Genomic DNA, 71,800 nt, shown 5'->3' with positions numbered 1-71,800 from the left:
TGGGACAGCATCACACCAATCAAAAGGTGTCGTTGTTATTCAAACAGGCCAGTCACGGAGAACAGCACGTCCCAGTACACTGGATATACATTGTGTCAATTACACAGACAGACGGAAAGAAACCCAAATGGCAGAGAGAGAGAGGGAATATTAAAAACATATTTTTCCCCTTTTTGCTGGTGGGGTTACGTGTAGCGTGACATGACCCCAAGATCCCGGCTGAGGCCGTCCTCATGGGTGCTGAACTTGGCTAACAACTTCTGCTCGACGATTTGGCGTTGTCGTGTGTCTCGAAGGCCGCCTTGGAGAACGCTTACCCGAAGATCGGTGGCTGAATGTCCTTGACTGCGAAAGTGTTCCTCGACTGGGAGTGAACCCTCCTGTCTGGCGATTGTTGCGCGGTGTCCGTTCATCCGTTGTCGCAGTGTCTGCATGGTCTCGCCAATGTACCATGCTCCGGGGCATCCTTTCCTGCAACGTATGAGGTAGACAATGTTGGCCGAGTCACAGGAGTATGAACCATGTACCTGGTGGGTGGTGTCCTCTCGTGTGATGGTGGTATCCGTGTCGATGATCTGGCATATCTTGCAAATGTCCATTTCGACCTGTTCACAGAAAACCCGATTGCAGTGCGATGGAGCAGAGGATGTGAAAGAAGCTGAAAGTGAAAGTGCAGATTTTAGTTTCATCACGGGGACAGGACACGTTTCCACAGATAAGGACATCTCACCTTAAGATTGTTTCCAGCAGAGTGGGACAGGTGATCAGAGTGACCGGGCTCTAGCGGCGCAATCGACCCTTATATGAGTTACAGGCTCGGGAAATGCCGGGGTTTTTAATTCGAGTCTCACCGAGATCAAACAATCCTTTTGTTTGTGAACATTTCGACCGGAGTTGAAGGTAGAATTGATGTTTTCCAAAATGCATCTACTTATCTGAATTGCCATGTGATTCCTCCGGTCTACGCTGTTGCAATAACAGATGAGATGTTTAGTATTACTTGTTTACAGGAGGGAGGCTGCAGTTTTGTAGACACAAAGTATGATTTTGATCAATCTTCAAATCGTGGGATTTAACTGGAGCTTCAAACCAGCGCCTTCGACCGATCAGCCAGGATACTTTCCATCCTACACTTCAGGAGCTAGTTTTACAGGAATAGAATTACTGCAAACAATAATTCGACCCCTGAAGCACCAATGGTCGCACGGCAGCAGGATGCATGTGTCCAGTTAGAAACCTGTCTGAAGGAACATGCAGTCTGAGAGAGCCGGAAGTCCAGCAGATTGACTTTCGGTCTGAGCAGGTGTTGAGTCTCCTTCTTGAGAGAGTTTCGCCAATCCAGCTCAGAATGGTTTAAGAATCATGAATTCGGGTGGGACTGGAGCCGTTTGTGTAAGATGAAGTGTCGGGGGCAGTTTCACATCCTTGACGGACATTAATGATCCTGCTGCGGTTTTGCTGCAAAATTTCACTTCCCAGCTCCCGAACTAAAATCCAATGCCGTTGCAACTCGAATCCACAACCTTTGAATGGCTTATCAAACAAAACAAGTAGAAGTCCAACACACTAGCCATTGCACCACAGGGTCAGTTGTCAAAAAAACCGAATAAAAAAGAAAGACGTGTTTCTCCGGACCAGGGGCAAAGTGAGAATGGATGTTATTCAAAAAACTGTCCCCTCGAATCTGTCTTCATTTATTTTTTTGTAAAGCTTCAATTTTAAAAGTTATAAAAAGCCTAAATAAATAAAGTAAATTATAAGAATCGAATCCGTGATTAAGACTTTACAACACACTGTAAGCAACCGAGTTAACCGGCCGTGCTGACGGTCCATTAGACATTTTAATTAATTTCTGTACCTGTACGCTAGTTGGTCGCGCTTTCTGTACTTAAGCACATAAGAACATAAGAAATAGTAGCAGGAGCAGGCCAATCGGCCCCTCGAGCCTGCTCCGCCATTCAATAAGATCATGGCTGATCTGATCCTAACCTCAAATCTAAATTCATGTCCAATTTCCTGCCCGCTCCCCGTAACCCCTAATTCCCTTTACTTCTAGGAAACTGTCTATTTCTGTTTTAAATTTATTTAATGATGTAGCTTCCACAGCTTCCTGAGGCAGCAAATTCCACAGACCTACTACCCTCTGAGTGGACCCCTAAATCTCTCTGCTCCTCCACAATTCCCAGTTTCTCACCTTTTAGAAAACATTCTGATTTATCTTTGGTAGATTTAAAGTGGATGACCTCGCTCTCCCCCACATTGAACTATATTTGCCGCAGTTTTGCCCACTCACTGAATCTATCAATTCCCACTTTTCAACTTCCTGCTTCTATCTTCATGACATTTTGCGTCACCAGAAGGCTGCGTGTTCAAATCACGGGGTAACCGTTACTTTTCGAGCTGATCAGATTCTGTATCGTTCCGGGATGAATATTTTATCTGCTTTTTCTCAAAAAACAGAACCTTGCTGTAAAGTCTGCTTCCCTGGCTCTCAAATTTCAGGAAGGCGTCTCATTCCGCCCTCGACTTTTGATTTTGACCTGCGGTTGAAACGTTTGCAAAGAGGGAAAGGAAGTCCCCAAATCGCTCCACGTGAATCTCAAACGGTTTGGGAAGAAGTTCAGTTCAAACAATCAGGAATTTAAAGGCACCTCAATGACCTGCACTTTCTTGGAATGAGTTTTGTTCGCCATTGCATTCGACCGTGAAATCGCTCCCGGCTTTCATCTCACTGAAGTGAAGAGTGTGACCGCGTTCCACCTGTCAGAGTGGAAGTGACGAGTTTGGGGTCGGTGTGGGTCGTTTACAACTTTTGATATCTCACCAAGCAGCAGGTAAAAAGAAACTTGGAATCAAATTGTCCCTGTCAGTGATGAATTGAAGTGAATATCGCTCCAAGCAGATCTGAACAACTCGCAGTGCAGCCGCACAGGAGTTCCAAATCCACCTTCTCGCCACTCGGCAATCGCATGAACTGAACTTTACTCTGACCCAGTGTCACAGCGCTGAAATCGAGTATCTCTCGACCTCACGTTTTCTTAACATCATAGTTACTTGTTTAAGATTGAAAACTGCCGTCCGCTTCACTGTAAGTGCAAGAGACAACTTTGTCGACAACGAGTCGTGTCACGGACCTGCTCGTTTGTCCTGCTCATTTCATCTCATCTCATTTTCAGTAAACCTGAACATTACTGGAATAGAGAATGGCGAATCACAGCTCGAGAAATCAATCCTCTGGACCACGAGGGGACTGAGTCTTCCAACATACAGGTGTTTAATGGCAAGGTGAGTTTAATGTTCAGGAATAATAGAGCACAGATTTTCACTCGTGCAAACTTCACACACTTTATTTTGGAAAAGTAAACTGACAGTCGAGAGAGGTTATATTAATCGCTGCAACCTGAATTTTTAGCTCGTTCAATCAGTGGTTCAAGAACAAACGTGTGCTGTCTCTGTGGCGCAATCGGTTAGCGCGTTCGGCCGAACGGTTGGTGGTTTGAGCCCACCCAGAGACGGTAGGGTATCTTTTATCTTCATGGTCTCGCATTTCCTGGTTTCTGATATTTGTTTTGGCTGCAAAACAAATGCCCGCTTTCGATGGCCAGCTGAGCACGGCCGATCTTCCACCATTTCACCTGTGATTGGCTTCGCCGAAATCTGAATTCTTCTTGACAGACAAGGTCCGAAGGTTGCAGGAGAGCCGCTTCACTCTGACATGGATATTTCTGCAATGAGCGACACCAGACTGTTTCCACAATGAATGTCACTCCCTTTTATTTTGGAAACGCAAAATTGTATTCACATTCCGATGGATTTCAATTGATTTGTGAGAGATCATGAAAGGATCCTGCAGCGCTGCCTCGGATAATAACAACAGTTCTAAGCCGCATTTCAGTCGCGGCAACAAATCCTTACATCCGAGTATCTGCACCCTTAAATCCGAGTATCTGCACCCTTAAATCCAAGTATTTGCACCCTTGCACCGGAGTATCTGCACCCTCACACCGGAGTATCTGCACCCTTGCACCGGAGTATCTGCACCCTCACACCGGAGTAGCTGCGCCTTTACAACCATTAACTCATCAACTGTCCCCAATCATCTTTATCAGCGTCAGGAGCCCTAAACAAAACCCAATAGAGAAGAAATTGGCTTTATAATTCTTCACTAATGTACGGACACATTTTTATTTACGGTGCTTCAAGGGATATGTGGGGAAAGTGGCCGCTGATACTCAGAAACTACTGCTTGTTGCTTCATTTTTTCCAGCGGGCTCGTTGGTCGAGGGGAATGATTCTCGCTTTGGGTTTGTTGTTTGAAATATGCGAGAGATCCCGGGTTCAAATCCCGGACGAGCCCTCATTTCCCCCGACCTGTGATCTTGAGCTGCTGTTCAAACTGGCAGGGTGTTTGGAGGTATCTCAATGATCTCACGTCTTCTGAATGCATTCTGCTCGCAATTGCAATTGACCTTGCAACCGCTCTCGGATTTCCTCTCACTGAAGCAGAATGTGGCCGCTTTTGATCTGTCAGCGTGGAAGTGACGTGGTTGTGGTTGATAACCGCGGGCACACCTGTCCGGATATTGGTATTCAGAATGTACAAAATGTTGTCGCAAATGCTCTGTTGTCATCCAGGGAGCTCTAGTTTTGCGTGCCCAACCTTTCCCCGAGTAAGAATGTGTCCAGTCTGTACCCGGACTATCTCCCCACTCAAAGCCTCCCATTGCTCATTTACTGTTTTACCTGCCAATCTTTGATTCCAATCCACCTGGACCCGATCCCTTTTCAACTCGCTGAAATTCGCTCTTCCCAGTTGAGTATTTTCATACTTGATTTTTCCTTGCATTGTCCATAACTACACTAAACCCGCTGCAAATGCTCCCCCACTGAATCATGCTCCATTTGCCCCACTTCTTTCCCCTAAATAAATCCAACACTGCTTCCTTCCTCGTTGGACTGAAAACATACGGATTAAGAACGTTCTCTTGTACACATTTCAGGAATTGCTCGCCCTCTTTGACTTTTACACTGCTATATCCCAGTCTATATTCGGATAAATGAAGTTCCCTTTCATCACTACTCTAAAATTATTGCATCTTTCTGCAATTTACCTGCCAATTTGCTCCTCTATCTCCTTCCCACTATTTGGTCGCCTGTAGAATGCACCCAGCACCGTAATAGCTCCTCAATTGTTCCTTAATTCTAACCAAAAAGCATGGCCACCCTTTCGACCGCTGTAACAGTATTTTTGATCAATAGTGCCTGCTCCCCTCTACCCCCTCCCCCCACTTTTTCTCCCTGCCTTTCCTGAATACGTTGTAGCCAGGAATATTTAAGTGGCCATTCCTCCGCTTGTTTGAGCCAGTTCTCCATTACTGACACTATAACATAATCGGGTGTTACCACTTGTGTCTGCAGCTCACCAACATTATTTACCAAGTGTGTTGAACACAACATCAGGGCATAAGGGTATTACAAGTTCTATTGCCCAATTAAATGTTCTAGGCATTAATGTACGTAGCATAAGAAATAAAACAAGTGAATTAGAAGCGTAAATTCAGCTTATAGTGCATGACGTAGTGCTCATCACTGAGACCTGACTACAAACTTGGCATGACTGGCAGATAAATATTTCAAGTTATATGCCATTTAGAAAGGATAGGGACATTGGAAATGGCGGTGGAGTAGCGATATTGAGGAGGGGTACTATTACTGCATTAGAAAGAAGACATATCAGTAAAGGTGAGCACGCAGTAGAAAGGCTTTGCGTAGAAATTAGCAACAGAATAGAATGCAAGACGTTGGTGGGAGTTGTTCATAGACTTCCGGACAGCAGTGAAAAATTAACAGGATACACAGAAGCGGAAAGGGTGTTAGGGGTCTGGAACTCACTGTCTGAAAGGGTGGCCGAGGCAGAAAACCTCAACTCATTTAAAAAGTACTTGGATGTGCATCTGAAGTGCCGTAACCTACAGGGCTATGGACCAAGTGTTAGAAAGTGTGATTAATTTGGATAGCTCTTTTTCGGTCGGTACAGATACGATGGGCTGAATGGCTTCCTTCTGTTCTGTAACTTTCTATCATTCTGTGATCCGTGTGTGGAGGGATTCGCTCAATCATCACACGTGCTGAGACACCAGCGAGTTCACATCTGATTGCAGGGCTTGGATTCTGCTGTTTATCGCATCCAGGACTGCTGATATTAATAACCCCTATAACTTAGCTGGAGTTTAATATTCTGGATATATGTTAAATAAATCAGCTTTGTTTTAAACACCTTGTTGTAGATTTTGGTTTTTCCCACCTGAGTGTTTAGCATCACCTGGCGAGAGCTCAGAAAGGACAATCTGGGAGGAGGATCGGCCTTTGGGAACAGAACTTCTGCCTGAACACAGTCCTTCAGGGCCACACTGAGAGTGGCAAACGGCACTTTGGTCTTTCCCGTCTCTCTTCACTGACAGCAAAGTCGCCGTGCGGCGTCCAGTCTAAAAATGACTGTGGTAATTATTCTCTGAAGATTTAACCTGTTTGCGTGACAGTCTTGAGTCTACTATTTAAGGCAGGCGTTAACTGATTTAAAATAAACCCGCTTAAAACAAATGGGTTCTGAATTGTGATTTCCGTGAAGCCAATGTTCCATTCCTTTACATGATTCATGTGCCCGCTCTCCGACCACTGGGTAAATGGTGGAATATCAGCTGGCTATGACAACGTTACATTTTCTTGCAGACCAAACACACATTGAAACCCTGGAACTTTGAGGCGATGAATCCTTCGGGGAAATGAAATAAGGGTTCGAACCATCAAACTTTCTCGCTAAGTGATAGCACCACCGCAACAGACGAAGAGATCACCTGCTAAACCAATAATTCACTGAGCTAAACTTTAAGATTGCAGCCACCAATATAACAGCTATCTACTGTCAGTTTACTTCTCCAAAATGATTGGTTGAAGCTTGCAGGAGTGAAAATCCAACGAGCCGGTCTTCACTCTTAAACCAGCAACTGTGAAGTTAAGAGAAACGTGCCGGAGAAATACTCGATTTCAGCGCGGTGACACAAGGCCAGTGTAAAGGTCAGTTCATATGATCGCTGAGTGGAGAGAGGGTGGATTTGAAATTCCTGAGCGCCTGCACTGCGCACTTTTCAAATCTGCTTGGAGCACCAATCCCTTCAATTCTTCACTTGCAGGGACAGTTCGATTCTCTTTCTTTTCCTGGAGGCTTGGTGAAATTTTAAAAATTAAAAGAGACTAATATTAAAGCGAACCTCGTCAGTGACATGCTCACAGATACAAAGCGGCCAGACTCTGCTTCAGTGAGATGAAAGCCCAGAGCGGTTTCAAGGTCGAATGCAATTGCAAACAAAGCTCGTTCAATGAAAGTGGAAGTCATTGAGGTGCCTTTAAGGTCCTGATTGTTTGAACTGAACTTCTTTTGAAAGCGTTTGAGATTGAGGTGGAGTGATTTGGGGATTTCTTTTCCCTCTTTGCAAAAGTCTGAACCGCAACTAAAGATAAAAAGTCAACGGCGAAATTGGGGATTCTCCGGGATATGGACCTCGAATGGAGAATTATACCCCGACCTCAACGAGCCCAGAAACAAGAACGTGTCCTTACATTAACGTGTTACGCTCACATTCTATGAGAGGTCTGTCCGCAAAATAAAAGGGCATTTTGAAGAGATATTCTGAGCAGTTCCGTATTGGACCCTGAACAAAGTACAAACCCCGCACGATGCTTTTGCTGGTCAAATTCACTAAACATCATAAATTCCACAAAAGCACCACGGGGAGTTGAATCTGTGACCGGAGTTCTTTAAGCAACTAAGCCACGGAGCCAATTCACGAGCACGCTTCTCACTTCCTCATTAATATCTGTGCTACACATTCTGTTGAGGGTTCAGACTGTTTTATCTTTGTCAATTTGATAGAAAATAAAAGCAAGAGTCGATCATTCTGCTCTGCCATTCAAAATGATCATGGCTGATCGTCTAATTCAGTACCCTGTTCCCGCTTTTACCCATATCCCTTGAGCATTAAGAAATATATCTATCTGCTTATTGAATAAGTCTAATGACTTGGCCTCCACTGCCTTCTGTGGTAGTGAATTCCACAGGTTCACCACCCACCGAGTGAATAAATTTCTCCTCATCTCGGTTCTAAATGACATACCCCGTATCCTGAGACTGTGACCCCTGGTTCTGGACTCCCCAGCCACCGGGAACATCCTCCCTGCATCTAGTCTGTCTCGTCCTGTTAGAATTTTATATGTTTCGATGAGATCACCCCTCATTCTTCTAAACTCGAGCGAATATAGGCCTGGTCGACCCAATCTCTCCTCATACGTCAGTCCTGCCATCCTCGGAACAAGTCTGCAAAACCTTCGTTGCACTCCCTCCATGGCAATGACATCTTTCCTCAGATAAGGAGACCAAAACTGCACACAATACTCCAGATGGCGTCTCACCAAGGCCCCGTACAACTGCAGTAAGACATTCCCTGTTCCTGTACTCAAATCCTCTTGCATTGAACGCCAACATACCATTCGCCTTCCTAACTGCTTGCTGCATCTGAATGCTCGCTTTCAGCGACTGGTGTACAAGGACACCCAGGTCTCGTTGCACCTCCCCATTTTCCCAATCTATCACCATTCAGATAATAAACTGCCTTTCTGTTTTGACAAAAAAAGTAGATAACCTCACATTTATCCACGTTATACTGCATCTGCCATGTTCTTGCCCACTCACCCAACTTGTCGAAATCACATTGGACGCTCTTTGCATCCTCCTCACAGCTCGCATTCCACCCCAGCTTTGCGTCGTCTGCAAACTTGGAAATGTTACATTCCGTTCCGTTCCCTCATCCAAATCATTGACATATATTGTGAATAGCTGGGGTCCCAAGCACTGATCCCTGCCGTGCCCCACTAGTCACTGCCTGCCACCCGGGAAAAGACCAGTTTATTCCCACTCTTTCCAGTCTGTCAACCAATTCTCAATCCAGGCCAGTCTATTCCCCGAATCCCATGTGCTTTAATTTTGCACACGGTCCTCTTCTGTGGGACCATATCAAAGGCCTTCTGAAAATCCATGTTTCCCACATCCACTGGTTCTCACCTATCTAATCTACTAGTTACATCCTCAAAAAACTCCAGTAGATTTGTTAAGCATGATTTCCCTTTCATAAACCTATGCTGACTTTATCAAATCCCATTAATGCCTTCTAATTGTTCTGTTATCACATCTTTTAAAATAGACTCGAGCATTTTCCCCACTACTGATGTGAGGCTAACTGGTCTTTAATTCCCTGTTTTTTCTACCCCTCCTTTTTTTTTAAAAAAAGTGCGGTTACATTTGCAACCCTCCAATCTGTAGGAATTGTGCCAGAGTATAGAATTTTGGAAGATGATCACCAATGCATGCACTCTTTCCAGGGCCACTTCGTTTGGTACTCTGGGATGTAGATTATCAGGCCCTGGGGATGTGTCAGCCTTTAACTCCATTAATTTCCCAAGCATTTTTTCTTTTAAAAGTAATACTGGTTTCCTTCAGTAGAAACTTGGTTCCTCACATTTCTGGAAGGTTGTCTGTGTCCTACTTTGAGAACAGAACCAAAGTATGTTTTTAATTGTCTTCACTAAATCTTTTTCTCTTGACATTTAGAGAAACTTTTACAGTCAGTTTTTTATGTTCCTGCTAGTTTACTCTCATACTCTAATTTTTCCCTCTTAGTCAATCTCTGTCCTCCTTTGCTGAATTTTAAACTGCTTCCAATCCTCAGGCTTGTTGCTTTTTCTAGCAATTTTATATGTCTCCTCTTTGGATAAATACTATCCCTAATTTCTTTTGTAAGCCACCATTCCTGTTTTATTTTTGTGCCAGACAGGAATCAATAATTGTTGTAATTCCTGCATATGTTCTTTAAATATTAGCCATTGCCTATCCAACGTCATCCCTTTGTGAAGTTCCCCAATCCATCCTAGCCAACTCACACTTTCATAATTTCCTTCATTTAGATTCAAGACCCCAGTTTCGGATTCAACTACTTCACTCTCCATCTGAAATAAGGAATTCTATCATGTTATGGTCGCTCTTCTCTAAGGGAGCCCGCAAAAGATTGTTAATCAATCCATTCTCATCGCACAATACCCAATCTAGGATCGCCTGTTCTCTAGTTGGTTCCTCAATGTATTGGTCTAGAAATCAATCATGTGCACGCCAGGAATTCCTTCCCCAGAGTATTATTGCTAATTTGGTTTGACCAAACTACATGTTAAATTAAGTCAGCGTGATTACAGTTGTACCCTTCTTGCATGCGTCTCCTATTTCCTGTTTAATGCCCTCTCCTACATCACTACTCTTTGGGGGGCAATAGACAACCCCCACCATTTTCTGCCCCTTGGTATTTTAGCTCCACCCATACAGATTCCATATCGTGATTTTCTGAACCAATATCCTTCCTCACTATTGCGTTGATTTCCTCCTTTACTAACAACGCTACCTCACATCATTTCACTTTTTGCCTGTCCTTCCTAAATATTGACTACCCCTGGGTGTTCAGTTCCTATCCTTGGTCACCCTGCAGCCATGTCTCCCTAATCGTAACTTTTTCATACCCATTAATCTCTGTGCTGTTAATGCATCGACCTTATTGCAAATGCTCCACACATTAAGACAATGCCTTCAGACTGGTCTTGAAGATTGCTAGTTAACTGGTATTTTTTTTGCACTATGGCCCTATTTGTTTTTTTGCTCTTGTTGTCTCTGCCTGCCACTATTGCTTCCTCCCTTTGTCTTGTTTCTATCCTTGTTTTCCCCTCCTGTCTCCCTGCTCAGGTTCCCATCCCCCTGCCATTCCAGTTTAAACCTTCCCCAACAGCACGAGCAAAATCCCCTGCAAGGACATCAGTCCTGTTGCGGCTCCGGTGTAACCCATCCCACTTGTACAGGTCCCACCTTCTGCAGAACGGTCCCATTGTCCCATGAATTTAAATCCCTCCCTCCGACACCATCACTGCAGCCACACATTCATCTGGTCTATTCTCCTGTTCCGATAGCCGGAGAGACCAGCAGCCAGTGCTCATGCGAGGAGAGCCCAACACTCGCCAGGCTTGGCAAATTGGTCAATCGATGCCGTCAGGGAAGAGCCAATTCCGGCGACATGTGCCCAGGACCAGTGTTAGAGGCAAGTGAACCAGTCATTCCTGACCGACACCATTTTGCTACAAACCCACCACAGCTTTGCCCTGGATCTCAATGCGAATCGTTGGGGGGGGGGGGGGGGATTGTTTGCTGCAGCCGTGGGATTCTGCAAAAACAATTCTCAAACCAGATACCAAATTATCTCACTGCAAACAGTACAATCCAGCGAGCATTTGAAAGATAACGAGACCAGCAATCGTCTATAACAGGAGTTTATTATCCAACAGACACATCTACAGTTCCATGGAGCTGCACTCGGAGCCCACCCTGCGGCCCTGCTCCATTTTCCACAAAGCAACAGTCCCGACCAACAGGGCCACGGAGAGCAGCGCTACCCCAACCGCTAATCCAGGAACACGGGAGGGGGAATCAACAGCAGTATCTGTGGGGAGAAGCCAGGGTTAGATGGGCACCAGTTACTCCATCACGAGACACAGGTGGAAGCTCCCTATTTACCTTTCTCATCCTGGTGGATCCGAGCAGCCAATCTCGCCTCACCTTCCAGGAAAAGGATGGGTCCATCAGCGGTCACCAAGGCCCCAGACCGGTTATCGGCGCTTCTTCGCCTCTCTGGGGGCGAAGGAGAACAAGAGACAAGAGTTGATGGTGAATAATTAAATCTTCAGTTGTCTGCAAATCCTGAATCAGATGGCCTCATGCAAAAAACCATCAGGGCCCTGGGTACCGGACAGAGTTTAGAATTCCGGCTATAATTGCATCTGGTTCTCACCAAACCGAATCTCAGAAGGACGCACCAACTGAGCAGAGTTTGCAATTGCTGCCACTACAATGTCCAGTCTGGTCTCCTGGTGAAGGAGACACTGTTTGATGCATTACTTTGACCCACAATTGGCCAGGTGTCCGGCCCCGGGACATCCTTTCAGTTGCACCCTGAATTCCCAGTGTCAGAAAGAGGACAATTAGATGCTCGTTAAACGTTCTCCAATGCCAAGGGTGGACTGTTCCGAACCGGATGCGGAACACACCCGTGCCAACAATGGGAGGATTCTGCTCTTCAGCGGTCGGCAAGTCGGGCAGCTCAGCATCCGGGCAAGTAGCAAGAGCCAAAAATACTTCATTCACCCCAGCTCAAGGATCAGAGCATCCTTCACAATTACTGACCTGGTGCAAGATGCGCTCAGACCCGCTGCCCTATATTGACATTCTAAATGGAAACCTGCACCGAATGCAACTGGGCAAGTTCCCAGAACCGCCAGATTCAGGACACTCCTCCTGTTCCCAGTGTTCGGCCTCTTGCTGAGGGAGCTCCGTGTCCAGATGTCCCACACCCACCCCTCCCCATCAGGAATTAATTTCTGGTCAGATCACAGGTACTTACTGGAGCTGCAGGGAGCAGTGCAGTTCTCTCGGGTGGAAGGGTAGCAAACCTCAGCACTGCAATGGAAATAAACCTGCAAAGGGACAGTGCGGTCCGGTCAGTCACACAGTTACCAGTCAGGAGATTAATGCTTCTAGTCAACCGACCAACAGGGGGCCTACTCACTTATTAAGAGCCAGGGAACAAGTGATACCAAGTGACCGGGAAAGAAGCACTGAAGGAAACTCACCTCCCCGGTCAGAGCCCGGCCCAAAACTCGGTCCCAGAAAGCGAACGTGCTGACTACAAAACGATTATGGTGAGTTGGGAACAGCAAATGGGAAGCAGCGTTTACCGGGAGGAGGCGGGTTTTGTAGTTATCACCAGCAAAGGGGCACCTGGAACAGAGACAGAGGGGGAGTCACACGGTTACAGGTTTACATCAAACCAATTATACCAGCGTCTGGAACACAATATCAACTTCGAAGGAATATTTCCCCAATCACTAACCCGGACTGAAGTAACAATTTCTGTATTAATCCCCACCGATGTCGCCCCCTCCCCAATCCCCACACTGCCTCAAGCTCCCTCGCTCCCTTACCTGTCCACCAGGAGGTCCCATCGGAGCCCCGAATACGGCTCGGCGGTGGGGGTCGCCCAGCAGTCATTGAGCACCAGCACAAGGGACGGATCGTTCCGGTTCAGAACACGAACCTCCACAAACACGGGGTTCCGGAGCACACTCAGGATCGGGTAGTCACTGGCCACATACCAGCTCCGGTAGCCACCATCTGGAAAGAGAAAGATGAAGGGCAAGCACTATTTGGAGAGAGCCTGAAGTTGGACACTAGCCATCAGCGAGCACTCGTTACCTCTCGCTATTCTCAGCTCCAGAAGCAGGATCCCGGCCTCAGTGGCAGGCAGTGGTGGAGAAAGGGTGTAAACTCTGGGCTTCACCTGCAGATCAGACTCCTGGCTTCCCTTGTAACTGCACTGGACATGGAGCCTGCAAGAGAACGGACAAGGCTGGAGAATTCAGCTCCTCATCGTCTCTACCCGCTGAATGTGCTCCTATTCTCACCTGAAAGGGCTGTCCCGGGTCACCGATCCCAAAGCTCCATCCAAGATCTCAAACTCACCCAACACATCCGTTTCATACCGAATGTTCACCCCGTCCAGCTACAAGAGAAAAGACAATCAGTCCCGAACTGAGCAATTGATGGGACTCCCAGCCCGCAATACCTACCCGCTGAGTAGCACCACATTCAGTGACTGCGAACTGAAAGAGCACAGTGTCTGCAGAGGCCACGGTCGGATTGCACTCAGCTCCGTCTCCATCCTTCAGATGGAGGGTTGTTAGGTTTACAGGAGGCAGCGTCAAATCCTTGGAGATGGCGATCAGGACCCGCCCATCCTTGGTGCAGACTGCAAGAGAGGCAATGAAAGGCGGTTAGTTGCCCCACGGGGAGGGTCAAGGGAACTGTTACCGGGAGGGGGACAAACCCCATCCATATTTCAGTTTCTATCCCGTCCCATTATCTGTCAAATGAAGACCAGTGGACCAACCAGAGCTCATCACCACGATGGTTGGATTTAAATTGCGTGTATCTCCGATAGAAATTAAATATCAAATCCAAATAGTCAGTGGCAGCAGGGGCCGGGGGCTCATTCACTCTGCCCTTCCACAGTGTGATTCCCAAGTCACCGAACAGTAGAATGATTCGAACTGCAGATGCTGGGTGAAAAGGGCGATTAACTATTGCCCTTTCTGTATCTGATTAACAGCACCCCCAATCCCACCATCAAATCTACTCTGCGGGATTGGAAGCACAATCCCACCAGCGGTTCCACTCTCCGGACTGGAAAAGTTTGAATCTCCAACTGGCGTTGTAGGACAGGAAGGAAAGAGATGAAACTGTCCAGGGAAACCGCGTGCAGCTTGATGGCGGGTGATCCTGGAAAGTCCTAGCCCAGAATATAGACAGACCAATAATACACCCACCTGGCAGATTGTCCAGTGAATAGAAACACGGCGGCGCATCCAGATTCCCCGCATCGAAGCAGCAGCCTCTCTGCACACACTCACTAGCTTCAATTCCCGGAAATCCGCAGTCTTTGCGGTTTTTAGGAGACAACCAACATTTATCGGCGGGGAAAAGAAGAGAGGGCGGCTGAGCTGAACAGATTACAACAAATAACAAAACAAGAAACCCCAACCCCTCCATTATAACAAGCGAACTCTCCTAAGTAAGTGATAAGAGAAAGCCGACTTCCCCTTTTTATAGCAGCGCTGTTTAACCCGCAGTAACGGAATGTCCCAATCAGGCTGAGGCAGAGTCCGTGGCCCACGGGCTCCCGAACATCAACCCGCATTCGCACGGCTCACACGGATGGGCCTGTTTTTAATGGAAGAATGAAGGTGAGACAGAATTACTTGGTACACACGTGACATTAACTCTTCCATTGTTGGTGCTGAATTTGATTTACAACTTGTCCCATGTAAATGTCTAACACCGACTGAAATTAATCACAGTAAAATTATGATGTGAACGATATAAAAAAAATAAAGGTGAGACTGGGTCCAACGACACGTTTATTTCTTCATCACAACCAAACTGGAACCAAATCGCATTATTTGGTTTTTTTTTTGCTTTTTTAGTCACCTTTATTCTTTAGACCCAACGTCACCTTTAATAGTTTATTAAAAATAGGCCCCATCTCCGTGTGACCGGTGGGAATGCGGGTTTTTTAATACTAATTAATAAACAGAGTGAAACCAATATGTTGTTGTCCAGATACGGTACGGTAGCAGAGTGGTTATGTTACTGAAATAGTAATCTCACAATCCTGGCTGAATAATCTCCAAGTCATAAGTTCAAATCCCGCCACGGCAGCTGAGGAATTTAATTTCAATTAATTAAATAAAATCTGGAATTAAAATACTGGTATCAGTAATGGGTTGCCATGAAACTACCGGATTGTCGTGAAAACACATCTGGTTCACGAATATTCTTCAAAGAAGGAAACCTGCCGTCCTTACCCGGTCTGGCCTAAATGTGACTCCAGACCCACAGCAATGTGATTGATTCTTAATTGCCCTCTGAAATGGCCGAGCAAGCAACTCAGCTGAAAAATCTCGCTTAAAAAAAAGTCATAATAAGAATAAAACCGGACGGACCACTCGGCACGGGACACGACAAAGGTCAAAACAAGCCCAGTTGACCCCGCAAAGTCCTCCTCACGAACATCTGGAGACTTGTGCCAAAATTGGGGGAGCTGTCCCACAGACGAGTCAAGCAACAGCCTGACACAGCCATGCTCACAGAATCATGCTTTTCAGCCAACGTCCCAGACTCTTCCATCACCATCCCTGGGGATGTCCTGTCCCACCGGCAGGACAGATCTGACCAGAGGTGGCGGTACAGTGATATACAGTCAGGAGGGAGTGGCCCTGGGTAGTCCTCAACATTGAATCTGGACCCCATGAAAACTCATGGCATAAGGTCAAACATGGGCAAGGAAACCTCCTGCAGATTACCAGCTACCGTCCTCCCTCAGCTGATGATATCAGTCTTCCTCCATGTTGAGCACCACTTGGAGGAAGCACTGAGGGTAGCAAGGGCACAGAATGTACTCTGGGTGGGAGACTTCAATGTCCACCACTGACCGAGCTGGTCGAGTCCTGAAGGATATAGCTGCGAGACTGGGCCTGCATGAGGTGTTGAGCGAACCAACACGAGGGATAAACTGAATTGACCTCGTCCTCACCAATCTACCTGTCGCAAATGCATCTGTTCCATGACACCACTGCACAGTCCTCATGGAGACGAAGTCCCGTCTTCACACTGAGGATACCATCCAACGTGTTGTGTGACACTACCATTGTGCTAAATGGGGAAGATGCAGAACAGATCGAGCAGCTCAAAACTGGGCATCCATGAGTTGCTGTGGGCCATCAGCAGCAGCACAATCTGTTATCTCATGGATCAGCATATCCCTCACTCTACCATTACCAACAAGCCAGTGGATCAACCCTGGTTCAATGAGGAGTGTAGAAGAGCATGCCAGGAGCAACACCAGGCGTCCAAATAATGAGGTGTGAACCTGGTGAAGCTACAACTCAGGACGACATGCATGCTAAACAGCGGAAGCAAAATGCTATAGACAGAGCTAAGCGATTCCACAACCAACGGATCAGATCAAAGCTCTGCAATCCTGCCACATCCAGTCGTGATGGTGGTGGATAATTAAACAAGTCATGGGAGGAGGAGGCCCTGTAAACCTCCCGATCCTCAATGATGGCAGAGCCCAGCACGTGAGTGCAAAAGACAAGGCTGAAGCGGTTGCAACCATCTTCGGCCAGAAGTGCCGTGTTGATGATACATCTGGGCCTCCTTCCGATATCCCCAAAATCACAGAAGCCAATCTTCAGCCAAGTCGATTCACTCCACGTGATATCAAGGAACGGCTGGAGTGCACTGGATACAGCAAAGGCGATGGGCCCGGACAACATCCCGGCTGTCGTGCTGAAGTCTTGTGCTCCATAACGAGCCGCCCCTCTCGCCAAGCTGTTCCAGTACAGCTACAAGACTGGCATCTACCCGACAATGTGGAAAATTGCCCAGGTATGTCCTGTCCAAAAAAGCAGGACAAATCCAATCCGGCCGATTACCGCCCCATTAGTCTACTCTCGATCATCAGCAAAGTGTTGGAAGGTGTCGTCGACAATGCAATCAAGCGGCACTTACTCACCAATAAACTGCTCACCGATGCTCGTTTGGGTTCGGCCAGGACCACTCAGCTCCAGAACTCATTACAGCCTTGGTCCAAACATGGACAAAAGAGCTGAATTCCAGAGGTGAGGTGAGAGTTACAGACCCTTGATATCAAGGCAGCATTTGACCGAGTCTGGCACCAAGGCACCCTATTAAAATTGAAGTCAATGGGAATCAGGGGAAAACTCTCGAGTGGCTGGATTTATACCTAGCACAAAGGAAGATGGGAGTGGTTGTTGGAGGCCAATCATCTCAGCCCCAAGACATTGTTGCAGGAGTTCTTCAGGGCAGTGCACAAGGTCCAACCACCTTCAGCTGCTTCATCAATGACCTTCCCTCCATCATAAGGTCAGAAATGGTGACGTTCGCTGATGATTGCACAGTGTTCAGTTCCATTCGCAATCCCTCAAATAATGAAGCAGTCCGAGCCCGCATTCAGCAAGACCTCGACAACATCCAGGCTTGGGCTGATAAGTGCCAAGTAACATTGGCGCCAGACAAGTGCCAGGCAATGACCATCTCCAACAAGCGAGAATCGAACCACCTCCCCTTGACATTAAACGGCATTAACATCGCCGAATCCCCCATCATCAACATCCTGGGTTCAGCATTGATCAGAAACTTAACTGGACCATCCATATAAATAGTGCGGCTACAAGAGCAGGTCAGAGGCTGAGTATTCTGCGGCGAGCGACTCACCTCCTGACTCCCAAAGCCTTTCCCCATATACAAGGCACAAGTCAGGAGTGTGATGGAATACTGTCCACTGGCCTGCATGAGTGGAGCTCCAACAACACTCAAGAAGCTCGACACCATCCAGGACAAAGCCGCCCGCTTGATTGGCACCCATCCACCACCCTAAACATTCACTCCCTTCACCACCGACCCACAGTGGCTGCAGTGTGTACAATCTTTGGGATGCACTGCAGCAATTCGCCAAGGCTTCTTCGACAGCACCTCCCAAACCTACGACCTTTTCCACCAAGAATGACAATGGCAGCAGGCACATTGGAACAATACCACCTGCACGTTCCTCTCCAAGTCACACACCATCCCGACCTCGAAATATATCGCCGTTCCTTCATCACTGCTGGGTGAAAATACTGGAACTCCCTACCTAACAGCACTGTGGGAGAACCTTCACCACACGGAGTGCAGCGGTTCAAGAAAGCGGCTCACCACCACCACTCAAGGGTGATTAGGGATGGGCAATAAATGCTGTCCTCGCCAGCGACGCCCACATCCCATGAACGAATATATATTTAAAAACTTAAATACTGTGGCAACAATAGCAGGTCAGAGGCTGGGCATTCTACGGCGAGTGACTCAGCTCATGACTCTCCAAAATTTTTCTACCATCTACAAGGCACAAGTCAGGAGTGTGATGGAATACCCTCCACATGCCTGGACGAATGCATCTTCAACAACAATCAAGAAGCTAGTCACCATCCAGGACAAAGCAGCCCGATTAATTGGACCCCCATCCACCATCATTCACATTCACTCCCTCCAGCGCACCGTGGCTGCAGTGTGTACCATCTACAAGATGCACTGCAGCAATGCAATTCGCCAAGGCTTCTTCGACAGCACCACCCAAACCCGCGACCTCGACCAGCTAGAAGGACAAGAGCAGCAGGTGCATGGGAACAACACCACCTGCACGTTCCCCTCCAAGTCACACACCATGCTCACGTGACGCTGGGTCAAAATCCTAGAACGACCTGCCGAACAGCACTGTGTGAGAACCTTCAGCACACGGACTTCAGCGGTTCACGAAGGCGGCTCACCGCCACCTTCTGAAGGCCAATTAGGGATACACAATAAATGCTGGCATTGCCAGCGACGGTCACTTCCCATAAAATCATAGATTTCAGAGAAAGGGTGCAGCACGGAAGGAGGCCATTCGGCTCTATGTAACAGCAATCCAGCTCGTCCCACTCCCCCACCGTTTCCCCGAAGCCGTGCAATTCTTTTCCTTTCAAGTAATTATCTCGTTCCTCTTTGAAGGCCATGATTGAATCTGCCTCCACCACCCCCTCGGGCAGTCCATTCCAGGTCCTAACCATTCGCTGTGTAAAGAAGTTTTTCCTAATTTCACCTTTGGTTCTTTTGCCAGTCACCTGAAATCTATGTCCTCTGTTTCTTGTCCCTTCTGCCAATGAGAACAGTTTCTCTCCATCTATTCTGTCTAGACCCATCATCATTTTGAATACCTTGATTAATTCTCCTCGCAACCGTCTCTGTTCCAAGGAGAACAACGCAACTTCTCCAGTCTATCCAAGTAACTAAAGTCTCTCATCCCTGGAATCATTCCAGTAAATCTCTTCTGCACCCTCTCGAAGGCCTTCACATTTTTCCTAAAGTGCGGTGCACAGAACTGGACACAATACTCCAGTTGTGGCGAAACCAGTGTTTGATAAAGGTTCATCATAACGTCCATGATTTTTTACTCTATGCCTCTATTTATAAAGCCCAGGATCCCGTATGATTTTTAACGGCTTTCTCAACCTGCTCTGCCACCTTCGAAGATTTGTGCACATAAACCCCAGAACTCTCTGAACCTGTGCCCCTTTTAGATTTGTGCCCTCTAGTTTATATTGCCTCTCCTCGTTCTTCCTACCGAAATGTATCACTATGCATGTTTCTGCGTTAAATTTCATCTGCCGTGTGTCCGCCATGCAGCCAGTCTGTCTATCGCCTCTTGAGGTGTATCACTATCCTTCACAGTGTTCACCGCCATTCCAAATTTTGTGTCATCTGCAAATTTTGAAGTTGTGCCCAGTACACCCAAGTCCAAGTCATTAATATATATGAAGAAAAGCAGTGGTCCCATCACTAACCTCTGGGGAACAACACTGTACATCTCCCTCCAGTTCACAAAACAACCGCTCACCACTACTTTCTGTTTCCTGTCCCTTAGCCAATTCTGTATCCATGTTTCTATTGTCCCCTTTATCCATGGGCCGCAAACTTACTGATAAGCCTACAGTGGGGCACTTTATTAAATGCCTTTTTAAAGTCCATATACACCGTATCAACTGCATTGCCTTCATCTACCCTCTCTGTTATCTCATCAAAATATTCCATCAGGTTAGTTAAACTCGTTTTGCCTTTAACTAATCCGTGCCGGCTTTCCCTAATCAATCCACACTCGTTCAAGTGATTGTGAATTCTGTCCCGGATTATCGTTTCTAAAAGTTTCCCCAACAGTGAGGTTCCCTGACTGGCCTCTTGTTGCTGGGTTCACCCTTGCACTCTTTCTTGAACAAGGGTGTAACATTTGCAATTCTCCGCTCCTCTGCACCACCGCCGTATCTTTGGATATTTGGATGATTATGACCAGTGCCTTTGCAATTTCCCCTCTTACTTATATCAGCAACCTAAGATGCATCCCATCCGGATCGGGTGACTTGTCTACTTTAAGTGCAGATATCCTTTCAAGTACCTCTTTTTTATCAATGTTTCGCCCATCTGGTATCTCAACTATATCTTCCTATACTGAGACTCTGGCAGCATCTTCATCTTTGGTAAAGACAAATGCAAAGTACTCATTTAGTCCCTGAGCCACCCACTCTGCCTCCATGAGCAGATCTCCTTTATGGTCACGAATCAAAGTAGGGCTCTTACGACCCGTTTAATGTTTACATGCCTGTGGAAGACTTTTGGATTCCCTTTTATGTTGGCCTCGAGTCTATTCTTATACTCTCTCTTTGACCCTCTTATTTCCTCTTTCACATCCCCTCTGAACTTTCTGTATTCTGCCTGGTGAATGAATACATAAAAAAAGTTAGGATTTCCGTCAGCCTGAAACAAAAAGGTATTAGTTGATTAATGGCGATTTGAACAACTATTCGTCTTTTTTCAGAGTTTAATGAGTATTGCGAAATTAATACAGTGAACTATTTTGTAGAAGTTAATCCCCTGAACGGGAAAGGGACCCGTCTCCCACATTGAGAGCATTTGCAGACGGCAGCTATCTTCTGAGGGTTTCCGATAAGATCGTGTGTAACAGCGTTTTTGTAGTGTAGTGGTTATCACGTTCGCCGAACACGCGAAAAGTCCCCGGTTCGAAACCGAGCAGAAACAGTTTGAAAACGTTACCCACCAAAAATCAATAAGTGTGAAAAAGCAAGAATTCAGTCTGTCGTTAAATGTGCATAAAATACCACACCTCACAGAACAGGTATATTTTCCATTCTCTGTGTAGTTCAATACAAACTCAAACACTACACATATACAGACAGTGTTTCACACTCACTCACGTTTCCTGCACTGACGGTGCAGAAAGCCCCTCTCAAAGCTGCACATTGCGAATAATTTCAGCTGATTTGTGAGAGATCATTGAAGGCTCCTGAAGTGCAGCTTCGGTTAATAACCACAGTTATAGACAGCATTGCGGCCGCGGCAACAAACATCAGTTTTTCGATGTTTGATGTTCCCCAGCTCCCGGATTGATTGAGGCCACGACAGAAACAACATTAAGCCCCTCTTTCGGCCCCGCTCTCTCCAATCACACATTGCTGGCGGGAAGCTGCAATTCCCGCTACAGACAGCGCATTACTGCCCATCCCTGGGAAACAAGGCACCACCGAAGCTTTGACAACACATCACAGGCATCGTCTGTCCCGGAGCTGTTGCTCCGCAACAAAGGCAGAACTTACCAGCTGTTTCAAAATTTATACCTTGAACACTGGACCCTGATATCACTACCCGCTTTAAAAGTTTAATGCTTTAACGACTGAGCTACCCAGGCTCGCTCGTCGTTAAGTTCCCGTCTTACATATTCATAAGAGGACTCTGAATCATCCCTCTAAGACGCCGAACGGGGGTGAGGGTCCCTGTTATAAAATTCTCAGTCACGTGTTGAGGGGTATCCTTGATTTTATTGAACATGATCTAAGAAATATGGACAGCGAACTCGTGAGTTTAAAATTCTTCTTGTTTGTGCCAAATGTCTTGTCATTCGTTGGCACGAATTAAAATAACACTTTACCCAGTGGCCCAAAAGCTGAACTTGTCCCACACGGGAGTTGGAAAAGGCCTCTCGACCTTTCAGCGTATTAACATCTGTAAGCTGAATAATTTCACCCGTTTCACAGTGACACCAGGCAGCATATTTCCCTTCCAAATTTTCTCCACACGAAACTTCCAACCGATGAATATCCGCTCAACGAAAAGAATAATCGTATGTTTGGTTCCTTCGATTTAAAGATCTCATCACGGCTCCTTTGCCATGACAGCTGACGCTGAGATCCCCCTCTCCCTCGAAAACAACGAAACTCGCATCTGCTCAAGCAAGACGGAAGGCCAGAGGAACCCAAGTGCCCACATGGGAACACTAAGAAGTAGATGCATCATGGAACATACCAGTTGCACTTTGAACTCCAGTCAAAATGCACGGATTGAAAGGTTTGATTGTTGAAGGTGAAACTTGAACTCACAACCTGAGCACTTCCAGAACCCATACTGCTTATATAAATACCGAAGTATCAGTGCTTTTATCAAACAGCTTGATTTTCAGCCTCTCAATGATCGCTTCGGGATCTTTGTCAAAGAGAAGCCGCCAATCAAGAGGCGGTTCGTCAAATATCCGCAATGACCTTTAAAAGCCGTGGAATCGAAACAAAACCCCAAAAGATAAGAACTTTTATTTGTATTATTATTAACTGAAGGACATTTTTTCATGGTACCTCAAGGAGGATTGAGGCAAAGTGGGACCTGAAACTCAGAAACTCTCTCTGGGCTATCCGTGACTGAAGCGATGGACGTTATTTCATCTGAAAACTGAGGCACGGAAATTTCTCGTGGAGAAGTGTGACAGAAGATTGCGGTTGGTTAGTGGCAGTTGCGGGGGAGATCTAGAGGAGAGGGAGAAAAGTCAAAGTCACAGCTGTGACTGCTCAAGTGCTCTGCTTATCTGTAATATTTTAAAAAGTAGTGTACAGTACAGGGCAGTGTCCTAGGCCCAATGGTCTTCAGCTGCTTCATCAATGACCTTCCCTCCATCCTAAGGACATAAATGGGGATGTTCGCTGATGATTACACAGTGTTCAGTTCCATTCACAACCCCTCAGATAAAGAAGCAGTCCGTGCCCGCATGCAGCAAGACCTGGACAACATCCAGGCTTGGGCTGATAAGTGGCAAGTAACATTCGCGCCAGACAAATGCCAGGCAATGGCTGTCTCCAACAAGAGAGAATCTAACCATGTCCCCTTGAGATTCACCGGCATTACCATCGCCAAATCCCCAACCATCAACAACCTTGGGGTCACAATTGACCAGAAACTTAACTGGACCAGCCACATAAATACTGGGGCTACAAGAGCAGGTCAGACGCTGGATATTCTGCAGCGAGTGACTCACCTCCTGACTCCCCTAAGCCTTTCCACCATCGAAAAGGCGCTAGTGAGAAGTGTGATGGAATACTCTCCACTTGCCTGGATGAGTGCTCGACACCATCCAGAACAAAGCAGCCCGCTTGATTGGCACCCCATCCACCACCCTAAACATTCACTCCCTCCACCACCGGCGCACAGTGGCTGCAGTGTGTACCATCCACAGGATGTACTGCAGCAACTTGCAAAGGCTTCTTCGACAGCACCTCCCAAACCCACGAAATCTACCAGCTCGCAGGACAAGGTCAGCAGGCACATGGGAATAATACCACCGGCACATTCCCCTCCAAGTCACACACCATCCCGACTTGGAAATATAGGAACATAGGACAAAGGAACAGGAGTAGGCCATTCAGCCCCTCGTGTCTGCTCCGCCATTTGATAAGATCATGGCTGATCTGTGATCTAGCTCCATATACCTGCATTTGGCCCATATCCCTTCATACCTTTGGTTGCTAAAAAGCTATCGATCGCTCATTTAAATTTAGCAATTGAGCTCGCATCAATTGCCGTTTGCGGAAGAGAGTTCCAAACTTCTACCGGCCTTTGTGTGTAGAAATGTTTTCTAATCTCGCTCCTGAAACGTCTGGCTCTAATTTTTAGACTGCGCCCCCTACTCCTAGAATCCCAAACCAGCGGAAATAATTTCTCTCTCTCCACCCTATCCGTTCCCCTTAATATCTTATAAACTTCGATCAGATCACCCCTTAACCTTCGAAACTCAAGAGAATGCAACCCCAATTTGTGTAATCTCTCCTCGTAACTTAACCCTTGAAGTCCGGGTATCATTCTAGTAAACCTACGCTGCACTCCCTCCAAAGCCAATATGTCCTTCCGAAGGTGCGGTGCCCAGAACTGCTCACTGTACTCCAGGTGCGGTCTAACCAGGGTTTTGTATAGCTGCAGCATAGCTTCTGCCCCCTTGTACTCTAGTCCTCTCGATATAAAGGCTAGCATTCCATTAGCCTTATTGACTATTTTCTGCACCTGTTCATGACACTTCAATGAACTATGAAACTGAACCCCTAAGTCCCTTTGGACATCCACTGTTTTTAACATTTTCCCATTTTGAAAGTACCCTGTTCTATCCTTTTTTGATCCAAAGTGGATGACCTCACATTTGTCTGCATTGAATTCCATTTGCCACAATTTTGCCCATTCACCTAATCTATCAATCTCCCTTTGTAATTTATGTTTTCATCGACATTATATCGCCGTTCCTTCATCGTCGCTGGGTCAAAATTCTGGAACTCACTACCGAACAGCACTGTGGGAGAACCTTCACCACACGGACTGCAGCGGTTCAACAAGACGGCTCACCACCACCTTCTCAAGGGCAATTTGCGATAGGCAATAAATGCCGGCCTCGCCAGCGACGGTCACATCCCATGAACGAATAAGAAAAAACCTCAACCAAACAAACAGATCTTTTGGATGGGTTCACTAATTGAGAATCGGATTTAACTGCTGTGTTTGGGCACACGGCCCCACACTGCTGAACTCCCAGCCCCTTCCATCAGCACTCGCTTTCTTTCACACACCGACCGGATTTCAACATGTTGCTGTTCCATCTGAAATTCATCAACGGCCTCTCTGACAAAATATCGAGTGAATCCTAATGCTTGGCATCCTGGCAATTCCCCACGCTGCATGCAGTGACAAAATCTGTTCTTCCACCGAAGTTTTCTGCTGACTGGGTATTTTCAACATTCTCGATTTGGGTGCATGGGCAGGTCACATTGTATGGTCCGACTTTCTTGTCCTCAGAGTCCAGGGCTTTGCATTCAAAAAAAGAAAATGAAAGCGCTTTTATTCTGACTCAGCTCAGACGAAAGATCATCGAACTGAAACATTAACTCTATTTCTGTATCTAAAGATTCTGTCTGACCTGCTGACGATTTCCAGCATCGACTGTTATTATTTCAGATTGGCAACTTAGCCAGTATTTTCATTTTGAATAAAAGGACTTTCGGAGTGCTACTTTTGTGATGCGGTGGCCGAGAGGTTAAGGCAACGGATTATTAATCTATTGTGTTTTGCACGCGTGGGTTCGAATCCACACTCGTCGTTATTGTGTTCAAGTCTTGTTTTTCTCATTCACTCCATCCAGAAGGTGTGGATGTGAGTCCCGTGCTTCCCGAAACGGCAGACCGAGCTTTTTGGGTTGTTTGCTGCAATCAGCAACAGTTCCTTCCACGAAGGTGCAGAGATTGGGAGATCGCGACGTATCAAACGGACAGCGGTGTCCTGGTAAAAAGAGTTGATCTTGTGATCAGCGGAAGAGAAACTAATCGACCACAATTGTGATTTATATCCCGGATCATTCCGTGTCTGTGTCTGTTTAAAAGGGATGTGCCGTAAGTCCCAGATTATTCCGTGTTTGTGTCTGTTTAAAAGGGATGTGCCGTAAGTCCCAGATCATTCCGTGTCTGTGTCACCCGATTTTCTTGATACCTTTTTCCTTCTGAACTGAAATGACGATCCTCTCTCGAGAAGAAGATTCACCGCCTGCTTCGGGCAACTGGTAGGAAAATTAACAAAACTGATGAGACCAAGTTCATTCTGCTGGGCTTCCATTCCAATCTCCGCACTCCATCCCCCATTCAGTCCCACCCCCGCCTGGACATTATAATCTGCGATATTGGTAAGGGAATGGAGATGACGAATATCACGTTAATAATTTTCTTGGTTCCTCAACACTGAATAGCATCAATTGTAATGATTCAGGAGGTAATCATAGAATCACAGAAGCTTACAGCACAGATGGAGGCCATTCCGCCGTGGTACCTGTGCTGGATCTTTCGAAGAACTGTCCAATTAGACCCACACCCCAGATTTTTCCCTGCAAATTAGTTCTCTTCATGTACATGTCCAATTGCCTTTTGAATGATCCTGTGGAATCTGCTTCCACCACCCTTTCAGGAAGTGAGTTCCTGATCTTAACAAACCCTCCGTGTGGAAAAATTCTCCTCAATTCCGCTCTAGTTCTTTTCCCAATTATTTTAAATCTATGATCTCTGTTTACCGACCCACTTGCCGGAGGAAACAGTTTCTCCCTACTTGTACTTTCAAAACCCCTCATTATTTTGAATATCTCTATTAGGTCTCCGATTAACCATCTCTGCTGTAAGGAGAATAATCCCAGCTTCTCCAATCTCTCCAAATAACTGAAGTCCCTCATCCCTGGTATCATCCAGGCCAACCTGCTCTGAATCCTCTTCAATGCCTTTTCATCCTAAAGTGTGGTGCCCAGAACCGTACAATATACTCCAGCTGAGGCCTAAACACAAATTTGTAAGGATTAGTATGACTTCCTTTTTTTTGTATTCAATGCCCCTATTTGCAAAGCAAAGTATCCTTTATGATTTGTAAACCGCATTATCAACTTGCCCTGATTTCAAAACATGCACGCCCAGGTCCCTTTACTCTTGCATCCCACCCCACCCCGCACACCCACCCCCATAAATTGTTCCATTTAGATTATACTGCCTCTCCATGTTCGTCTTCCAAAAGTGCATCACTTCACACTGATCTGCATTAAATCTGTCACGTGACTGCCCATTTCACCATTCTGTCCATGTCCTCCAGAAGTCTGCTATTATCTTCCTCACTATTTACTACTTTGTCAAGTTTTGTAACATCCGCAAACTTCGAAATTGTACTCCCTATTCCCACATCCAAGTCATTTATACATAACTAGAAAAGCAATAGTCCTAGTACCGACCCCTGGGGGATCCCACTGCATGTTTCCCTCCAGTCAGAAAAACATCCGTTCACCACAACTCTCTGTCTCCTATCCCTCAGCCAATTACGTGCCCGCATTACCACTGGTCCTTTAACCCCACGTGCTTCTAGTTTTCGAATAAATCTGTCATGTGTTAATTTCTAAAATGTGACCTGAAAATAACTGTAACCCCGTTATCTTATTCTTAAGCAATGAGAATACAGATATTAAGACCGAGTGATAGATCAGGCTCATTCCCATTACCCGCAGGTGACGGGACCTGAGGAGGGGGAATCCCATCTGGGTTTATATTTTCCGAAAACAGAGACGGAAAATCGCAAAGATCATCCCGTCGAAATACAACATTTGACTGAAGATCCGACAGCCATATCCCATCCAGACCTGGCCGTTCAAGGAAGCCTGATAAGTCCATTAGGGGAAAACACAGAGAGAGAAGAAATGCAGACAGAGATAGAGAGAAGCACGCAAAGAAAATAATAGTATAAATCTCCACATTCGGTGATCAAACTGAATTTAAGGTGCAACTTAAATTAAATCCCATATCGTGAAATCTTATAGGTAAACATTTGGCTGGATTATCTCTTTATCTCTGAGAGAAGCACTGCCTGGTAATTACAGCTCTTATTTATTTGAGCATTTTGCACCATGATTGTCAGTTGGTTTCGAAAGCACAGTGAATTTCAAAGTCGATGCCTTATCTTATTCGCTCGTTAACCCACAGGTACCGCGCGGCTGTAAAAGCAGGCTGCACAGGAGCTTTGCAGACTGCATATTCAAGACATATATCACACGCTACACGTGCAACCTGCAGCTGTGTGTGCATTAGCGGTTCAGTGGTGGAACCCTCGTCTGCCGGTGGGAAACCAGGGGTTTGGTTCCAGGCCAATGCAGCATTCTTTACCTTTTCATTCTACACACATGAGATCGACTGAATTGGGATAAATTCATGTGCCGGCTTCAATCTGTAAAACTTCTTGAAAGATGATCTTCATTTCGTCTACGTGTGTTACGTGGACAAACCCTTTGCATTCTGTCCTCTGGTGCTCAAACAGGCTCTGCTGGAGATAAGTCAAGCCTGCCTTCTGCACCGCTGAAAAGATGTGAGAAAGCAATTGGTGATTTTTGATTAAAAATGGGGACACAACGGGGCTCATCCGGTTTGTACCAATGAAACTCCCTGAGCAAAAATCAGACCCAAAGGCAACGGAGATGTTCAGCCAGGGTAAAATTCCGCTCCCATATACCCGATCCGCCATCCTTTCAGAACGCTGTGTCCATCCAATCTCTCTTTCTTGTACCAAATACGATGTCGAGCAATATCAGGTTCTACACCAATTATTTCAAATCAACAATATTAGAGTGCCTTTATCAAAATCGTTTTGAATGTACGACTTGTAATATCAAGCAACAATTTGCAGAATCAACTGCGCTGAATATTGTCGACTGTCTCGATATCGTCACAACGCACACTCGACAATCAGTAAACTTCACTCAAATTGCTGCTTTCATTCACTATGAGAGCGAAGAGACCTAAGTGGACATTTGCAGATAGTAGATGTGCCAGCATTGGTGGTTCAGTGGTAGAATTCTCGCCTCCCACGCGAGGGACTCGGGTTCGATTCCCGGCCAATGCAGGATCGTTTTGCATTCTGCACCAATGAGCAACTTGGGAACTGGAGTCGGCCATTTCGCCCCTCGAGAGTGTTCTGCAATTGAATGAGATTGTGGCTGATCTGTGACCGACCTCCAGAAAACCGCCTGAGCATCAGAAACCTTAATTCCTTTGGTTCACAAAAAACTATCAATCTCAGGTTTAAAATTAACAATTAAGCTCGCATCAACTGCTGTTTGCGAAAGAGAGCTCCAAACTTCCACCTCCCTTTGCTTGTGGAAGTGTTTCCCAACTTCACTCCTGAAATTGCTGACTCTAATGTTTATGCGATGTCTCCTCGTCCCAGGCACCCAACGAGCAGAAATAGTTTCTCTCTATCTACCCCAACAATTCCCCTTAATATCTTGAAAACTTCGATAAAATCAGCCCTTAACCTACCAAATTCCAGGGTATACAAACCTCGTTTGTGTAATCTCTCGTCGGAATTTAACCCTTGGAGTCCAGGTATCATTGTGGTAAATCGACACTGCACTCCCTCCACAGCCAATTTATCCTTCCGCAGGTGCGGTGCCCAGAACTGAACACAGTACTACAAGTGTGGTCTAACCAGATATTTGAATAGCTGTAGCATAATGTCTATTCTCTAGTATACTATTCCTCCAAATATAAAGGCCAGCATTACATTAAACTTTTTGATTATTTTCTGCACCTGTCCATGACATTCTAATGACTATGTAGCTGGACCGCTAAGTCCCTTTAGACCTCCACAGCGTCGAGCATTTCATCATTTAGAAAGTATTCCGAAATATCCTATTTAGGTCCAAAGTGGATGAACTCACACTGGACTAAATTGAAATCCATTTGTCACAGTTTTGCCCATTCATTTATTATATTAATGTCTCTCTGTAATATTGTACTTCCATCTGCACTGCCTACAATGCTGCCCATCTTGGTGTTATCGGCTAATTTGGATATGTGGCTTTCTATCCTGTCATCTAATATCAATGAGGCCGCCTGAAGGTAAATTCACATCGAGCTTCAATCTCCTCATCAGCTTGAGACATTTATTTACTTCACATGTGTTTCGCCTTGGAAAGTTCCGCACTCTCACCTCTTGATCTTAAAAATGCTTTATATATAATTCAATTCGACCAACAGCAACACTGAAAAGGTATCAGAAGCCAATTGGTGACTTTTCACAAAAAGCCTTGTGGTTGTCAGGTTCGTCGTGGATTCGAAACCGGGACCATTCGTATCATTAATCAATAAAATCCCCCAAGTGAGAAACATACCCCGAGAAAAACAAACCACTGGCTGCAGTACAGCCAGTATAAATGTCCGCTGCCTCCCACAGCCGATCAGCCATCTTTCGGACCGTTTCTGTCCATCCCATCTCGTTTTCTATTCTGGTGTACAGCAATATCAACTTGTGCACTAACTATTTTCAGTCACTAATATTAGTCTCCCTTGACCAAATGGTTTTGACTGTACGACCTGTATTATCAAGTAAGACGTTTCAGAATTAGTTGCTCTGAAACTACCTTGTTTGGGAGGATACTGAGAGGTGCAGATGAACACAGGGACCTTGGAGTGCATGTCCACAGATCGTTGAAGGTAGATGGACAGGTAGATAAGGTGGTTAAAAGGCATACCGGATACTTTCCTTAATTAGCCGAGGCATAGACTGTAATAGCAGTGAGGTTATGCTTGAACTGCACATAACATTAGTTAGGCCACAACTTGAGTACTGCGTGCAGTTGTGGTCATCACATTACAGGAAAGATGTGATTGCACTGGAGACTCGTGACTCCCCGAAACCTTTCTAACATCTACAAGGCATAAGTCAGGAGTGTGATGGAATACTCTCCACTTGCCTGGATGAGTGCAGCTCCAACAACACTCAGGAGGCTCGACACAACCCAGGAAAAAGCAGCCCACTTGATTGGCACCTCATCCACCACCTTAAACATTCAGTCCCTCCACCACCAGCGCACCGTGGCTGCAGTGTGTACCATCCACAAGATGCACCTCCCAAACCCGCGACCTCTACGACCTGGAAGGACAAGGGCAGAAGGCACATATGAACACCGCAACCTGCACGGCCCCCTCCAAGTCACACACCATCGTTACTTGGAAATATATCGCCGTTCCTTCATCGTCACTGGGTCAAAATCCTGGAAATCCCAACATTGCAGCACCGTGGGAGAACCTTCACCACACGGACTGCAGCGGTTCAAGAAGACGGATCACCTCCATCTTCTCAAGGGCAATTAGGATTGGGCAATAAGTGCTGGCCTTTCCATCGACGCTGACATCCCATGAATGATTTAAAAAATGTTAGGATTTCCTTCAGTCTGAAACAGAATGTTGCTGGTTGATTAATGGCGATTAGAACGAGTATTCGTCTTTTTTACAGAGTTTAATGAGTTTTGCGAAATTAATACAATAAACTATTTTGTAACACTTAATTCCCTGAACGGGAATCTGACCCGCCTCTCGCACTGAGAGCATTTGTAGACGGCAGCTATCATCTGAGTTATGCCAATATGCATTTACACAGTGAACTTTTCGTCGTGCAGTAATTATCACGCACGCCGAACACACTCAATAACTCCGGTTCGAAACCGAGCGGAAACATTTTGAAAACGTTATCCACCAACAATTAGTGAATATAAATGAAGCAAGAATTCACTCTGTAGTTAAATATGAAAAAAACACAACACCTCATCGAAGCTCTGTACAGTTCTACACAAACTCATGCATTACAGAGTTACCGACAGTGTCTCTCCCTCACTCCCGTTTCCTGCCCTAACGTTGCAGAAAGCCCCTCTCAAAGCTGCACATTGCGACTGTTTTCAGTTGATTTGTGAGAGATCATTAAAGAATCCTGCAGCGCTGCGTCGGTTAATAACTGCAGTTCTAAACAGCACTGCATCCATCAGTTTTCCGATTTCGATGTTCCCCAGCTCCCGGATTGAGTGAAGCCACGACAGCAACAACATTCAGGCCGCCTGTCCGGCCCCGCTCTCTCCAATCACACGTTGCTGGCGGAAAGAAGCGAATGCCGCCGAAGAAAGCGCATTTCTGTCCATCCCTGGGAAACAGGATACCACCGAAGCTTTGACAGCACATCGCAGGCACCGTCTGTCCCGCAGTTGTTGCTCCGCTTCAAAGACAGAACTTGCCAGCTGTTTCAAAATTTACAGCCTGAACCAGACTTTGAACCTTCAGATCATTATCGGTTTTAAAAGTCCGATGTTCTTCCGATTGAGCTACCCGGACTCGCGATTAGAAAAGTTTCCATTATGCAGATTCCTGTACCATGAATTATCCCTCGTTGACGTCGAACCATGATGAGGATCCCTTTTTGAAAATTCTCAGTGACGTGTTGAGGGGATTCCTTGTTTCTGTTGAACATGATGTGAGAAACATGGACAGTGAACTCGTGAGTTTACAATTCTGTTTGTTTGTGCCAAATGTCTTGTCAATCGTTAGCACCAATTAAAATAACACTTTATATAGTGGCTCAAAAGCTGAACTTGTCCCACACGGGAGTTGGAAAAGGCCTCTCGACCTTTCAGCGTATTAACATCTGTAAACTGAATAGTTTCACCCGTTACACAGTGACACCAGGCAGCAGATTTCCCTTCCAAATTTTCCTCACACGAAACTTCCAATCGACGAATATCCACTCAACGAAAAGAAGATTTGTGTGTTTGGTTCTTTAGATTTAAGGACCTCGTGTCGGCCGCTTTGCCATATCAGCTGTCGCTGATCGCCCCCTCTTCCCTTATAAACAAGTAAACTCGCACCTGCTATTGCAAGACGGTCGGCCAGAGGAACTCAAGTACCCACAAGTGCCTACATAGGAACATTAAGAAGTAGATGCCTTATGGAACATGCCAGTTGCACCTTGAACTCCGGTCAAAATGCTCGGATTGGAAGGTTTGTCTATCCAAGGTGCGACTCGAATTCATAACCTGGGTATTATCTAGAGTCCTCTAATTACCGCAGGCTGACCGATAGCACCACAACCTTATACACCCAGAAACGCTACTCACTGTGATATCTAATTTGATGCTAGCGACAAACGTGGCGATACGGCTTCCTATACCTTCACCTACGTTATTTATACATATAGTCAAAAGCTAATGCCCCAGCACTGATCACATCCTGCCAATTTGAGTACATACCTTATTATTCTGGCTCTCTGTCTCCCACCTTCTAACCAACTCCGAACCCATTTCATTTGGTTGCCTTAAATTCTACGCACTCTCATTGTTGTTCACAGCTTCTTATGTGGTACCTTATCGAATGCATCTGGAAGTGAATATTATATAACACCCAAGGAAACTCCATTATCTACCACGTTAGTTACACCTTCAAAAAGTTCAACCAGTTTTGTTAGACTTGACTTACCCTTTACAAATCCATGCTGGCTCTCGCTGATGACTTCATATTTATCCAAGTGTTCAGTCATTATTTCCCTAATAACGGTTACTGGTAACTCCCCCACAACAGACTTCAGACTAATGGGTCTTTAATTTCTAACTTTATCTCTCCTACCCATCCTAAATAATGGAGTGAGATTGACAATGTTTCAATCAAAGGAACAATTCCTGAATCAAGAGACTTTTGAACGATCATGACTAAAACATGTACCATTTCCTCGCCTATTCCTCTTCGTCCCCTGGGATGGTAACCATCAGGTCCTGGAGATTTGTCTATCTTTCGTCTCATTATTATCTCCATTACCATTATTTTACTTATACGAATCCCCTTGATTTATTTTCAGTTTTCCTCGTGTCTCTGGTATGTTAGCCCCATCCATTTCTGTGAAGAACGATGAAAAGTAAATATTTAGCAACTCTGGCATTTCCTGATTTTCAATTACAATATCACCTCCATCTGTCTTTAAGGGGCCCACGTTACTCTTAGTCACCCTTCTTTCTCTTAATATACGTGTAAAAACCTTGATTGTTGTCAATATTTTCCCTCACAAGTTTATCTCCTTTTCCCTTTTTGGACCTCTTACGATTTTTTAGTTTCGGCACCATAATAAACAACACTTCGCTGTAAAGTTTGGGTCAATAGTTGTCCAATGTCAGAGCGAGAATTGTCTGAACCCCTAATTTATTTAATGTAACAAACACAAGCACACATAATCATCCGTGTATCAACGCACTGAGGGATACACAAAGTTGAACACAGAGAGAAATGCAGGCGAAATTGGGATGCACAGGTTAACGGACAAGCGAAACAGACAAAGATAAAACGGTCTGAACCCCAAACAAACAGTAACGTGTCACTGATAGATATTAGTGAGAGGAGGTGGGCGAGCAATGGTATCAAGTGGCGCAATGGCTTAGTTGGTTAAAGCATCTGTCTTGTAAACAGGAGATCCTGGGTTCAACTCCCAGCAGTGCCTTCCGTAATTTATTATTTTCACCTAATTTGTGGAATGAAACGACAAAATAAGAGTGTGGAATTTGTATTTGTTCAAGTTTCAGGAGGAAACGGATAACAGAATGACTGATCAAAAACGCCCTTTCATTGTGCAGACAGACCTCTCATAGAATGTGTCTGCAACACGTTAATTTATTTGTTTTTGGGCTCGTTGGAGTTGTGGTATAATTCACGATTTGAGGTTTAAACCCAGAAGTGGTCCTAATTTTGACCGAGACTTGTGATCTTGACCTGCGGTGCAAACTTTTGCAAACAGAAAATAGAAAGTACCCAAATCATTCCACCTGAATCCCCAGGCCCGGATGAAATATATCCCAGGTTGTTAATAGAAGCAAGAAAGGAAATAACGGATGCTCTGACCATCATTTTCCAATCCTCCCTGGTTACAGGTGTGATGCCGGAGGATTGGAGGACTGCTAAAGATGTACCGTTGTTTAAAAAGGGAGAAAGGGATAGATCGAGTAATTACTGGCCAGTCAGAATAACCTCGGTCAGGCTGAAGGTATTCCATTAAATCTACACTGTACTTCCTCCACAGCCAATACTGGGAGGAGGGGACTCTTGACTGACAAGCCTCAGCTACATCAGGAGAGGGAAACTGACCCTCGCTCTCTCTTATTCCTGGGATGTGCTACTTTTGAACAAAAAGGTGAGTGTCTCTATACTTTTAAACTCGCTGTCTCACTGCACATGTATTGAAAGTGTATCGTAGGACGGTGTGTGAGTGTCTCTATACCTTTAAACTCGCTGTCTCACTGCACATATATTGAAAGTGTATCGTAGGACGGTGTGTGAGTGTCTCTATACCTTGAAACTCGCTGTCTCACTGCACAGGTATTGAAAGTGTATTGTAGGACGGTGTGTGAGTGTCTTTATACCTTTAAATTCTCTGTTTCACTGCACAGCATTGACAGTGTATTGTAGGATGTTGTGAATGGGACGAGGGTCAGTGGGGCGAAGTGCACCCGATTGGGAGCAGCGCCCGTTTGCCGGGTGAGTATTGCACGGTTGTCTTTCTCTCTCCCCTCTTTCTTTCTTTCTTTCTTTCTTTCTTTCTTTCTTTCTTTCTTTCATCGCCTTCTATCCCATCCTTTCTTTCACTCTCTTTTCATTCCTCTTAATTCGTTCTTTTTCTTTCTGCCTCCAACACCTTTGTCTGTACCCTGTCTTTGTTCTCTCATGTGTCTCTGCTGAAAGATCCAAAATTCAGACCCGCCGCTTCTTCCAGATTTTTTTCCTTCCACAATCATGGTCCATTTCATTGAGACTTTACTGCGGCCTTGCCTACTCTAACACTCACTTTCACATTCTTATGTCTTTAAGTTTGCTCCACTTCGACCGCTGTTACTCGGGGGCACGTGTCCCGTTCGCACCAATGTTCATTTGTGCCTTGAAACATTCCCACCTGCGAGACTGCTCCAGAGACAAGAACGAAGAAAGCAGGGCTGGCAATCGGAAGGACAGCGGCATACTTCTCCGTGAAATTTCCATGGGGTATCTTGTGACACGGGGGATGTTAACTGAAGAACTGGGTTTTGTTTCCATGGTCGTTGGCGCTTTTCCCCGAGCAGTTGATGTGCGGGAGAGACGGGCGGCGCTACATCGCTGCGAATGACGTCTGAAATGTGCACTTTTGGCAATCTGGGCGGTGCAGGAAGATCGGAAATGTTCCACTTGATTTTAACAGGTCTGTGGAAATGTCCGATTGAATAGGAATGAGGAGAAATGCAAAGAGCGGCAGTGGCGAAAAAGTGTCGATTACAGGAGGTTGGCCGTGAGCGAAAGGTCCTTTGAATGTCCGGCACAGAGGGGATTTTGTTCAGAAACGACAGACTTTAAAGCGCGTGGGGAAAGTAAAGTGCGAGGTGCGTCCTTTGGTCAAATTGGGTGTTTTCAGGAAAACAGCCATTCTGAAATCATAAAAATGAAACCAGAAAATGCTGAAAACACTCAGCAGGTCAGGCAGCGCCTGTGGAGAAAGAGCCAGAAGTAACGTTTCAGCTCTATGACATCTTTCAGCCGCAACGAATCGATTGCCATGTGGGACAGTGGCTTAGTTTTCGAAAATGTTAGATTTGATCTCTGAATTACAAGGTTTAGAATTCCACCGCTGTAAGAATTTGCTGGCGCTGTTCAGTTTGGTCTCTTCACCAAAAATCCTTCTTTTCTAAGAAGTGCCTTTCCGCATTGCTGGCGAACATCTGTTTGCTCAAATCAGCAAAGTCAAATTAGCACCCGAACTGTTTCTTGCACGGAGGTGTTGGGACTGTAAAGTGTGATCTCGGTGAAGTATCAATCAAAGTGCACAATGGCCCCCTGGGAAACCGAGTATCTCTAGTTGTCAGCATAAGATTAAAAATATGTACAATAATTACGTATTCCTTCTTTCCCTCACACTAGGATTTATTATCAGGGAATGTACATGACCAGGTCGATTGACGTCACGCTCCGGTCGTTTAGCATCGTCTCCTACAAATAGAATAGAATCATAGAAATGTTACAGCACGGAAAGAGGCCATTCGGCACATTGAGTCCGTGCCGGCTCTCTGCAAGAGCAATCCAGCAAGACCCACTCCCCCGCCCTTTCCATGTAGCCCTGTATTTTTTTCCTTTCAAATACTTATCCAGTTCCCTTTTGAAGGCCATGAATGAATCTGCCTCCAAGACCCCCTCGGGCGGTGTATTCCACATCATAACCACTCGCTGTGTAAAAAATGTTTTTCCTTCAACTTTGGTTCTTTTGCCAAAGACCTGAGATCTATGTGCTCTGGTCCTTGACCCTTCCGCCAACGGGATCAGTTTCTCTCTATCTGCACTTTTCATGATTTTGAATACTTCTATCAAATCTCCTCGCAACCTTCTCTGTTCGAAGGAGAACAACCTCAGCTTCTCCAGTCTATCCATGTAACTAAAGACCCTCATCCCTGGAATCTTTCCAGTAAATCTCTTCTGTGGGAGATTACCATTACCAAGGCATTACCATCGCCGAATCCCCCCGAGTAACATCCTGATGATCACCATTGACCAGAAACTTAACTGGGCCAGCCACATCGATACTGTGGCTGTCAGAGCAGGTCAGAGGCTGGATGTTCTGCGGTGAGTGACTCACCTCGTGACTCTCCAAAGCTGTTCCACGATCTGCAAGGCGCAAATCAGGAGTGTGATGTAATACTCATGTGATGGTCATCGACCTGAAACTTTAACTCTGTTTCTATATCAAAAGATTCTGCCTGACCTGCTGAGGATATCCACATTTACTGTTTTTGTTTCAGATTGGCAACATAACCAGTATTTTCATTTTGAATAAAAGGGATTTCGCAGGTTTCCTCATGTGACGAGGTGACCGAGAGGTTAAGGCGATGGACTGCTAATCCATTGTGCTCTGCACGCGTGGGTTCGAATCCCACCCTCGTCGTTCTTGTGTTTAAGTCTTCTTTCCCTCATTCAGCAGGTCTGGTTAAAGTCCCATCCTTCTCGAAACGGCGGGCAGAGGTTTTTGCGTTGTTTGCTGAAATCAGCAAAAGTTCCTTCCACGAACGTGTTGAAATGAGAATGGTCGCGAAGTATCAATGAGAAAAGCGGAGTCATTGTAAAAGGAGCAAATCTTATGGTTAACGTAAGAAAAACTTATGTACCATAATGATGATTTATGTCCGGATCATTCCGTGCCTGTGTCTGTTTAAAAGGGATGTGCTGTCAGTCTCGGATCATTCCGTGTCTGTGTCACCCGATTTTCTTGATACCTTTTTCCTTCTGAACTGAAATGACGATCCTCTCTCGAGAAGAAGGTTCACCGCCTGCTTCGGGCAACTGGTAGGAAAAATAACAAAAATTGATGCGACCAAGTTCATTCTGATGAGCTTCCATTCCAATCTCCGCACTCTATCCCCCATTCAGTCCCACCCCGCCTGGACATTATAATCTGCGATATTCATAAGGGAATAGAAAAGCCGAATTTCACGGTTAAAATTCTCCTCAACTCCCCTCTAGTTCTTTTGCCAATTATTTTAAATCTATGACCTCTGGTTACTGACCCACTTGCCAGGGGAACCAATTCCTACCTACTTGATCTTTCAAAACCCCTCGTTACTTTGAATACATCCATTAGATTCACTCCTTAACCTTCTCTGCTGTAAGTGGAATAATTCCAGCTTCTCCAATCTCTCCACATAACTGAAGTTCCTCAAACCTGGTATTATCCAGGTCAACCTGCTCTGAATCCTCTTCAATGCCTTTTCATTCTAAAGTGTGGCTTAGTATGACTTCCTTGTTTCTATATTCAATGTCCTATTTACAAAGCGAAGTACCCCATTCGCTTGCTTAACCGCGTTATCAACTTGCCCTGTTTTGTGAATATGCACCCCAGGTCCCTCTGCTCTTGCAACCAGCCATAAATTGTTCTTCTTCCAAAAGTGCATCACTTCAAACTGATCTGCGTTAAATCTGTCACGTGACTTCCCGTTTCACTAGTCTGTCTATGTCCTCCTGAAATCTGCTACTATCTTCCTCACTATTTGCTACGTTGCCAAGTTTTGAATCATCCGCAAACTTCGAAATCGTACTCCCTATTCCCACATCCAAGTCATTTATAAAAACAAGAAAAGCAATAGTCCTAATACCGACCCCTGGGGGATCACACTGCATATTTCTCTCCAGTCAGAAAAACATCCGTTCACCACTGCTCTCTGCCTCCTTCCCTTGAGCCAATTATGTGCCCAGGTTATCACCTGCCCTTTAATCCCACGTTTCCGAATAAGTCTGTTATGTGTTAATTTCTAAAATGTGTCCTGAGAATAGCTGTAGCCCCGTAATTTTATTCTTAAGCAATGAGAATACAGATATTAAGACCGAGTGATAGATCGGGTTCATTTCCATTACCGGGAGGTGACCGGACCCGAGGAGGGGAATTTCCATCTGGGTTTATATTTTCCGAAAGCGGAGACGAAAAACAGCAAAGCTCATCCCGTCGAAATAAAGTAACTGGACTGAAGATCCGACAGCCTTGTCCCATCCCGGGTTTCCAGACCTGGCCGTTCAAGGAAGCCTGATAAGTCCATCAGGGGAAATAGAGAGAAAGAAGAAACACAGACAGAGATAGAGAGATGCATGCAAAGAAAAATAGTATAAATCTCCAAATTCTGTGATTGAGCAGAATTTAAAGTACAGGTTAAAATAAATTCAGTCTCATGTCGTGAAATCTTTTCGGTGAACAGTGGGCTGGATTATCCTTTATGCTCTGAGGGAGTAAACACTGCCTGGTAACTAAAGCTCTTATTTATTTGAGCATTTCACAGTTGCGATGTGAGGTGGTTTCAAGCCCCCATTGAATTACACGGCTATGTTTGACCCACTCCTTACGTAACCCACAGGAACTGCACGGCAGTGGAGCAGACTGCGTAGGGTTATCACGGGAACTCTGCCAGACTGCATGTTCTGGACATGTACCCAACGCTACACGTGCAGCCTGCAGTTGTGTGTGCATTAGTATTTCAGTGTTAGTATCTTCGCCTGCCGGTGGGAAATCAGGGATTTGGTTCCAGTCCAATTCAGCATCCTTTACCTTTTGTATTCTGTACCCGTGAGATGGCCTGAGTTGGGATAAATTAATTTGCCGGCTTCAGTCAGTACAACTTCGAGAAAACTTGTCTTCATTTCGTCTCAGTGTGTTGCGTGGACAAACCCTCTGCATTCTGTCCTCTGGCGCTCAAACATTCTCTGCTGGAGATAAGTCAAAACCGCTGAAAAGCTGTGAGAAGCCAATTGGTGATTTTTGACCAAAAATGGGGACACAACGGGGCTGATCCGGCACTTGAACCAGTGAAACTCCCTGAGCGAGAATCAGACCCAAAGACCAACTGGCAACAGAGCCGTGCAGCCACTGTAAAATTTCGCTGCCTTGAAGCCGATCCACCATCCTTTCAGAACGCTCTGTCCCTCCAATCTCGCTTTCTTGTACGATGTACGATGTAGAGCAACATCAGGTTGTACACGAATTATTTCACATCGACAATATTAGCCTCTCTTTATCAAATTCGTTTTGAATGTATGACTTGTATTTTCAAGTAACAATTTACAGAACGAATTGCTCCGAAACGACATTGTCATCTGTCTCGGCATCGTCATAGTTTACACTCTACCATAAGTATATTTCACTCAAATTGCTGCTTCCATTCACTATGAGGGCGAAGAGACATAAATGTGGGTACATTAGCTCCGAATTTATCAGCTGGGTTCCACCTTTACTTGTCCAACCGCCTCAATCTTTTTATTCTTTCCCCTTCTCTGCTGGTTTTGCAGTTTAGATCAGAATTACATCGGGGACAACACAGAGAGACAAGAGTCAGAGACAGGGGGGAGATAGAGAGATGCACGAAAAGAAAATAAAGAGTATAAAAGTCAGGTCTTGTAAACTAGCAGAATTTAAGTTACAGATTGGGAGAGATTCCTTCTCGGGTCTTGAAATCTTTCAAGAGAAGTTTGGGCACCCAATCAAAAGCACCGGCCACGCTGAAATATCTGTCATGCTGAGCGAGAAATAAATGCGGTCAACGAACTCCATTTTTTCTATTTCAGCATTGAAGAGATCTTTAAACAGTGACGCTGCGAGCAGAATTCAAATCGAGGGAGAAAAACACCATTGGAATTTTGAGACCAACGCTTCAATCACTCGGCCATCCCAACAGCAAACGGCATGTTCGTTCAGAGATCATTTCAAATGGAAACAAGCAAGGCACCCTTTATGAGCATTGGTGGCTCAGGGGTAGAATTCTCGCCTGCCACGCGGGAGACCTGGGTTCGATTCCCGGCCAATGCAGCAAGTTTTTGCATTCTGGACCATGCGGAACTTGGGAACAGGAGTGGGTGATTTGGGCACCTCGGGCCTGTTCCACAATTCAATGAGATCATGGCTGATCTGTGACGTGACTCCATATATGGGCCTGAGCCGCATGTCTCTTAATACCTTTGGTGAACAAAATAATTTCAATCTCAGCTTTAAAATCAACAATTGAGCTCGCATCAACTGCCGTTTGCGAAAAAGATTTTCAAACTTCCACCTCCTTTTGCTGATAGAAGTATTTCCTAACTTCAATCCTGAAAGTCCTGACTCTCATGTTTCGGCCGTGTCCCCCCATCCTGGACTCCCCAACCAGCGGAAATGGTTTCTCTCCATCAATCCCATCAGTTCTCATTAATATCTTGAAAACTTCGATCAAATCAGCCCTTAATCTACTAAATTTCGGGGAATATAGCCCTAGTTTGTGTAATCTCTCCTCGTAATTTAACCCTTGGAGTCCAGGTATCATTCTCGTAAATCTACGCTGCACTCCATTCACGGCCAATATATCCTTCCTAAGATGCGGTGCTAGAACTGAACACAGTACTCCAGGTGTGGTCTAACAAGAGGTTTGTATCGCTGTAGTATAATGTCTGTCCCCTTGTCGTCTAGTCCTCGAGATATAAAGGCCAGCATTCCATTAGCCTTTTCGATTATTTTCTGTACCTGTCCATGATATTTAATGATCTATGTACATGGACCCTATGTCCTTTTGGAACTCCACAGTTTCGAGTTTTTCTCTATTTAGAACGTATTCTGATCTGTCCTTTTTAGGTCCAATGTGGATGACCTCACACTTGCATCAATTCAAATCCATTTGCCACAGTTTTGCCCATTCATTTATTATATTACTGTCTCTCTGTAATTTTATGCCTCTATCTACTCTGCTTACAATGCTGCCCATCTTGGTGTCATCAGCAAACTTGGATATTGGGCTCTCTATCCCATCATCCAATATCAATGAGACCGTCTGAATTGAGATAAATTCACAGTCAGCTTCAATCTCCTCATCATCTTGAGACATTGTATTTACTTCACTTGTGTTGTGACATGGAAACTTCCGAACTCTGTCCTCTGGAGCTCAAACATGCTCTGGATGTAATTCAATTCTACCAACAGCAACACTGGAAAGATGTCAGAATCCAATTGGAGACTTTTCATTAAAAGCAGCGAGACAGAAGGGCTCGTCCGCGATTTGAACCCAGGATCTCTCGCATATCAATCAATAAAACCCCCGAAGCGAGAATCATATCCCGAGACCAACGAGCCGCTCTCACTGTGCAGCCAGTGTAAACGTTCACTGCCGCCGACAACTGCTCGGCCATCCTGTCAGACCTCTTCTGTCCATCCAATCTCGTTTTCTATTCCGGTGTGCAGCAATATCAAGTTGTACACTAACTATTTCCAGTCACCAATATTAGTCTCCCTTCACCAAATTGGTTTCGACTTATGACTTGTATTATCAAGTGAGACGTTCCAGAATTAGTTGCTCTGAAACCACATTGCTTGGGAGGATACTGAGAGGTGGAGACGAACAGCGGGAACTTGGAGTGCATGTCCACAGATCACTGAAGGTAGCAGGACAGGTAGATAAGGTGGTTAAGAAGACATTCGGGATACTTTCCTTTATTAGCCTAGGCATAGGATATAATAGCAGGGAGGTGATCTGACAACTACATAAAACACTAGTAAGGCCACAGCTCGAGTACTGCGTACAGTTCTGGTCACCACATTAGGGGAAAGATGTGATTGCTCGAGAGAGGGCCATGATGTGGAGATGCCGGTGATGGACTGGGGTGGACAAATGTAAGGAATCTTACAACACCAGGTTATAGTCCAACAATTTTATTTTAAAATCACAAGCTTTCGGAGATTATCCCCTTCGTCAGGTGAATGAGTGAAAGGTTCTCAAATTGCATATCTTATATTAGGCTGGGACAGCATCACACCAATCAAAAGGTGTCGTTGTTGTTCAAACAGGCCAGTCACGGAGAACAGTACGTCCCAGTACACTGAATAAACATTGTGTCAATTACACAGACAGAGAGAAAGAGACCCAAATGGCAGAGAGAGAGAGAGAGAGAATATTAAAGGGTACAGAGGAGATTTACGACGATGTTGCCAGGAGTTGATAATTTTAGCTATGATGAAAGATTGGATAGGCTGGGATTGTTTTCTTTGGAACCAAGGACATTTAGACTCTTATTGTCCAAGTAGCATGCGGCCTCCTTGTTCTTTCTACCAAAATGCTCCACTTCACCCGCATCTGCATTTAGATTCATTTGCTAATTATACACCCATTTTGCCAGTTTATTAATGTTTTCTTGTATTTGGTCGCAATCTTCATCAATATTATCTATACCCCACCCCACCCACCCACAGCCCCCCGCCCCGCTAATCTGGTGTCATCCGTAAATTTTGAAATTGTACTTCCGATTCCCGAGTCCAAATCGTTTATGAAAATTGTGAACAGTGTCCCAGAACCGACCCTTGTGGAACACCTCATTCCACCTTATACAGTCTGAGTAGCGACCCTTAACCCCTGCTATCTGTTATAGAGCAGTGATCAAGAGCAACTTCTTTACGTAGGGAGTTGTGAGACTGTGAAATTCACTTCCACGGTTAGTGTTTGGGGCACAAAGTACTGTAATGACAAGTGGTCCTCATGTTTTTATCCAAGACAGGCCTCAGCCCAGTCATTTACTCCAAATGTTGATGCAATGGTTCAAGCTAAGAGGTGCCAGGTATCGGGAGCTGCAGTAGCAGTAAATGAAACCCAAATGCAAGTAAGCACCAATATAGTCCATCTTCATCTATTTCTAGTTTACAACTTTTGTTGAATGTGGCCCAGGCCAAGTGCCAGGATATCGGCTCGGGTCCACCATAGAAAATGAGTTTCGCACCCCTGAGATAGACAATGTGAACCTGATTACCCTCATCCACTAATCCGGTAACTTCTTCAAAAAACTCAAGCAAGTTTGTGAGACACGACCTTCTTTCCCGGAAGCCGTGTTGAGTATCTCCAATGGCTCCTTCTTTTTCCCCATGATCATAAACAGCATCTCGTCGGATCCCTTCAAGCATCTTCCCTCTGATCGAGGTCACACTGATGGGCCTGTCATTCCCTGGCTATGATTTGTCCCCGTTAATGAAAATGGGAACTACGTGAGCTACCTTCCAATCTCAGGGAACAATCCCTGACTCTATTGAGCTGTTGAAGATACAGGCAAGGGGCTCACAGAGCACCCGTCCCATCTCTTTAAACACCCAGGGGTGGATATCATCTGGACCTGGAACACAAAGTATTTTGAGATTTCATATTTTATCCAAGATCACATCCCTTTCTATTTTAATATTTATGATGCTATTGTCGACAGCACATCCCACAGCTGGAATCTGAGCATCATCCACAGGAGTGTAGGCTGATGAGAAATAGTCATTTAACAGCTCTGCCATAGTCCGGGAATCTGTCCTGAACTGTCTTTCAGTGGCCCTAAACTATCTTTAATGGTCTTCTGACTCCTGACGCAGCTGGAAAAGCTTTTACTATTATTAAAATTGTGCACCATCTTCTTTTCCAAAGATCTCTGAGCTTCTCTAATGGCTGCTTTTGTCTCCCTTGATTGTGGGTGAAATTTGTCTCAATTCTCCTGTGAACTGAATTCATCATGGCCTGACCTGAGTTAAATGTAAGACAGTTCGGCGAGTCAGGAATCATTCACCACAAGACCTCCACTGACAGGTAAAACCCCAGACGGTTCCTTAGTAAGGATTCCTCTGGTTCCTCGGCATATATTTGTCAGGATACTGAAACCCAGCTTTCTCACAGTCCACTCCTGTCGGCCTCACTCCTTGAGCCTGCAACCTTCAGCAGGGTCAGTGGTAGAGTTCCGCAGCAGGAGTGATCCCAGAGTAACTGTCGGGATCGCCCCCACCCTGTGGATGGTCCTGGTCGAGTATCTTTCGTTATCCTGGTGTCTAACACAAAGACATCAATAAAACAGGGAATTCTGGAAACACACTGCAGATCCTTCTTTACCTACAGATCAAATGACTGTTGTATAATTGTACCAGCAGTTAACAGGCTCATGTGAATTACCTCTTCTGCGATTTTATTGCACGCTTTAACACACTGATTTTAAATGGGTTTATTTTCGCCTGCCTTAATTGGTGGACTCAGGACTGTCACACAAACAATTTAAATCTTCACAGAATAATTACCAGTTATTTTTAGACTGGAGACTTAAACCTGCCGTTTCACTTCCAGTCAGGAATCGATCACAGTTTTACACCAATCTCTGATTTGACAGCACTTTTCCAGCATTCACCATTGTCCTTCTTGACTCCATTGGAAAGGACCCTTCTGTTCCGTGCCGAGGAGATCTGAACCATGAAAGAGAGCGGCTGGGACACATTTCTTACACGCAAGATAAACCCGCACGGCGACTTTACTGTCAGTGAAGAGAGACGAGAAAGACCAAAGTGCCGTTTGCCCCTCTCAGTGTGGCCCTGAAGGACTGTGTCCAGGCTGAAGTTCAGTTCTCACCGGACGATCCTCCCCCCCAGATTGTCCTTTCTGGGATCCAGCCAGGTGATGCTAAACACTCAGGTGGGAAAGACCAAAATCAACAACAAAGTGTTTAAAACAAAGCTAATTTATTTAACAGATATCCAGAATATTAAACTCCAGCCCAGTTATTGGGGTTATTAACATCAGCAGAAACAAACCCCAACTGTCAGAATGAACATGGTTCAGTCCTGGATGGGATTAACAGCAGAATCCAACCCCTGCAGTCATATGTGAACTCGCTGGTGTCTCAGCACGTGTGATGACTGAGTGAATCCCTTCCCACACACGGAGCAGGTGAACAGTCTCTCCCCAATAAGTGTGAGTTGATGTGTCAGCAGTTCATTTCTGCTTTTGAAGCTCTTCTCACAGTCACTGAGTTTAAAGGTCACTCAATAGTGTGAACAAGTTGATGTCTCAGAAGGTGGGATGAATTAATGAATCCCTTCCCACACACAGAGCAGGTGAACAGTCTCTCCCCAGTGTGAGTGCGTTGGTGTTTCAGCAGATCATTTGTGCTTTTAAAGCCCGTCTCACAGTCAGAACATTTAAAAAGTCTCTCCCCAGGGTGAGTACGTTGGTGTGTCAGCAGATTCCTTTTGATTTTAAACCTCTTCCCACAGTCAGAACATTTAAAAGGTCTCTCATCAGTGTGAACTCGCTGGTGTCTCAGCAGGTTGGATGACTCAGTGAATCTCTTCCCAAACACAGAGCAGGAGAATGGCCTCTCCCCAGTGTGAACTCGCTGGTGTATCAGCAGGGTGGATGACTGAGTGAATCTCTTCTTACACACGGAGCAGGAGAATGGCCTCTCCCCAGTGTGAACTCGCTGGTGTTTCAGCAGGTTGGATGACTGAATGAATCTCTTCTTACACACTGAGCAGGAGAATGGCCTCTCCCCAGTGTGAACTCGCTGGTGTTTCAGCAGGTTGGATGACTGAGTGAATCTCTTCTTACACACGGAACAGGAGAATGGCCTCTCCCCAGTGTGAATTCGCTGGTGTCTCAGCAGGGTGGACGAACGAGTAAATCTCTTCTTACACACAGAACAGATGAACGGCCTCTCCCCAGTGTCACCGTGCTGATGTCTCAGAAGTTTGTTTCTGCTTTTAAAGCTCTTCCCACAGTCAGAGCATGTAAAAGATCTCTCATCAGAGTGAACTCGTTGGTGTGTCAGCAGGTGGGATGACTCAGTGAATCTCTTCTTACACACGGAGCAGATGAACGGCCTCTCCCCAGTGTGACTGTGTCGATGAGTTTCCACCTCTGACGGGTAATTGAGTCCCTTCCCACAGTCCCCACATTTCCACGGTTTCTCCGTGGTGCGGGTGTCCTTGTGTCTCTCCAGGTTGGGCGATCAGTCGAAGCCTCGTCCACACACAGAACACGTGTACGGTGTCTCCCTGCTTTGAATGGTGTGATGTCTTTTCAGGCTTTGGAACTGGTTAAAGCTCTTTCCACAGTCAGTGCACTGGAACACTCTCACTCGGGTGTGTGTGTCTCGGTGCTTTTCCACTCACACTGATGTTTCAAATCTTTTCCCAAAGACAGAACAGACAAACATTACTCCTTCCACATTCAAAGGCCGATGATATTCAGGTCCTGATGAATCGAGTGACTCTGTCAGATCTTGACGTGGTCTTTGATTTGAGTTTCCTGTCTGCAAATCCACCCCTTCAAATACCCTGTAAAAGGAGTTTATAAAAGTTATCACTGTAAGTACAGGATAAAAATTTAGAATAGACAATTCTAGTTTCTATGGAACATTCTTTCCTCTCTTGTTCCTCAAAGCTGTAAATCCCCGTCCCACACACTCTCCCTCGTCCCTGAGCTGAAATCCAAACTCATCGCATCATCATTCAGTGGTGCTGAACCATGAGTGAAAGGGTGAGAGCGTGAATATGAGAGAGTGAATGTGAGAGAGTGAATGTGAGAGAGTGAATGTGAGAGAGTGAATGTGAGAGAGTGTGAAAGAGTGAATGTGAGAGTGAGCGTGAGAGAGTGACTGTGACAGAGTGAATGTGAGAGAGTGAATGTGAGTACAGCAGTGGGCTCGGTGTGGAGAATGAAGTGGGACAGGTGGAGCATGTTTCAGTGGGGCAGCAGTGATCATAATTTCATTAGGTTTAGAACAGTTATGGAAAAGGACAAGGGACAGTCAAATGTGAACATTCCGAACTGGAAGAGGGCGAATTTCAGTGAGTTAAAAGGGATCTTGTCCAGGTGAATTGGAATCAAAAATTGGCAACAAAACAATAATTGAACAATGGGAGGCCTTCAAGGAGGAGTGGGTTTGAGTACAGAGCAGACAGATCCCCACGAGGAGGAAAGGAACGGCCTCCAAAGCTGGAGATCTCTGGATGACAAAAGGTGTAGAGATCGTTATTTCTCCTTCATTTACAGACGCTCCCTGACACACCATTATTTCTCCTTCATTTATAGACACTCCCTGACGGATCAGCATTTCTACTTCATTTACAGACGCTCCCTGACCGATCACCATTCCTCCTTCATTTACAGACGCTCCCTGACCGATCACCATTCCTACTTCATTTACAGACGCTCCCTGACCGAACACCATTTCTCCTTCATTTACAGACGCTCCCTGACCCACCATTATTTCTCCTTCATTTATAGACACTCCCTGACGGATCAGCATTTCTCCTTCATTTACAGACGCTCCCTGAGAATTCCCAGTTTACACCGCGCAGGCGCGGGGCCGCGGCCTTTTGTTGAGAGTTGGTCCGGAGCGAAACGGGAGAAACCGGAAACCGGCGGGTAGTGAGGGGGGGATAATGTTCACTGTTTTATATTCGGGTCTGAGGCCGCACTCGGGGTTTGTGAAGCCTGAGCCTGGGCCTGAGCCCGGACCCGGGCCCCGGGGTTTATTGATCCTCTTGCTCCGATCCTCTCACCTGCACGGAACGCGCTCCTCCCGCAGCCTCGACTGACCGCGCATGCTCAGGACACACTGCCTGATCATGAGTCACTATTGCGCCTGCGCACTGTGCTCCCCTGATTCAGATAGGGCACAATCTCTACCGCGCGGCATGCTGGGTGCTACAGCCGCCATCGCTTATCGTACTTTACGATAAGCAAAAATATTTGAAGCAGGGAGAGCGCGTTTGGATCAAGGATAATGAAATAAACTGAAAGCCCAGCCCTTCGTGCCATTTAAGCCGGCACAAACACACGGCATAGAAGCCCCCCACACACACACACACACTTTGGTGAACTCCAGAAAATATTTTATTCGGTAACTTGTATTAATTTCGTTTTATTAATTGTTGCAACTGACGGGTTCAATTAATGTTTATTTTCCAACTGCACCTCAGAACCGTCAGTTTCTCCATTAATCCCGCCATGGTGATTAACGAGATATCCGGACCAAAAGGAGCAGCAGGAATTTATTGCAATTTCCTGTAACGAGTGGGGTGCCACAGCGATCAGTGCTGGGGCCTCAACTTTTTACAGTATATAATAATGGCTTGGATGAAGGAACAGAGTGTCTTGTGGCCAATTTTGTTGATGATCCAAAGATAGGTGGAAAAGCAAGTTGCGATAAGGACACAAAGTGACTGTAAAGAGATATTGACAGGTTAAGCGGATGGGCAAAAATTTGGTAGATGGAATATAACGTGGGAAAATATGAAGTCATGCACTTTGGGAGGAAAAATAAAAAAGCAAAATATTATTTGAATGGAGAAATACTTCAAAATGCTGCGGTACAGAGGAATCTGGGTGTCCTCGTACATGAAACATAAAAAGTCAACATACAAGTGCAGCAGGTAATCCGGAAGGCAAATGGAATATTGGCCTTTATTTCGAGGGGGTTGGAGTGTTAAAGCAGGGAAGTCATGCTACAACTGTACAGGGTGCTGGTGAGACCACATCTGGAGTACTGCGTACAGTTCTGATGACATTATTTAAAGAAGGGCATACTTGCATTGGAGGCAGTTCAGAGAAGGTTCACTCGGTTGATTCCGGGTATGGAAGGGCTGTCTTATGAGGAAAGATTGAACAGGTTGGGTCTATACTCATTGGAGTTGAGAAGAATGAGAGGAGATCTTATTGAAACATACAAGATTCTGAGGGGACTCGACAGGGTCGATACTGAGAGGTTGTTACCCCTCATGGGGAATCTAAAACTAGGAGGCATCGTCTCAGAATAAGTGGTCGCCCGTTTAAGACGGAAATGAGGAGGAATTTCTTCTCCCAGAGGGTTGTGAATCTTTGGAATTCTTTACCCCAAAAAGCTGTGGAGGCTGAGTCATTGAATACATTCAAGGCTGAGTTCGACAAATTTTTGATTCGCAAGGGAGTCAAAGGATTTGGGGAATGGGCGGGTAAGTGGAGTTGAGGTAAACATCAGATCAGCCATGATCTCATTAAATGGCGGAGCAGGCTCGAGGGGCCGAATGGCCTACTCCTGCTCCTATCTCTTATGATCTTATGGTCTTATGGTAAATTGACTGGAGGGATGAGAGAACAGTTGGTCCTCCAACCAATCGGAGTGTGTGAGGGGCGTGAGTTGCGGCACCGAATGGGCGGGTCTAAGCCCAGATGACCCCATTGTCTGAAGCATCATTTAAAAAAAATAATTTATCTTGAGCTCCAGGAGCAAACTCGACCTTTCTGTTGTGGCTTGAAACAGATGAAACCAGATGAGGTGGAGCAAACATTTCAACATTTGTTGGATGAACACATTAATTAAGAATAGACAACATGGATTATTTGAGATAACTCGAGTCTACCGTTAAAGGGAATGTAGTGGATGTTGTGTAGATGGATTGTGAAAAGGTGTTTGATAAGATGCCGGACAGGAGGCTTGTTGATAAAATTAATACCCATGGTATTAAAATGATTGGGGCAGTGTGGATAGGAAGTTGTGTAAAGGGCAGAAAACAGAGAGTAGTGGTTAATGGATGTTCTTCAGACTGGAGAGAGGTAAACAGTGGTGTCCCCCAGGGTCAGTGTTGGGACCATTGCTCTTCTCAATACAGAGAATGACCTGAGCTTGGGTATGTGGGACACAAGGTGAAAATCTCTAGATGACGCCAAAATTGGCAGCGTGGGGAACTATGAAGAGGAGTCAGTGACTTCATTGTGACGTCCACAGGTTCGGAATCAGGCAGGTGAAGTTTAATGGAGAGAAATGTGACGTGATAGATTTTGAGAGGAAAAAAATGAGATGAAATGTAAACAAAATGGTCAAAGTTTTAAAGTAGAGCAGCAGAGAGACTTCGGGGTGGAAGGTTCTAACTCATGCATTGTCTTATTAATTAACAAGTCTGAGAGTCAGCAACTTTAATTCCTTATTAAGAAATATATGAGCAAATTCTCTTTCCTCCACCGCACCAGAGTAAACATACAAGTCCCCCGTGCACACGAGATGATCCCTCTGGATAGAACCTCAGGCACCCTGAGCTTGATCTCCAGTGTCTCCACTCCCGACTGCCCATTCCATCAGTATCCTCTCACTTTTATACACTGTCGTGAGCCATCTCTGTCTCTGGAGCTGGAACTTCCCTAATCTGTGGTTTACAAGGACACATTGCTTGGTTCCCAGCAGTTACTGTTCTTAGTAACGTTCTCATGACCCCTAAACTTCCATGTTTACTGTTAATTAGAATCATAGAATCAAATAAATTTACGGCACAGAAAGAGGCCATTCGGCCCGTCGTGTCTGTTTCTGCCGAAAAAGAGCTATCCAGCTTAATCCCACTTCCCAGCTCTTGGACTGTAACTTTGTATGTTATGGCACTTTGAGTATATACCCACGGACTCTTTAAATGCGATGAGGGTGTCCGCCTCTACCACCCTTTCAGGCAGTGTGTTCCAGACACCACAACCCTTGGGTGAAAGTATTTCTCCTCAGCTCCCCACTAATCCTTCTACCAATCACTTTAAATCTATACCCCTGCTTATTAACCTCTCTGTTCAGGGAAATAGGTCCTTCCAATCCACATTATCTAGGCCCCTCATAATTTTGTACACGTTAATTAAATCTGCCTTTAGCCTCCTTAGTTCCAAAGAAAACAACCCCAGCCTATCCAATCTTTCCTCTTAGCTAAAATTCTACAGCCCAGGCAACATCCTTGTAAATCTTTCTTGCCTTGTATAAAATGTCCGCCATTTTAAAGTTGTGATCTTGATCAAAGTGTGCGTTAAGTTTTCTTGCCATTTCTGTCAAGATTTGGAAAAGATCTGCTACCTGACACTTTAAATGTTGCTGACCTTTAACTGTAGCTCACAGTGTCTGAACAGTCACTGTTATCATTGGCCTTTTATCTATCTTCTTGTGCTCCATCTCCTTAACAACATTAGCTGATCACAGCATCGTTTCCTTCAAATTGAATCCCAGTGTGAAAAAATGCACAATTTCAAAGCTGAGCAACACCTGCAAGATTGGAAAGAGATTGCGACTGGGGATAATTGGCTTGGATCAGCGATCTCTTCAGCATTAAGACATTCATTATCTGAAAAAAGCACGGAGATGAGATTTTTGTCTATATTTATCAGTACAGAAAAGAAGCAGGGAGTTGAGATCCTTTTCACCTACACGGCACATTCTGTTGGGGGTTCAGACTGTTTTATCTTTGTCTATTTCGCTTGCCCGTTTACCTGTGAATCCAGATACTGATTGCGTTTCTGGCGATGTTTATCTTTGTGCGTCCATCAGTGCGTTGATGCACGGATGAATATTTGTGCTTGTGTTTGTTTGTTACATTAAATAAACGAGAGGATCAGACAATTCTCGCTCTGACACTGAAGAACTAATTAAGCAAATTTCAGAGCGAAGTGTTGTTTATTGTGATACTGAAACTAAAAAAATCATAAGAGGTGAAAAAGGGAAAACGAGAAAAACTTGTGAGGGAAATTAAGGACAAGTCTCAAGGTTTTTACACGTGTATGAAGAGAAAAAAGGGTGACTAAGAGTAATGTGGGCCCCTTAAAGACAAATGGCGGTGATATTGTAATTGAAAATCAGGAAATGGCAGACCAGCGAAATACTCGCAGAAAAGGATGAGGATAATATATCATAGACACGAGGAAAACTGAAAATAAATCAAGGCGATTCAGTGTAAGTAAAATAATGGTAATGAAGAAAATAATGAGACTAAAGATAGTCAAATCTCCAGGATCTGATGGTTACCACCCCAGGGGATTAAAAGGAATAAATGAGGAAATTTTACAAGCTTTGGTCATGATCTTTCATACTCTCATGATTCAGGAATTGTTCCATGGATTGAAAAAATGCCAATGTCATTCCACTATTTAGGAATGGGAGGAGAAATAAAGTTGGAAATTATAAACCTATTAGTCTGATGCCTGTTGTGGGGAAGTTACCCGTATCTGTTATTAGGGAAAGAATGACTGAGCACTTGGATAAATATGAATTGATCAGAGTGAGCCAGCATGGATTTGTAAAGGGTAAGTCAAGTCTAACGAAACAAGCTGAACATTTTGAAGATGTAAATAACGTGGTAGATAATGCAGTGTCTATGGGTGTTATATGTACATTGACTTCAAGAGGCATTCGATAAGGTACCACATAAGAGAGTGTTAAAAACAATGAGAGGGCATGGAATTTAAAGCAACCTATTGACATGGGTGGCGAGTTGGTTAGGAAGTAGGAGACAGAGAGTAGGGATAATGGATCTGCGCTCAAATTGACAGGATGTGATTTGTGGAGTTCCCCAGGGATCTGTACCGGGGCATCAGCTTTTTACTCTCTGTATAAATGAGGCAAATGAAGAAAGAGAGAGCCGTATATCCAAGTTTGTCGACGACACCAAGTTTGGTGCCACAGTGAGTAATGCAGATGGCAGCATAAAGTTGCAAAAGGAAAATGATAGATGAAGTGAGTTGGTAAAACTGTGGCAGATGGAGCTTACATAGAATTACATAGAATGTACATCACAGAAACAGGCAATTCGGCCCAACTAGACTATGCTGGTGTTTATGCTGCAGACGAACCTCCTCCAACCCCTCTTCATCTAACCCAATGAGCAAACCCGAGTATTCCCTTCTCCTCCATGTATTTATTTCATTTCCCCATAAATGCATCCATGCTATTCGTGGTAGCGAGTTGCACATTCTCATAGAGTCATAGAGTTATACAGCACGGATAGAGGCCCTTCGGCCCATCGTGTCCGCGCCGGCCATCAGCCCTGTCTACTCTAATCCCATATTCCAGCATTTGGTCCGTAGCCTTGTATGCTATGGCATTTCAAGTGCTCATCCAAATTGTAATGACTCTCTGCGTAAATATGGTTCTCTTCAATGTTATATTGCATTTATTAAACACTATCTTATATTATTGGCCCCAGGTTTTGGAGTCCCTACCCCCAAAGTACAAACACCTCATCTACATCTGACCTATCAAAATCTTGCATAATCTTAAAGTACCATATCAGGTCACCCTCAGCCTTCTCGTTTCTACAGATAAGACCCCCAGCGCGTTCAAACTTTCAATATGGGAAAGTGTGAGGTCATTCACTTTGGACCTAAGCAAGATCATTAAGAGCATTTTCTAAATGGAGAGAAGCAAGCAACTGTGGGGAAGCAGAGATATTTAGGGGTCCAAGTGCAGCAATCACTAAATATCGGTGGACAGGTACAAAAGTAATTAAAAAGGCTAATAGAATGTGGGCCTTTATCTCAAGGGAGCTGGAATACAAAGGGTGGAAGTTATATGCATGCTGAACAGCAGAAGCAACATGATATAGACAGAGCTAAACGATTCCACAAACAATGGAACAGATCCAAGCTGTGCAGTCCTGCCACATCCAGTCGTGAATGGTGGTGGACAATTAAACAACTAACGGGAGGAGGAGGCTCTGTAAACAATCCCATCCTCACTGATGGTGGAGTCCATCACGGGAGTGCAAAAGACAAGGCTGAAGCGTTTGCAACCATCTTCAGCCAGAAGTGCCGAGTGGATGATCCATCTCGGCCTCCTCCTGATATCCCCACCATCACAGAAGCCAGTTTTCAGCCAATTCGATTCACTCCACGTGATATCAAGAAACGGCTGAGTGCACTGGATACAGCAAAGGCTATGGACCCCAACAAAATCCCAGCTTTAGTGCTGAAGACTTGTGCTCCAGAACTAGCCGCGCCTCTAGCCCAACTGTTCCAGTACAGCTACAACACTGGCATCTACCCGACAAATTGGAAAAATTGCCCAGGTATGTCCTGTCCACAAAAAGCAAGACAAATCCAATCCGACCAATTACCGCCCCATCAGTCTACTCTCAATCATCAGCAAAGTGATGGAAGATGTCGTCGACAGCGCTATCAAGTGGCACTTACTCACCAATAACCTGCTCACCGATGCTCAGTTTGGGTTCCGCCAGGACCACTCGGCTCCAGACCACATTACAACCTTGGAGCAAACATGGACAAAAGAGCTGAATTCCAGAGGTGAGGTGAGAGTAACTGTCTTTGACATCAAGCGAGCATTTGACCGAATGTGGCATCAAGGAGCCCTAGTAAAATTGAAATCAATGGGAATTAGGGGGAAAACTCTCCAGTGGCTGGAGTCATACTTAGCACAAAGGAAGATGGTGGCGGTTGTTGGAGGCCAATAATCTGAGCCCAAGTACATTGCTGCAGGAGTTCCTCAGGGCAGTGTCCTGGGCCCAACCATCTTCAGCTGCTTCATCAATCACCTTCCCTCAATCATAAGGTCAGAAATGGGGATGTTCGCTGATCGTTGCACAGTGTTCAGTTCCATTCGCAACCCCTCAGATAATGAAGCAGTCCGTGCCTGCATGCAGCAAGACCTGGACAACATGCAGGCTGGGACTGATAATGGCAAGTAACATTCGCGCCAGACAAGTGCCAGGCAATGACCATCTCCAACAAGAGAGAGTGTAACGACCTCCCCTTGACATTCGACGGCATTACCATTGCCGAATCCAACACAATCAACATTCTGGGGGTCACCATTGACCAGAAACGTAACTGGACCAGCCACATAAATACTGTGGCTACAAGAGCAGGTCAAAGGCTGGGTATTCTGCGGCGAGTGAATGACCTCCTCACTCACCAAAGCCATCTACAAGGCACAAGTCAGGAGTGTGAGGAAATACTCTCCACTTGCCTGGATGAGTGCAGCTCCAATGACACTCAAGAAGCTCGACACCATCCAGGACAATGCAGCCCACTTGATTGGCACCCCATCCACCACCCTAAACATTCACTCCCTTCACCAACGGCGCACGGTGGCTGCAGTGTGCACCATCCACAGGATGCACTGCAGCAACTCGCCAAGGCATCGTCGACAGCACGTCCCAAACCCGCGACCTCTAGCACCTAAAAGGACAAGGGCAGCAGGAACATGGGGACAACACCACCTGCACGTCCCACTCCAAGTCACACTTCATCGTGACTTGGAAATATATTGCCGTTCCTTCATCGTCTCCAGGTCAAAATCCTGGAACTCCCTGCCTAACAGGACTGTGGGAGAACCTTCACCACACGGACTGCAGCGATTCATGAAGGCGGCTGACCACCACCTTCTCAAGGGCAATTAGGGATGGGAAATAAATGCCGGCCTTGCCAGCGACGCCCACATCCCATGAACGAATAAAAAAAATCTTACAGTTGCATGAACTCTGCTGAGACCACATTTAGAGTACCGCATTCAGTTCTGGGCACCACGCCTGAGGGAGGATATATTGGCTTTGTCGGGGGTGCAGTGCAGATTCACCAGAATTGACCAGAATGATACCTGGGCTAAAATATTTAAATTATGCGAACAGGTTGCGTGGACAAGGTTTGTATTTCCTTGTGTATAGAAGATTAAGTGATGATGTTATCGATTGTAGAAGTTAATTAAATGAGCCAATGGTGTGTGTGTGAGCTGTGAGACAGCTTGAAATCCCAATCCTCTCCACCACTGGGGACTGAGTCTTCCAACAGACAGGGATTTTCACTCGTGTAAGTTTCATCCACATTTTCTGCTCTTCATTTCTCCGACCTGCTTGTTGCGTCTTTCCCTTCAATTCAGGACTTACAGGAAAAACTCGATTCTGCGGTCAATCTTCGGGTCACATGGTGAGATTTCAAATAATTGAAATCGACCCTTATCAACCCCAATATCGTCACCGACACGTTTGACGAATGCAAAGCGGCTTCTATCGCGGTTTTACTGCACAACTCGTTCAAAGATACTGTCGGTAATTGGAGGGTCTTTCAAGTCATGACACGAACATAACAGTTCGCACTGCCGTTTTCCCCAAGACGCTTCAGATTCATGGGGAATGATTTCAGTCTGGCGGTTAAATCCGTTCCCTCTTCACAAATCCCCCTTTGACCCCGTGTCTTTTAGTATTTTTGATAACCGACACTAAATCGGTTTGCCCTGTACTGTACATAACTTTTTAAATATTAGAGATAAGCAGAGCACTTGAGCTGTCACAGCTGTGACTTTGACTTTTCTCCCTCTCCTCTGGATCTCCCCGGCAACTGTCACTAACCACAATCTTCTGTCACACTTCTCCATCAGAAAGTTCCGAGCCTCGGTTTTCAAATGAAATAACGCCCATCTCTTCAATCAACGACAGCCCAGAGAGAGTTTCTTAATTTCAGCTCCCACTTTCCCCAAATCCTCCTTAAATACCATGAAAAAACTGGCCTTAAATCATTACTAATATAATTAAAAGTCTTATCTTTTGGGGTTTTGTTTCAGATTCCACGGCTTTTAAAGTTCACTGCTGATGTTTAACGAATCGCCTCTTGGTTCGAGGCTTCTGTGTGGGAAAGATCACGAAGCGATAATTGAGAGACCGAGGATGAAGCTGTTTGATGGGAGCACTGGTGAGACAGACCGTGCGCGGCTCCAGTGGCGCAATCGGTCAGCGCGCGTTATTTCTACAATAATTATACCCTCGAGAAATGCCGAGGTTGTGAGTTTCAGCCTCACCTAAAGTAGTTGAACCTTCTGAACATGTTGACCGGAGGTCAAGGTACAACCAGTATGATCCAGAACGTATCGACTTCTTCCCATGTGGGCACTGAGGCTCCCCTGGCCTCCCGTGTTGCAATAGCAGCTGCGAGTTTACTTGTTTATTGAGGGACAGGGGGCGATTGGCGACAGCTGAAATGGTAAAGGGGCCGGCACGAGATCTTCAAATCTAAAGAACCAAAAACACAATTCTTCTTTCCGTGAGGCAGGGATTCATCGGTTTGAAGTGTCGTGTAGGGAAAATCAGGAGGCAAATCTGCTGCCTGGTGTCACGGTGTAACGGGTGAAATTATTCAGCTTTCAATTGTTGATCGGCTGAAATGTCGAGAGGCATTTTCCAGCTCCCGTGTGGAACAAGTTTAGCTTTTGAGCCATTGGGTAAAGTGTTTTATTTTTATTGCTGCTGAGGAATGAAAAGACATTTTGTACAAACAAGAAGAATTGCAAAATCACGAGTTCGCTGTCCATGTTTCTTTCATCATGTTCAACAGAAACAAGGATTCTCCTCAACACGTTGCTAAAAATTGTATAAAAGGGATACTCCCCCTAATTCGACATCGATCGGGATAATTCGGAGTCCGACCGTGAATCTGTATGATGGAAATAAATCAAACAGCGAGCCTGGATAGCTTAGTCGGTAGTGATCTGAGGGTCCAGGGTTCAAGTCCCTGTTCAGGCTAAAAGTTTTAAAACAGCTGGCAAGTTCTGCTTTTCCAGCGGAACAACATCAGCGAAAGGAGCATGAGTTGGCCATCCAGTCCCTCGAGCCTGCTTCGCCATTTGATAACGTCATCGCTGATCTTCGACCTCAACTCCACTTTCCTGACCTGTCCCCATATCCTTTGAGTTCCTTCGTGTCCAAAATTCTATCTATCTCAGTTTTGAATCTATTCAATGGCTCAGCATCCACAGCCCTCTGGGGTAGAGAATTCCAATGGTTCACAACCCCCTCAGTGAAGAAATTATTCCTCATCTCTGTACTAAATGACTGGCCCCTTATCTTGAGATTATGACCCTTAGTTCCAGACTCTCCAGCAAGGGGAAACAGCATCCCAGCATCTACCCTGTCAAGCCCTCTAAGAATTTTATATGTTTCAATTAAATCACCTCATTATTGTAAACTGCAGAGAATATCGGCCCATTCTACTCAATCTCTCCTCACAGGACAACCCTCTTATCCCAAGAATCAATCTAGTGAACCTTTGTTACACCCACTCTAAGGCAAGTGTATCGTTCCACAGGGAAGGAGATCAAAACTGTACACAGTCCTCGAGATGCGGTCTCACCAAAGCCTGATAGAATTACAGCAAGGCTTCCTTATCTTTGTATTCCAACCATCTCGCAATAAAGACCAACATACCATTTGCTTTTCTAATTGCTTGCTGCACCTGCATGTGAACTTTCTGTGATCCGTGCACAAGGACACACAAATCCCTCTGAATACCAACATTTCGTAGTCTCTCACCTTTTAAAAGATATTCTGTTTATCTATTCTTCCTACCAAAGTGAATAACCTCACATTTCCCCACTTTACACTTCATTTGCCAAATTGTAGCCCACTCGCTTAACCTGTCTGTATCACTTTGCATCCTCTTTGCGTCCTCCTCACAGCTTACTTTCCCACCTAGTTTGGTATCGTCAGCAAACTTGGATACATTATACTCTGTCCCCTCATCTAAGTCGTTAATATAGATTGTAAATATCTGAGGCCCAAGCACTGATATTCACGGCACCCCACTAGTTACAACCTGCCAACCCCAAAATGACCTCTTTATTCCGACTTTCTGTTTTCTGTACGTCAACAAATCCCCAATCCATGTTAATATATTACCCACAATCCCATGAGCTCTAATCTTGTGTAACAACCTTTTGTGTCGCACCTTATCGAATGCCTTTTGAAAATCCAAATATTCGATATTCACTGGTTCTCCCTTATCTACCCTGCTATCTACACCCTCAAAACCTCTAATAGAGTTGTCAAAAATGATTTCCCTTTCATAAAACCGTGTTCCATGTGCCTAATCATCTTATGATTTTCCAAGTGCCCTGTTACCACGTCCCTAGTAATAGATTCTCGCAATTACCCGACTACTATTGTCAGGCTAAATTCCCTGTAGTTCCCTGCTATCTCTCTCCCTCCTTTCCTGAATAGCGGGGTTACATTTGGTACCTTCCAATCCATGGGGACCTTTCTAGAATCATGGGAACTCTGGATGATAAAACCAATGCATCCACTATCTCTGCAGCCACTTCTTTTAAAACCATAGGATGTAGGCCACCAGGTCCAATGAATTTGTCAGCTTTTAGTCCCATTAATTTCTCCAGTACTTTTTCTTTACTAATCTTAATTGCTTTAGGTTCCTCACTCTCATTAGACACTTTGTACCCCACGACTTCCGATATGTTCTTGTGTCTTCTACTCTGAAGACAGATACAAAATATTTGTTTAACGTCTCTGCCATTTCCTTATTCTCCATTATAAATTCTCCTGTCTCTGTCTCCAAGGGACCCATGTTTACTTTCGCTAATCTCTTCCTTTATACATACTTGTAGAAGCTCTAAAAATCCATTTTTATATTTCTTGCTGGTTTACCCTCATTCTATTTTCTCCCATTTTAGCTATTTCTTGGTCACCCTTTGCTGATTTCTAAAAACCCTCCGACTCCTCAGGCTTACTACTCTTTTTGGCAACATTGTAAGCCTCTTTGAACCTAATTCTATCATTAATTTCTCCAGTTAACCAATGTTGGACCACTTTTCCGGTGGAGTTTTTAATCCTCAAGGGAATGTAATTTTGTTGAGGAATAATGAATTATATCTTTAAATGTTCGCCATTGCTTATCTACCATCATATTTTTAAACTAATTTCCCGAACTGCCTTAGCCAACTCACCTCTCATAACTACTCTATTGGGTTTTTTAAAAAATTATGACCCGAGCTTCGGTCTTAACGACATCACTCTCAAACTCAATCTGAAATTCTATAATATTATGATCATTCTTCCCCAGAGGATCATTTACTATAAGATTACTGATTAACCCTGTCTCATTACACAATACTCGATGTAAAATAGCCTGTTCCCTTGTTGGTTCCTCGACATATTGATCTAGAAAACTGTCTCGAATGCATTCCATCAACATAAAACAGCTCATCTTGAGTTGCTAACATGATGTCAACACGATGGGACGTATTATGACTAGAAGACAAGGCCAGATCTGCCAGGTGAATGAGATGTTTGCTGCAAACACGGAGAATTAATGAAACCAAGACTTCCCTGCAGAGCAAGGAGTTGGAAAGAAAGATGCTGGGCATTGAGAGGAGAAGGATTTTGTAAATAGCAAGATGAATGGACAAAAGGATCTCAACTCCCTGCTTCTTTTCTATACTGATAAATATCGACAAAAATCTCACCTCTGTGCTTCTTTCAGATAATGAATGTCTGAATGCTCAAGAGATCACTGATCCAAGCCAATTATCTCCACTCGCACTCTCCTTCCAATCTTGCACACGTTGCTTAGCTTTGAAATTGTGCACTTTTTCACATTGCGATTCAATTTGAAGAAAACGATGCTGTGATCAGCTAGTACTGTTCATGAAATGGATTACAAGAAGATACATAAAAGGCTAATGATAACAGTGACTGTTCAGACACTGTCAGCGACAGTTAAAGATTGGCAACATTTAAAGTGTCAGGCAGCAGATCTTTTCCAAATCATGACAGAAATGGCAAGAAAACCACACGCAGACTTTGATGAGCGGCACGACTTTCGAACAGGAGGCATTTTACAGAAGGCAAGAAAGTCCATTGTGTATCGCTCTTATGGGTTGTAAAATTGAAGAATGATGAGCTGCTGGCTGTTCAGGCAGTTTTCATTCAAGCAAGCAGTCCAACGTTGCCTTTCCGACTTGTCCCTTTGAAACTCACGTCACTTTCGCCCCAGACAAGTTGCTCGCACAAAATGGAATTTACTGTTAGAACATGAACGATTTGTTCAGACAACGACAGCCCCAAATGCGGGTAGGCAGTTACACTACTTTATCTCCAGCTTCCTCTGATCCTCCAGATGCCGGTGAAATAGATGTTCAAAGCAAATACTGGGACTTAACGAAAAAAAACCTTAACTGGAAAGCAGGAGAGGGGAAGAATGATGCTGGGCATTGAGATACGATGGATTTTGCAGATACCTGGATAAATAGGCACAACGACCTCATCTCCCTGCTTCTTCGGATACTGAATATCTTAATGCTCAAGAGATGTTCTCACCGCCCCAGGCCCATTATCTCCAGTCGCATCTCCCACCAATCTTGCCTATGTTGCTTCGCTGTGAAATTGCGCAATTTTTCACACTGGGATTCCATTTGATGAAAACATTGCTGTGATCAGCAAGTGTTGTTAAGGAGATGGAGCACAAGGAGATACATAAAAACCTAATCATATCACTGCCTCTTCGGACAGCGTGAGCTACAGTTAAAGCTGGGCAATATTTAAAGTGTCAGGCAGCAGGTCTTTTCCAAATCTTGACACAAATGGCAAGAAATCTTCACGCAGACATTGATCAGCGTCATGACTTTAAAAAAGCCGGCATTTTATACCGGCATTCCACACTCTGGACCTTGACCCTTCCCCTGGGATTCTCACTATGAACAGGTGGGTTTTGTTTTGAGAAAGGATGTCCCAGCTCTCCACCTTTAAAGGGACAAGGACAGGACCAGATGGGCTGAATGGCACTGCTTTATGACATCACTGCAGTGCCGAATAATCCTGCTCAGTATGGTCGGTGAGTGTTTGATTGGACAGCGTAGAGGGTGTGGAGGGAGCTTTACTCTGTGCTGTCCCTGCCCTTAGAGTGTTTGATGGGACAAGGCGAGGGAGCTTTACTCTGTATCTAACCCGTGCTGTCCCTGCCTTGAGAGGGTTTGATGCGACAGTGTAGAGGGAGCATGACTCTGTGTCTAACCTGTGCTATAGTTATCCTGGGTGTGTTTGATAGGGCAGTGCTGAGGGAGCTTTACTCTGTATCTAACCCGTGCTGTACCTGCCCCAGGAGTGTTTGATGGGACAATGTAGAGGTAACTTTATTTTGTATCTAACCCGAGCTGTACCTGCCCCTGGGAGGGTTTGATGGTACAGTGTGGAGGGAGCTTTACTCTGTATGTAACCCGTGCTGTACCTGCCCTGGGAGTGTTTGATGGTACAGTATAGAGGGTCTTTAGTCTGTATCTAACCCGTGCTGTACCAGACTGGAGAGTGTTGACACTGGGTGCTCACCTCGATGAGAACAACATTTAACCCGAAGATGATAAGATAAACCCATCTGCTCCTCCCCTGTCCACAGACCTTGGGAGACATTGAGTGTCCCTAACACATTTTGACAATGCCCAAAATCAAATTTTGATCACCTCCCTCAGATCTCCCCTTACCGTTCTTTGTTCTATGAAAAGAGTCCCAGTTTCTCCAGTCTCTCCTCATAACTAAAGTCTCTCGTCACTGGTAGCATTTCAGTGAATCTCTTCTGCACCCTCTCCATGGCCTTGACATCTTCCCTAGTGTAAGGTCCCCAAAACTTGAGAAAATATTCTAACCGCAGCCTAACCAATAACTTGTACAGGTTTACATGGCCTCTCTCCTTTTGTGCTCGATACCCCTATTTGTAAAACCGAGGATCACATGTATTTTTTCAACCACTTTATCAACTTGACCTCCCACTTTTAAAGGTTTGTGTATCTGAACACTTCGCAGGTTTTCGAGATATTAACATAACATGGCTAAAATACATTGACATTAAATGTCTGATATAATGTGTATTATGGGAAAGAGAAGTTTAATCTGAGTTAGAAACTCAAACAGGCGCTTGACTGCAGGCAGGTCGTCATGGCAACACAAATCAGCCATTCCATTCCACAGAATCGGCTGGTTGGAATCTCTAATCCGATAAGGGGAAGGAACAGGAATTCGTCTGTTATTAACCATAATGTAAACCTAAACCAGAGTGAGCAATATAGTAGATTAGATTGTAATGTGTGATGCTTATTTAATGAATATGAAATTTTATCTCCTGATGTCAAGTAGCATACAGGATAAGATAAGGCAGAAAAGGAAAGCTTATGTCAGACAACGAGAGCTCAATAATACAGAAAGCCAAGAGGAGTATAAAAAGTGCAAGGGTGAAATTAAAAAGGAAATTAGGAAACCAAAGAGAGAGCATCAAAAATATTGACAAATAAAATCAAGGAAAATCCAAAGATATTTTATAAATACATTAAGAGCAAGAGGAAAACGAAGGAAATTGTAGGGCCTTTTAGAGACCAAAAAAGGTACCTATATGTGGAGGCGGAAGATGTAGGTATGGTTCTTAATGAATACTTTGCTTCCATCTTCACAAAAGAGAGGGATGGTGCAGACGTTGTAGTTAAGGAGAAGGAGTGTGAAATATTGGATGTGATAAACTTAGTGAGAGAAGCAGCCTGAAGGGGTTCAGCATCTTTGAAAGTAGATAAATCACCAGGGCCGGATGAAATGTATCACAGGGTGTTAAAAGAAGCAAGGGAGGAAATAACGGAGGCTCCGACCATCATTTTCCAATTCTCAGTGGATACAGGTGTGGTGCTGGAGGATTGGAGGACTGCTAATGTTGTACTATTGTTTAAAATGGGAGCGAGGGATAGACCGAGTAATTACAGGCCAGTTAGTCTAACTTCGGTGGTGGGCAAGTTTGGGAATCAATTCTGAGGGACATGATAAACCATCACTTAGAAAGGCACGGAGTAATCAAGGACAGTCAGCGTGGATTTGTTATGGGAAGGTCGTGTCTGACTAACTTGATTGAATTTTTTGAGGAGGTAACAAGGAGAGTCGATGAGGGTAATGCATTTGAAGTAGTCTACATGGATTTTAGCAAGAGTTTTGACAAGAATGCACATGGCAGAGTGGTCAAAAAAGTACAATCTCATGGGATCTTAGGGAGAGTTGCAATTTGGATCCAAAATTGGCTCAGTGGCAGGAAGAAAAGGGTAATGATGGAGGGGTGTTTTTTTGACTGGAAGGCTGTTTCCAGTGGGGTTCTGTAGAGCTCAGTACTGGGCCCCGTGCTTTTTGTGATGTATATTAATGATTTGGACTTAAATGTAGGGGGCTTGATCAAGAAGTTTGCAGATGATACAAAATTGGCCGTATGGTTGATAATGAGGAGGAAGCTGTAGAGTGCAGGAAGATATCAATGGACTGGTCAGGTGGGCATAAAAGTGGTAAATGGAATTCAATCCGGAGAAGTGTGAGGTAATGCATTTGGGTCCGGCAAATAAGGCAAGGGAGTACACAATAAATGGGAGGATACTGAACGGTGTAGAAGAAGTGAGGGACCTTGGAATGCAGGTGGAAGGACAGGTTGATAAGGTGGTTAACACGGCATATTGTATACTTTCCTTTATTAGCCACGGCATAGAATATAAGACCAGGGAGGTTATGCTGGAACTGTATAAAACAATGTTTTTTTCTAAAACGTGAGTACTGTGTACAGTTCTGGTCACCACAATACAGGAAGGGTGTAATTGCACGAGAGAGGATACAGAGGAGATTTACGAGGATGTTGCCAGGACTGGATAATTTTAGCTATGAAGAAAGATTGATAGGCTGGGATTGTTCTCTTTGAAACAGAGGATGCTGAGGAGTGATTTAATTGAGGTGTACACATTTATATATGACCTAGATAGAGTTGATAGGAAGGACCGATTTCCCTTAGCAGAGAGTTCAATAAACAAGGGGCAGGGCATAGACTTAAAGTGATTGGTAGAAGGATTATTGAGGAGCTGAGGAAAACATTTTTCACCCAGAGGGTCGTAGGTGTCTGGAACTCACTGCCTGAAAGGGTGGTAGAGGCAGAAACCCTCAACTCATTTAAAAGGTACCCGGATATGCACCTGAAGTGCCGTGACCTACAAGACTGTGGACCAAGTGCTGGAAAGTGGAATTAGGCTGGGTGGCTCATTTTCGGCTGGCGCGGACACGATGGACTGAATGGCCTCCTTCTGTGCTGTAAATTTTCTATGATTCTATGATTCCAATTAACACTAAGCAGGGTAGTTTAGGGGTCATGAGAACACTACTGAAGAAAAGTAACTGCTGGGAACCAAGCAATGTGTCCTTGTAAACCACAGATTAGGGAAGTTCCAGCTTCAGTAACAGATGGATCACAACAGTGTATAAAAGTGAGGGGATACTGATGTAAGGGGCAGTTGGGACGAGAGACACCGGAGATCAAGCTCAGGGAGTCCGTGGTTCCATCCAGAGGGCTGATCTCGTCTACACGGGGGATTTGCATGTTTACTCTGGAACGGTAGAGGCAAGAGAATTTGCTCATATATTTCTTAATGAGGTATTAAAGTTGCTGACTCTCAGACTTGTTCATTAATAAGACAATGCATTAGTTAGAACCTTCCATCCCTAAGTCTCTCTGCTCCTCTACTTTTAAACTTTGACCATTTAGTTTACATTTCATCTCATTTTTCTTCCTCTCAAAATGCATAACGTCACATTTCTCTCCATTAAATTTCACCTGGCCCATTTACTAACCCGTGGACGTCACAATGAAGTCACTGACTCCTCTTCACAGTTGCCCTGGTGCCAATTTTGGCGTCAACTAGAGATTTTCACCTTGTGTCCCACATACCCAAGCTGAGATCATTCTCTGTATTGAGAAGAGCAATGGTCCCAACACTAACCCTGGGGGACAGCACTGTTTACATCCCTCCAGTCTGGAGAACATCCATTAACCACTACTCTCTGTATTCTGCCCTTTACACAACTTCCTGTACACACTGCCTCATTCCTTTTAATACGGTAAGTATTAATTTTATCAACAAGCCTCCTGTCCGGCATCTTACCAAACACCCTTTCACAATCACTGTTCACAACATCCACAACATTCCCTTTATCAGTGGACTTGAGTTATCTCAAATGATCCATGTTGGCTGTTCTTAATTAAAATGTTTTTCCAACAAATGTTGAAATGTTTGCTCCACCTCATCTGGATTGATCTGTTTCAAGACGCAACAGAAAGGTCGAGTTGTCTCCTGGAGTTTAAGATAAATTAGGTTTTAAATATTATGTTTCAGACGATGACGGACATCTGGGTTTAGACCCTCCCATTCGGTGCCACAAGTCCCACCCCTCACACACTCCGATTGGCTGGAGGACCAACTCACCCTCTCACCCCTCCAGTCAATTGCCGCTCCTCCTATTGGACCGGAACTCTCCTTAATCACCAGGGCCGGGATTCGTGGTGAGACTGACATCCTGAGGTGCAGTTCGAAAATAAACAGTAATTGAACCCGTCAGTTGCAACATTTAATAAAACGAAATTAATAAAAGTTACCGTAAAAAATATTTTCTGGAGTTCACCAAAGTGGTGGAGTGTCTGCGCTGTGTGTTTGTGCCGGTTTCAATGGCACGAAGAGCTGGGGTTTCAGTTTATTTTATTTCCCATAGTCCAAACGCGCTCTCCCTGCTTCCAATGTCTTTGCTTCACGGCCAGATATTAAGATCATCAATGGCGGTTGGACCACCCAGCATGCAGCGCGGTACAGATTGTGCCCTATCTGAATCAGTGGAGCACAGTGCGCAGGCGCAGTAGTGCCTCATTATCGGGCAGTGTGTCCTGAGCATGCGCGGCCAGTCGAGGCTGCGGGAGGAGCGCGTTCGGTGCAGGTGAGAGGATCGGAGCAAGAGGATCAATAAACCCCGGGGCCCGGGTCCGGGCTCAGGCCCAGGCTCAGGCTTCACAAACCCCGAGTGCGGCCCCAGACCCGAATATAAAACAGTGAACATTATCCCCCCTCACTACCCGCCGGTTTCCGGTTTCTCCCGTTTCGCTCCGGACCAACTCTCAACAAAAGGCCGCGGCCCCGCGCATGCGCGGTGTAAACTGGGACTTCTCAGGGAGCGTCTATAAATGAAGGGGAAATGGTGATCAGTCAGGGAGCGTGTGTAAATGAAGGGGAAATGGTGATCGGTCAGGGAGCGTCTGTAAATGAAGGAGAAATGGTGATCGGTCAGGGAGCGTGTGTAAATGAAGGGGAAATGGTGATCTCTATATCTTTTGTCATCCAGGGAGCTCCAGCTTTGGAGGCCGTTCGATTCCTCCTCGTGGGAATCGGTCCACTCTCAACCCAAAGCAACTCCTCCTTGAAGGCCTCCCATTGTTCAATTACTGTTTTGTTGCCAATTTTTGATTCCAATTCACCTGGACAAGATCCCTTTTTAACTCATGAAATTCGCCCTCCTCCAGTTAAGAATTTTCACATTTGACTGTCCCTTGTCCTTTTCCATAACTGTTCTAAACCGAATGAGATTATGATCACTGCTGCCCCACTGAAACATGCTCCACCTGCCCCACTTCATTCTCCACACCGAGCCCACTGCTGTACTCACACTCACTCTCTCACACTCACTCTCTCACACTCACTCTCTCACACTCACTCTCTCACACTCACTCTCACATTCCTCTCTCACCCTTTCACTCATGGTTTAGGGCTACTGAAAGATGATGCGATGGGTTTGGATTTCAGCACAGCGAGGAGGGAGAGTTTGTGGGCTGGGGATTTACAGCTTTGAGGAATGAGAGAGGAAATAATGTTCCATAGAAAGTAGAGTTATCTGATCTGAATTTCTATCCTGTACTTACATTGATAACTTTTATAAACTCCTTTTACAGGGTATTAGAAGGGGAGGATTTGCAGAGGGAAATTCAAACCAAAGATCACGTCAAGACCTGATAGAGACACTCAATTCATCAGGACCTGAATGTCATCGGCCTTTGAATGTGGAAGGAGAAATGTTTGTCTCTTCTCTCCGTGGGAGAAGATTTCAAACAGCAGTGTGAGTGGAAAATCACCGAGACACACACACCCGAGTGAGTGTTCCAGTGCACTGACTGTGGAAAGAGCTTTAACCAGTTACACAGACAGAAAAAATATCACACCATTCACAGCGGGGAGAAACCGTACACGTGTTCTGTGTGTGGACGAGGCTTCAACTGATCGTCCAACCTGGAGAGACACAAGGACACCCGGACCACGGAGAAACCGTGGAAATGTGGGGACTGTGGGAAGGGATTCAATTACCCGTCACAGATGGAAATGCATGGACACAATCACACTGGGGAGAGGCCGTTCACCTGCTCCGTGTGTGGGAAGGGATTCACTCGGTCATCCACCCTGCTGAGACACCAGCGAGTTCACTCTGATGAGAGACCTTTTAAATGTTCTGACTGTGAGAAGAGGTTTAAAAGCAAAAGTATTCTGCTGACACACCAACGCACTCACACTGGGGAGAGGCCGTTCACCTGCTCCGTGTGTAAGAAGAGATTCACTCAGTCATCCCACCTGCTGAAACACCAGCGAGTTCACACTGGGGAGAGGCCGTTCACCTGCTCCGTGTGTAAGAAGAGATTCACTCGGTCATCCCTCCTTCTGTCACACCAGCGAGTTCACACTGGGGAGAGACCGTTAAATGTTCTGACTGTGAGAAAAGATTTAAAATCAGAAATGATCTACTGAAACACCAACACACTCACACTGGGGAGAGACTGTTCACCTGCTCCGTGTGTGGGAAGAGATTCACTCATTCATCCCACCTTCTGAAACATCAACTTGTTCACACTATTGAGTGACCTTTTAACTCAGTGACTGTGAGAAGAGCTTTAAAAGCAGAAATGAACTGCTGACACATCAACTCACGCCCATTGGGGAGAGACTGTTCACCTGCTCCGTGTGTGGGAAGGGATTCACTCAGTCATCACACGTGCTGAGACACCAGCGAGTTCACATATGACTGCAGGGGTTGGATTCTGCTGTTAATCACATCCAGGACTGAACCATATTCATTCTGACAGTTGGGGTTTGTTTCTTCTGATGTTAATAACCCCTATAACTGGGCTGGAGTTTAATGTTCAGAATATCTGTTAAATAAATCAGCTTTGTTTTAAACACCTTGTTGTCGATTTTGGTTTTTCCCACCTGAGTGTTTAGCATCACCTGACTGGAGCTCAGAAAGGACAATCTGGGGGGAGGATCGTCCGGGGGGAGCAGAACTTCAGCCTGGACACAGTCCTTCAGGGCCACACTGAGAGGGGCAAACGGCACTTTGGCCTTTCTCGTCTCTCTTCACTGACAGCAAAGTCACTGTATGACATCCAGTCTGAAAATGACTGTGGTAATTATTCCATGAAGATTTCACCTGTTTGAGTGACAGTCCTGAGTCTACCATTTAAGGCAAGCGTTAACTCATTTAAAATAAACCCGTTAAAAATAAATGAGTTGAAGTCTGAATTGAAGTAGCAGAGGGAGGAGTTCACAGGAGCCTGTTAACTGCTGGTACAATTATTCAACAGTCATTCGATCTCCAGATAAAGAAGGACCTGCAGTGTGTTTCCAGAATTCACAGTTTTATTGATGTGTGCGTGTTAGACACCAGGATCACTAAAAATACACAACCCGGACCATCCACAGGGTGGGGGCGATCCCGACAGTTACTCTGGGATCACTCCCACTGCGGAACTCCACCACTGACCCTGCTGAAGGTTGCAGGCTCAGGGAGTGGGGCCTCCAGGGGTGGACTGTAAGATAGCTGACAAATATATGCTGAGGTACCAGAGGAATCCTTACTAAGGAACCGTCTGGGATTTTACCTGTCAGTGTGGGTCGAGCGGTGAATGATTCCTGAGTCCCCGAACTGTCTTACATTTAACCCAGATCAGATCAGGATGAATTCAGTTTACCGGAGAATTGGGTCAAATATCACCCACAATCGAGGGAGACACAAGCAGCCTTTATAGAAGCTCAGAGATCTTTGGAAAAGAAAATGGTGCACAATTCTGAGAATAATAGCAAATGTTTTTTCAGCTACGTCAGGAGTCAGAAGACCATTAAAGATACTTTAGGGCCACTGAAAGACAGTTCAGGACAGATTCCCGGGCTATGGCAGAGCTGTTGAATGATTATTTCACATCAGTCTACACTCCTGTGGATGATGCTCAGATTCCAGCTGTGGGATGTGCTGTCAACAATAACATCATAAATATTAAAATAGAATGGGATGTCACTTTGGATAAAATGTGAACTCTCAAAATGCATTGTGCTCCAGGTCCAGATGATATTCACCCACGGGTGTTTAAAGAGATGGGACGGGTGCTCTGTGAGCCCCTTGCCTGTATCTTCAACAGCTCAATAGAGTCAGGGATTGTTCCCTGAGATTGGAAGGTAGCTCATGTAGTTCCCATTTTCATTAAAGGGGACAAATCAGAGCCGGGGTATGACAGGCCCATCAGTGTGACCTCGATCTGAGGGAAGATGCTTGAAGGGATCCTAAGAGATGCTGTTTATGATCACGGGGAAAGAGAAGGAACCATTAGAGATACTCAACACGGCTTCTGGGAAAGAAAATGCTGTCTTACAAACTTGCTTGAGTTTTTTGAAGAAGTTGCTGGGTTAGTGGATGAGGGTAATCCGGTTCACATTGTCTATCTCAGGGGTGTCAAACTAATTTCCTATGGTGAGCCTGACCCGATATCATGACACTTGGCCTGGGCCACATTCAGCAAAAGTTATTAAACTGGAAACAGATGAAGATAAACTATATTGTTACTTACGTACATTTCGATGTTGTTTGCTGCTACTGCTGCTCCTGATAGCTGATCTTCTTTCCCGGAAGCCGTGTTGAGTATCTCTAATGGTCCCTTCTGTTTCCTCGTGATCATAAACAGAATCTCTTAGGATCCCTTCAAGCCTCTGAGCTTGAACTATTGCACCAACATTTGGAGTAAATGACTGGGCTGAGGCCTGTCTTGGATAAAAACATGAGGACCACTTGTCATTACAGAACTGTGTGCCCCAAACACTAACCGTGGAAGTGAAT

At 45.2% G+C, this 71,800-nt stretch overlaps 3 protein-coding genes and 4 non-coding genes across 7 annotated transcripts in view; 5 read left to right on the top strand and 2 right to left on the bottom strand.

Moving 5' to 3' along the window:
• Positions 1 to 11,331: 11,331 nt before the first annotated feature.
• LOC137335970 (zona pellucida sperm-binding protein 4-like) lies at positions 11,332 to 30,412 on the bottom strand. The gene is made up of 11 exons (XM_068001475.1): positions 30,339 to 30,412; positions 22,776 to 22,893; positions 14,521 to 14,761; positions 13,765 to 13,943; positions 13,600 to 13,697; positions 13,391 to 13,524; positions 13,120 to 13,309; positions 12,769 to 12,916; positions 12,540 to 12,612; positions 11,657 to 11,770; positions 11,332 to 11,582 (listed from the first exon to the last, which is right to left on the bottom strand). The coding sequence occupies exons 1-11, from the start codon at positions 30,410 to 30,412 to the stop codon at positions 11,434 to 11,436; spliced, it is 1,518 nt and encodes a 505-aa protein (XP_067857576.1). The 3' UTR covers positions 11,332 to 11,433.
• On the top strand, positions 28,998 to 29,068 carry trnag-ccc (transfer RNA glycine (anticodon CCC)). Its single transcript has one exon. It is a non-coding gene; the product is annotated as a tRNA-Gly (tRNA).
• A 3,988-nt stretch (positions 30,413 to 34,400) lies between the features above and the next one.
• trnat-ugu (transfer RNA threonine (anticodon UGU)) lies at positions 34,401 to 34,474 on the top strand. Its single transcript has one exon. It is a non-coding gene; the product is annotated as a tRNA-Thr (tRNA).
• A 3,371-nt stretch (positions 34,475 to 37,845) lies between these two features.
• Positions 37,846 to 37,927, top strand: trnas-gcu (transfer RNA serine (anticodon GCU)). The gene has a single exon. It is a non-coding gene; the product is annotated as a tRNA-Ser (tRNA).
• Positions 37,928 to 41,255: 3,328 nt separating this feature from the next.
• On the top strand, positions 41,256 to 41,326 carry trnag-gcc (transfer RNA glycine (anticodon GCC)). Its single transcript has one exon. It is a non-coding gene; the product is annotated as a tRNA-Gly (tRNA).
• A 4,697-nt stretch (positions 41,327 to 46,023) lies between these two features.
• LOC137335969 (zinc finger protein 774-like) lies at positions 46,024 to 48,873 on the bottom strand. Its single transcript, XM_068001474.1, has 2 exons — positions 48,830 to 48,873; positions 46,024 to 47,254 (listed from the first exon to the last, which is right to left on the bottom strand). Exons 1-2 carry the CDS (start codon positions 48,871 to 48,873, stop codon positions 46,303 to 46,305), a joined length of 996 nt encoding a protein of 331 aa, XP_067857575.1. The 3' UTR covers positions 46,024 to 46,302.
• Positions 48,874 to 68,603: 19,730 nt separating this feature from the next.
• The window catches only part of LOC137335653 (zinc finger protein 850-like), a 13,018-nt gene continuing 9,821 nt past the window's right edge, over positions 68,604 to 71,800 (top strand). Inside the window, exon 1 of the mRNA XM_068000942.1 lies at positions 68,604 to 69,392. Within this exon, the coding sequence (XP_067857043.1) occupies positions 69,019 to 69,392 (374 nt within the window). The 5' untranslated portion in view covers positions 68,604 to 69,018. The remainder of the gene's footprint in view (positions 69,393 to 71,800) is intronic.

The sequence above is a fragment of the Heptranchias perlo genome, chromosome 20, assembly GCF_035084215.1.
Source record: "Heptranchias perlo isolate sHepPer1 chromosome 20, sHepPer1.hap1, whole genome shotgun sequence".
Lineage (NCBI taxonomy): Eukaryota > Metazoa > Chordata > Chondrichthyes > Hexanchiformes > Hexanchidae > Heptranchias > Heptranchias perlo.
Note: the sequence above shows the minus strand (reverse complement) of the source record. Positions and strands in the feature narration are given on the sequence as shown.

Bases quoted from the DNA above. Each gene is read 5' to 3' on its own strand.
- LOC137335970 (XM_068001475.1), bottom strand. From the start codon at position 30,412: ATGGCTGATCGGCTGTGGGAGGCAGCGGACATTTATACTGGCTGTACT. The intron at 14,762-22,775 runs GTATTTATATAA...TCACTTACTTAG, and splicing joins ATAAAAGCACTGATACTTCG to GAGAGTTCGCTTGTTATAAT. The intron at 11,771-12,539 runs GTAAGTACCTGT...CTTCGCCCCCAG, and splicing joins CACTGCTCCCTGCAGCTCCA to AGAGGCGAAGAAGCGCCGAT.
- LOC137335969 (XM_068001474.1), bottom strand. From the start codon at position 48,873: ATGCGCGGTCAGTCGAGGCTGCGGGAGGAGCGCGTTCCGTGCAG. The intron at 47,255-48,829 runs GTGAGAGGATCG...CAACCTGGAGAG, and splicing joins GAGGAGCGCGTTCCGTGCAG to ACACAAGGACACCCGCACCA.